The 72,089-nt window shown below is 40.5% G+C and overlaps 2 protein-coding genes across 2 annotated transcripts; one reads left to right on the top strand and one right to left on the bottom strand.

Moving 5' to 3' along the window:
- The first annotated feature begins 12,002 nt into the window (after nucleotides 1-12,002).
- Nucleotides 12,003-30,255, top strand: TTC14 (tetratricopeptide repeat domain 14). The gene is made up of 12 exons (XM_070945728.1): nucleotides 12,003-12,148; nucleotides 14,135-14,259; nucleotides 15,530-15,729; nucleotides 15,983-16,067; nucleotides 16,168-16,297; nucleotides 18,604-18,756; nucleotides 19,703-19,774; nucleotides 21,270-21,389; nucleotides 21,480-21,602; nucleotides 24,159-24,276; nucleotides 26,041-26,150; nucleotides 28,769-30,255. The coding sequence occupies exons 1-12, from the start codon at nucleotides 12,003-12,005 to the stop codon at nucleotides 29,718-29,720; spliced, it is 2,334 nt and encodes a 777-aa protein (XP_070801829.1). The 3' UTR covers nucleotides 29,721-30,255.
- Nucleotides 30,256-31,946: 1,691 nt separating this feature from the next.
- CCDC39 (coiled-coil domain 39 molecular ruler complex subunit) lies at nucleotides 31,947-63,688 on the bottom strand. The gene is made up of 20 exons (XM_070945583.1): nucleotides 63,542-63,688; nucleotides 61,224-61,343; nucleotides 59,847-59,993; nucleotides 58,522-58,680; nucleotides 56,226-56,318; nucleotides 55,998-56,126; nucleotides 55,563-55,754; nucleotides 55,049-55,152; nucleotides 53,505-53,637; nucleotides 49,744-49,938; nucleotides 47,688-47,852; nucleotides 46,252-46,389; nucleotides 45,729-45,937; nucleotides 41,858-41,981; nucleotides 41,051-41,210; nucleotides 38,326-38,432; nucleotides 36,682-36,822; nucleotides 36,333-36,512; nucleotides 33,824-33,897; nucleotides 31,947-32,157 (listed from the first exon to the last, which is right to left on the bottom strand). Exons 1-20 carry the CDS (start codon nucleotides 63,686-63,688, stop codon nucleotides 32,010-32,012), a joined length of 2,865 nt encoding a protein of 954 aa, XP_070801684.1. The 3' UTR covers nucleotides 31,947-32,009.
- Nucleotides 63,689-72,089: the final 8,401 nt, after the last annotated feature.

The following is a 72,089-nucleotide window of genomic DNA, read 5'->3' as shown; positions in this document are numbered from 1 at the left end:
AAGGGCGGTATAAAAATTTAATTAAATAAATAAATAAATAAATAAATCAGGCGATCCGGTCCAAACCGGGAGCATTTCACCCCTATTCTATATGCTATGTTCTTTTGTAAGTGAGGACCCACCTAGAATTCAAAGATCGCTCCTAACTACTATGTGCCTAGCCAATTATTCTCCTTTTAATGCTACCTAACCTAGTACCCATCACCATATTTTTGTTTTAAATAAAAACTAATGATTAGCAGATCAACGGTATTGCAGTGGTAAAGGAAGATCTTAAAGACAGAAGAAAATGACTCCAGGTTCTGATGGGACTTGATTTGTTTTCTAGCTTGGAGGGGGAGTTGTTGTAGGTTTGCCTGTTGCAACGTACATTTATTTTTATCTTGGAAGCTTGCCATATCATTGGCATTAATCACCATGATGTGTCATGCTGCTAAAGTATGTGCAACAGCATGGTGCATGAAGGGGGGAAAAATGCGAATTGTTTAGCTTGCATATTTTTTCTCGCTACAGAAAGACACAATGGATTCCAAATGAGCAGAAAGTGCCTGCGGATTTAAATGACTGCATGTGTGCTCCAATCTCAAAGAAGAATAGATAGAACATTAAGCGGGGGGGGGGAACTTTCTTGCTTTTTCCCCTTTGCATTCCCTAGCAATTTCCTTTTCTTAGTTTCATTGGGCCCATGCATTTTTTTAAAATTGCATTGCGGTACAGAGTTTGGGTGTGGGAGGGTAAGCCTGGTGCAAATTGCAAGGAAAAAAAGTGTGCTTTTTCAGACATCGCTTGGATCTCACTGTATTTAATTCTCTCTCCTTTTCACTTCCTGTTTTATGTAGGAGCAGAGGTTCGGAAGCAGCTGCTGAAGACCCCAAATGATGGTGGGGCCGACCAGCTGCAGACCTCTGTCACTGCTGGAATAACAGGGTTAAGAGCAGATGTCAAACTGCAAGAGAAATGTACGGATGTTTGCGACTTCTGCTTGCTGCAAAGTTTCCTTGCGTCATTCAAATTGTCCTTGCATAACAACAGCCTGCCTCCTTCAAAGCTCTTTGATTTTTTCATTGTGTCACAGAAGTTTGATCAGGGCCCCCTTTATTTATTTATTTATTTATTTAAAACAAGTTTTATTGGGTTTTTTCTTTTCTCCTCTCCCACCTTCACCCATATCTTTCTTTCTTTTTTTTTTTAGACAGAGTGTTGGTCGTTTCTTATCTTATACAATTAGTCAAATTCAAATATATTTTACTCAATTACAATTTTTGTCAATATCGTCTTTCCCCCTTTCCTTTTTTTTTTTGAATATACCTCAGTATTTCTATACTTGCATACATAAACACCTTCTTCATTTATCCCTAAATTCTAACTTTGCTAGTTGTACATATTTATCCTCTTTTATTCTTTAACAATTCATTCTTTTTCCTAATATATTTATATTTGTTTGTTCAGAGCTGCCTTTCTACTTCATCTTCTTTTTTTATTGTACAGCAATCTTTCTCCTCAAACATAGCCTCTCCTTCTTCTCCTTCCAACTTTCTTTGCCCACCTTCTTCTTCTCTTCTCTACTTCCCCTTCCCTTCTCCTTCTCCTCCTCTCTTCCCCCCCACCTCTTACCTTCTCTCCTACTCTGCTTTCCCTTCCCTTCCTTCCTCCTTACTCTTCCATCCCTCTCCTTCCTACTCCCCTCCAGTTCCTTCATCTCTCTCTATTGCTGTATTCATTTTCAATTTAATGTTTTACATTGTGGAGTTCAGGCAGCTGATCAGGGCCCTTTGAAGCAATGATGGAGAAAACCATATCCTAACTTCCTCTTCTTTGAGGAAAAGCTCCTGCAAGGGGATGGACGGACTGGTTTTTAGATGATATTGTGCTTGATTCAGGGGGGTAAATGAACAGGGTTGTACATGAAAGATGTCTGCGCACATCGTTTTTCCGTGGATTGTTTTGGTGACACCAAGTCCCTAATGTGATACTTAAACAGCAATTAGAGCTATTTGCATTAAGGGCACTGCTGGAGAGAATGACAGAAGATAATGTGAATTCTGCCTGATGATATGTTATACAGATATGTTTTTAAACCCGACCACTTTAGTTTCTTCTTGGATTTACTGCCTAAATGGTGCAATTCCCCACCACCACTAATACTGCTCATTTTCACAAAGGAGAGAAGTAGCTAAAAGGACCCCAAACCTCTTGTTTTGCTTATTTGTTTTTCAAGTTTTTTTATTTTTTCACAAACATATCAATGCGTGAACAGTGTGGTTCCTAGGTGTCTCACATTTTAGTACAAATAAAATAATATTCATTGTATTTACTACATTTGACAAGCTTATATAAGTCTGGTAATAGAACACATATTTATGTCAATTTATAATCTTTCATTATTTAGTTATTCAATATTTCAATATGTTATTTTTATGCCAATCACCATATTCTGAGTGTCATTCCTTTTACAAATAAAATATTATTAATCATATTTGTTACGTTTAGCAAGCTTATATGGTTCTAATAATAATAATACACATATTTATATTGAGTAATAATCTTCCATTATTTCGTTATTCAATATTTCAATATGTTATTTTTATGCCAATCACCATATTATTCAAGCATATTTGATAATAACATGGTTCAAATTCTGATTTCCCCTCTTGTTATTACTTCACCTTATTATATAAACATGTGTATTCCATTAATCCCCCACTCCCTAGTTTGCATCCCTATTCTAATTTTTAATTATGCCACTATTATATTTAAAAATATTATCTTTCTATCCATCGTCTCTTGCCCACTTTAAAGCTTTAATTGTTCTTTTCTTAGCTTGCCTCCCATATTCTTCTCTTGGATCTTTGTCTCTATCTTGACCAATCATTTTAAACATTTCTCCCTTCTCTGCCCTATTCCATTGTCTAATTTTCAAAATATCTACTCTTGTCCCTATCTCTCTTCCCAAAAAATATTCCTGCAACTCCAGTTCCTTTTTTAATTCCGTTAAAATACTCTCCCCTCATCTTATTTCATCAATCATTGTTGTTTTTGTGGTTATCTCCTTCTTGTCATCTCATTTTATTTGTTGCTTTTCTGTTCTGTTTTTTCATCTACTCTTTCAACTGGCTCCTTTTCTTCCTGGGCATCTTGGTCACTCTTTGTCCTTTGTATCATGGTTTCCAGATCTCCATCTATGCTCTGCATTTTATTCATAATCTCCTTATAGCTTCTTAGAATAACAGAGTTGAAGGGACCTTGGAGGTCTTCTAGTCCAACCCCCTGCTTAGGCAGGAAACCCTACACCACTTCAGACAAATGGTTATCCAACATCTTCTTAAAAACTTCCAGTGTTGGAACATTCACAACTTCTGGAGGCAAGTTGTTCCACTGATTAATTGTTCTAACTGTCAGGAAATTTCTCCTTAGTTCTAAGTTGCTTCTCTCCTTGATTAGTTTCCACCCATTGCTTCTTGTCCTGCCCTCTGGTGCTTTGGAGAATAGCTTGACTCCCTCTTCTTTGTGGCAGCCCCTGAGATATTGCAACACTGCTATCATGTCACTTCTAGTCCTTCTTTTCATCAAACTAGACATACCCAATTCCAGCAACCGTTCTTCATATGTTTTAGCCTCCAGTCCCCTAATCATCCTTGTTGCTCTTCTCTGCACTCTTTCTAGAGTCTCCACATCTTTTTTATATCATGGCGACCAAAACTGGATGCTTCTTGTCAAAGTATCCTTAATACTTTGAATTACCGATGTCGTTTCTCCCCAAATTCCACTCCTTTCTTGCTGGTGAAGCATCTCGTTTAGTTTTATAACCTTTCTGGCTGCAGTTGTTGAGTGAATCCCTGCAGTTGTTAACTTAGTAAGATGGTTGTTAAGTGAAAAGGATTTCCCGGTTGATTTTGCTCATTGGAAGGTTGCCAAGGGGGATCACATGACCCCAAGACATTGCAACCGTCGTAAATACATGCCAGTTGCCAAGCATCTGGATTTCGATTGCATGACCATGGGGATGCTGCAAGAGTTGTAAGTGTGAAAAACGGTCGTAAGTCGCTCTTTTCAGTGGCATGTAATTCTGAACAATCACTAAACAAATAGTTATAAGTCAAGGACTACCTGCATTGAGTCTCTAAAAATTACACATTTTCACAAAAGATAAGGAAAGCTTTACTCTCATCTAACCAGCATCAATAAGGACCACCAAACTGGAAAAAGTAGCTCTGTAGCACCGCCTTCTGGTCCTTATAAGCTTTGAGTGCTGTGTCTTCTTTTAAGGACAGGAGAGAGAATTAAAGCACAAATCTTCTGCTCTTGTGATTTAAGAATAAGTTTTATTAAGAATATGGAAAAGGAAAGATTGGGCAGTCAAATGCCCAGTTATAGTGGGATGGAACAAGGGATTTAATACTGTATTTACAAAATATAACCAACTTCTCAAACATCAGCCCCAGTGGTGAAATCCAATTTTTTTTACTACCGGTTCTGTGGGCGTGGCTTGGTGGACATGGTGTGGCTTGGTGGGCGTGGCCTGGTGGGCATGGCAGGGGAAGGATACTGCAAAATCTCCATTCCCACGCCACTCCAGGGGGAAGGATTCTGCAAAATCCCCATTCCCACGCCACTCCTGGGGTTTGTTGCAAAATCCCCATTCCCACCCCACTCTGGTGCCAGCCAAAGGTGGTATTTACCGGTTCTCCAAACTACTCAAAATTTCTGCTACTGGTTCTCCAGAACCTGTCAGAACCTGCTGGATTTCACCCCTGATCAGCCTCCCGTTGAATGCCATGGGAAAATGAGAATAAGAAAGGACTAGAATTCTGTATTCATTCCTCTTTCATTTTTATTTGTTATAATTGTAGTCAGTTTCAGATATTCCCCTTGTCTTAGGAAGTTACAGTAAAAAAAAAAAACAATAGTTAACAACAAACATAATCTTTCGTTTGCTTTCTTTTGTGGAAAATAAGTATAAAACTGGAACTGGTTTTATATTATTATTATTATTATTATTATTATTATTATTATTATTATTATTATTATTATTTAATCTTTAGTGAGATTCACAGCCTTTGAGGCTGGTTAATAGCTCAGCAACTCGAGTCCTAACCAAGGACCTAGGAACTGTTAAGGTATCGTCGGAGGATGTAAGCTGTTCCGAGTAAGGTGGTTTATCATTATTATTATTATTATTTATTAAATTTATTAAATTTATATACCGCCCTACTCCCGAAGGACTCAGGGCGGTGAACAGCCAAAAGATAAAATACCACATAGTACAAACGTTAAAAACCATTTAAAAATACATTAAATATTTTGGCCCAAAACAAATTTAAAACACCCCAATTTATAAAAACAAATTTAAAAGCAATATGAATACAATTCAGCCCTTGGTGGTCTCTGAGCTTGGTTTTTTTTCTTGTAGACATTTCATTACCCAAACTATCCAGTGAAGCAATTGGAAAAAAACAGCCAAGCTCCGAGAACACCAATGACCCCTCATTTCAACCCTGAGATTCAAAGGTTCTCTTTTATTGGTACAATTCAGCCCACTGGCTTCAATGACATTTAACAGATTAACAGAGTTGGAGGGGACCTTCCAGGTCATCTAGTCCAACCCCCTGCCCAAGCAGGAGACCCTGCACCATTTCTTGGTTGATTGTTCTCACGGTCAGAAAGTTTCTCCTTATTTCCAGGTTAAATCTCTCCTTGTTCAGTTTCCATCCATTATTCCTTGTCTGGAAAATAGCTTGACCCTTTCCTCTCTGTGGCAGCCCCTCAAATATTGGAACACTGCTATCATGTCTCCCCTGGTCTTTCTCTTCACTAGACTAGCCATACCCAGTTCCTGTAACAGTTCTTCATGTGTTTTAGTCTCCAGTCCAGACGTGATATCCAGCAGGTTCTGACCAGTTCTGGAGAACCGGTAGTGGAAATTTTGAATAGTTTGGAGAACTAGTAAATACCACCTCTGACTGGCCCCGCCCCCATCTATTCTCTGCCTCCCGAGTCCCAGCTGATCGGGAGCAAATGGGGATTTTGCAGTAACCTTCCCCTGGAGTAGGGTGGGAATGGAGATTTTACAGTATCCTTCCCCTGCCACACCCACCAAGCCACGCCCACAGAACCAGTAGTAAACATTTTGGAATCCCACCACTGCTCCAGTCCCCTAATCATCCTGGTTGCTCTTCTCTGCACTTTTTCTAGAGTCTCAACATCTTTTTTATAGTGTGGTGACCAAAATTGGATTTGGTATTCTAGGTGTGGTCTTACCAAGGCTTTATAGAGTGGTATTAGTACCTCACTTGATCTTGATTGTATCCCTCTGTTAATGCAATTTAGGATTGCATCGGCTTTTTTGGCTGTTGCTGCACACCGCTGGCTCATATTTAGCTGGTTGTCCACTAAGACGCCAAGATCCCTCTCGCAGTCACTGCTATTAAGCCTGTTTTCACCGAGTTTGTTTGTGTACTTTTGGTTTTTCTTGCCTAAGTGTAGGACTTTACTTTTGTCTACATGGAACTTCATTTCATTCAGACTGACTGTTTGCATCTATGTCTCTTAAAAGTTAAGGTGAGGGTTTTTTTTATGTGAACATGTGATTGTCACACTCCAGATTATATATATATATATTGGGTGAAAATTTTCTTCCATATATTTTTTCCCGTGTTTCTCTGTATACTGTATGCAATTGTCAATTGAAAGTAATTAGTTCTCCAGGTACTTCAATTTAAACTTCAATAGGATTTAAGGCAAACAAGAAAGGGGGATGCTAATGACTGTGGGGTGATGTGTGAACATCTGCTTCATTAAATGTTCAGAGGACACTTTGTTTTAATTGTTCTTTAGGGACTTGTGGCAATGCATGCTGCACAAATTGGGACATTGATTAAAACAACAGAGCCAGAGGGAAGTTAATTATTCAAGGGTGAGTGAATCTCCTCAGCAACGTATTACTCTATAATACCTAAATATCTCAGTATATCAAAGGTACAAAGGTGAGCAGTATATGGCCCTTCTGATAGTGTTGAATTTCAAATCACTTTAGATTTACAGAGTATGACCAACGGTGAGGTATGACGGTTTTATTTATTTATTTTATTTATTTATTTGATTTGTATACCGCCCTTCTCCAGCAGGACTCAGGGCGGTGAACAGCCGAGATAAAACAAAATTTATACAAAATTTAAAAAACAATTTAAAAGGTAATTAAATAATTTCGGCCCACAATTTAAAACAACCCAATTAAAACCAATTTCAAATTAAAACCGAAACGGATGGGATCAAGCCAGCCCGGCTAGGTGAAATAAATGAGTTTTCAGGGCCCGACGAAAAGTCTGGAGGTCTGGTATCGTGCGTATCTCTAGGGGGAGGTCGTTCCAGAGGGAGGGTGCCGCCACAGGGAAGGCTCTCCCCCTAGGGGTCACCAGCTGACATTGTCTGGCGGATGGCACCCTGAGGAGGCCCTTTCTGTGCGAGCGTACTGGCCGGTGGGAGGCTGTTTGCAGCAGAAGGCGGTCTCGTAGATCATCGACATTTGGAGAACCAGACTGTCCATTTCTGCCAACGAAATCTGCAGGGGATTGAAAAATAAGATGATCAGAGCAATTCCAAACATACTCAGATTTAAATATCACCGTATTCTATACAGCACAGAAGAGTCTTGCTTGATAAGAGCATTTGTCCATTTAACACAGTATATGTCTATGGAGATTCTCAGTCATCCAGGTCATGGTTATCCCAAAGGTGCCTTTTCAGGAGCCAACTGGACTTTCTGGTTTTTCTTTGAAGACATTTCTCAGCTTTAATACTCTTCCCCACTTCCTGCCAGCTCAGTTCTTCTTAATCACCGTTGCTGCTTTCAGACTAGATGAGAATTTTTGAATACTTGGGAGTGTTCTCTCTGTCATGCATTAATCAAATTATAACGTTCACTGATTTTGCAAAATGTCCAACTATACTTGATTAAATAACATCTCCTGTGGAACCATTTAATCTGAGGAAACACTAAACTAATGGGAAACGATGAGGTACAGAAGAAATGAAGGAGATGGGCAGAAAGAAACTGCCCCTTTCTTTACTACCTTCCATCAAACTGCCTTTTGCAGCAAACATATACTGTAGACTTTTTTATCGCTGCCTCCAAGGCTATAATTTTTAGGACAATTTTAAATCTACTAACTTTTTAGTATGTCTGCATTTTCTGCCTCAGAGGCATTTCGTTGGCCGCTGTCGGAAACAAAAGGCAAAGGCTTGATCGGGCAGGACTATTCTTGGCAATCCCAAATCACCTCCTTTAGCAATGCCCTGGCAACACCAACCTGCCCTTGGCTCCCAATTAAAAATGAACCTTCAGTCCCCAGATGCACAAAGGTGGAGCTCTCTGCAGTAATTACAAGCATATTTATCTGGGATTAAGTCACTGAATTCTGAGCAGCCGTATATAAAGTTGCACTGTGTGCGAGAGGAAAGGTGATGAGCTTTGTCCCAAATTCCATTTTATAGAGAATATAGAACAGCCATTTATTCTTTGAGATCCTGTCTTCTGAGGTAATAATGTGTTAACGCTTGCCCAATTAATACTGATTTTTTTCCCCCTTTTACGTTATTCCATGGAGTTAAGAAAGCATAAGCATTTCATAGGATTAGAAAAGAGCAACGGTGAAATCCAGCAGGTTCTCACAAGTTCTGGAGAACCGGTAGCGGACATTTTGAGTAGTTCAGAGAACCGGCAAACACCACCTCTGGCTGGTCCCAGAGTGAGGTAAGAATGGGGATTTTGCAGGATCCTTCCCCTGGACTGGGGTGGGAATGGAGATTTTGCAGTATCCTTCCCCTGGAGTGAGGTTGGAATGGAGATTTTGCAGTATTTGTCCCCTGCCACGCCCACCAAGCCACACCATGCCCACAGAACCAGTAGTAAAAAAAATTGAATTCCACCACTGGAAAAGAGGGATGTGTTTATTTAGTGTATGACAAAAACGTTAAAAAGCACATCACAATTACGTTCTCAATGAGCAAACACGAAAATGTTTATCTACAAATTCGAAGGTAGACTATTTATATCAGGAGTGTCAAACTCAAGGCCCATGGGCTAAGATCTGGCCTGGGAGGCCGTCATTGAAACAGCGAAGGACTGGCCCGTAGTGCCTCTGCCAGTGAAAATGAAGCTCGGAGGGCTGCGTGCAGCCCTTCCAAATTCTGTTTTTGGCTGCTACTGCCTCCTGCAGTCATGTGCCAGCAAAAACGGAGCTTGGGAGAGCAGCGGGTGCCCCCCCCAGCTCCCTTTTTGCTGGCAGAGTGCTCAGGCCGCCACAGGCACCCCCGACACAAGTGACATCGAGCTGGCCATGCCCACCCTGGCCACTAACCCCAGCCCCCTCTCCCCCCGAGGTCAAACACAACAACCCTGATGCGGCCCTCAATAAAATCAAGTTTGACACCCCAGATTTATATCACCAATATATGATGACGTTGATCAAAGCTGGCTGAGGAACTCTGGGAGTTGAAGTCCACAAGTCTTAAAGTTGCCAAGCTGCAACAGAGGACCGTTCTTGCATCCAGGCCTAAAACAGATTGAAATTGTTATCCAAGCAAGTTTCTGGCTATCCTAATAGATGAGATGTCTGGATGTCAATTAAGTTGAACAAATGATTCAATTGTCTTTTTAAAATCAGAATTCAAGAGGATATTATTCATTTTATTTCATTGCCCATGTCTGTTTCTGAATTGCCCACCCCCCAAAAAAAATCTGATGGGGGGATCTCTCACTTCTGCTGTCATACACTGTAGACAAGATCTACTTCTTCCAGCCAAGAGGAAAATTCTGTTTTGCCTGAAAGAACTTTTTTTTTTTGCTTGTTTTGTAACATTTATTTTAATGTAGTCAACTTGCCACGATAAACAGAATTGGATTTTTTGCCCTGAAAAACCACTCTTCATCATTTATCTTTGAGTCAGCCGATTTGAAATTGTGATTCCAAATATACCCCCTTGAATTTTGTACCAGCTTCAAGGTGCTGGTACTTACCTATAAAGCCCTTCATGGCATGGGACCGGGGTACTTGCAGGACCATCTCCTCCTGTGCGTTCACATAGGACTGCCCTCCTCCGGGTGCCATCGGCCAGACAATGTCGGCTGGCGGCCCCCAGGATGAGGGCGTTCTCTGTGGCCGCACTGACCCTCTGGAATGGGTTACCCACCGGGCTTCGGACGGCCCCTGACCTCTGCACTTTCCGCGCCGAGCTGAAGACATGGCTTTTTCAGCAAATTCCCTGATCTGCCACGAGGTTTTTTAATTATCTGGGGTTTTTAATTGACTGATTTTTAGCACTTGGATTGCTGTGTTGTTTTTATTTTGTGAGCCACCCTGAGTCCTACGGGAGAAGGGTGGCATATAAATTTGAAAAAAAAAAAAAAAGTGCAGTATCAAATTGCCCTCAAACAGACGGAGGACTTTTTTTTTGTTGTTTAATTAGCTAGTCAGATTTTAGTCAGAATGATCTTATTCTACCCTCTAGTGGAATATCACTACATTACAAAGATTTAGAAGCATCTGAATGTTATTGCCCTCAAACTACACCAGGGGTGTTAAACTCAAGGCCCGGTGGCCAGATCCGGCTCACGGGGTGTTTAGATCTGGCCTGTGGGGCTGCCTTGGAAACAGCAAAGGACTGGCCCACGGTGCACGCAGCCCTCCAGAGCTCCGTTTTTGCTGGCAGAGGGTTGCAGGAGGCCGTCTCAGCCGAAAATGGAGCTTGGGTGTTATGGAATGATGGGACCAAACAACATTCCTGGGTCAGCCAGAGACAGTTTATTGCGCAGTTTCAGAACCAGATTTGTATCTGCAATTCTGAACCAAGAAGAGCTCTGATACAACTGCTTTTATACATCTCCAAGACAAAGGATTTTGCGAGCACAGCAGTTTTCCATATATGGTTAACATACATTTGTTACATTATAATTGACACTTTCTAATTACTAAATTCCTTCACTATTTTCTAGTTCATAAGATTATCTTAGCTAAACAACCTTCCTCAGTTCTGTGTTTGCTGATGCGTAGATTCATGACTGTTTTGGATAATAAGTAACTTTTTGTTTCATATGGATGTCTTTGCATCCTTGACAGCTAGGCCCCTCAGAAGATATATATTACCAAGAATGGAATTTAGCTGATTTAGTGTAATCTCTAAACAAGCACATTTCTTTCTTATAATAATGTGAATAAAGAGGGTCCTTCAGTGTTCATATATCTGACCCTGTACTATTCCTACATCATTCACATTACGGGAACCCATTTTTGCTGGCAGAGTACTCAGGCGACCACAGTGAAGAGAAAGACTCAGGCCAACACGAGTGCCGTCAAGCTGGCTACATCCACCCTGGCCACACACACCCCGCCCCCCCTTCCAAGATTTTGCAGGCATTCTGCTGGAAACCGATTGTGTTTATTCCCAAATAATCCCCAGTCTTGCTCCGTTCCTAGTGACTTTCCAGGCATATCTGTTTTTTTGTTGTTGTTGACTCAACACCTTACTTAGCCTTCCCAGATCAGCCAAAGGCAGGGAAAGGTGTTGGGCATGATTTCAATCATTAAGTCCTTTGCCTAATACACATTCTTTGCTGGCTGGGGAATTCTGGGAGTTGAAGTCCACCAGGCTTAAAGTTGCCAAGGTTGGAGACCCCTGATTTACACCACCCTTGGCAGCTTGAAAAATGTCCGGACTTCAACTCCCAAAGTTCCCCGGGCTGCATGAATAAGCACAAGAAACGCCCAATCTCCCTGCTTTCCCCCGCCCCTCAGGCCTCTTCCGCCCATTCTTAGTCAGCTCCGCCTCCCTTGGATAGCCCGATAAGGCGCATGCGTCAACTCTTGCTCGAGGAACGGGGAAGGGACGGAAAAAGGGAAACGCTGCGAAAGGTTTAACTTCCGGGTCAAGGCGTTCCGTCTGCGTGAGGGGGAGGAGCAGCCGCCGCCGCCGCTGAGGGTGCAGCGGGTGGGCGGTCGTCTTGACAGATGGAGCGGGACTTGCTTCGCCAGGCACTGGGCTTCCACGGGCCGCCGCTGCTCTCCCTGCTCCACGCCGAACAGCAGGACAATCCCGACTTCGGCGGCCTGCTCCCCCCGGGCGGGGCCGGCCTGGAATCGTTGTCGTCAGCTAGGTGAGCCGAAGTCTGCGGCCCCGCCCTCTCCGTGGGAGGAGGGGGCGTGGCTTCGCCGGAGGGGGCGTGTCCTTGAGAACGTGGGGCGGAGCGTGCTTAAGAGACGAGTCAGGTCTGCTCTTGGCGGCTGCTTTGCTTCCCTTGAGTGGGGTGGGGGCGGGGGGGGGCAATTGCCATTCTCAGCCTTTTTTGGAGCCCTCGCGAAGTGAGGGTGCCTCTGATCATATGCAGAGCGCAACGTCTGTCCCCAGCTGTGCCTCGCCTTATATGGACCCGCAGGACTGGCAAGGGACTCTTCTTCACAGGTAACTCAGGTAGCATCTCCTTATTGTCCCAAAGGTGCTTTTTCTTCTTTTCTTTTTCTTTGCAGGAGGCAACTGTAACAGTAAACAAGAGCTGGAAGGGACCTTGGAGGTCATCTAGCCCAACCCCCTGCTCACGCAGGAGACCTGTACTAGGGATTCGAACCACCGAACTGCCAACCTTTCTGACCGACAAGATTTTCTTGTTTTTTCTTTGAAGACGTTTCCCTTCTCATCCAAGAAGCTTCTTCAGCTCTTGACAGGATAGTGGGGAAATGGAAGGATTTCTACTCCTTGCAGGCAGACAGCTGGTCATTTGCCTCCTTTTTTTTTGAGGGTCGTTGAAGCACTTGGAGGTTTATCTGTGTCCTCGGTGCTTCAACAACCCTCTAAGACAGGGGTGGGCAGCTATGGCCCTTTTATGACTTGTGGACTTCAACTCCCAGAATTCCTGAGCCAGCCATGTTAGCTCAGGAATTCTGGGAATTGAAGTCCACAAGTCATAAAAGGGCCATAGTTGCCCACCTCTGCTCTTAAGAAGTGCTTTCAAGGACCCTCTAAAAGGATGCAAAGGACCAGCTGCCTGCAAGGAATATAAATCCTTCCCCACTATCCTATCGGAGCGGAAGAAGCTTCTTGGATGAGAAGCAAAATGTCTTCAAAAGGAAAAACAGTCCGGTTGCCTCTTGAAAAGGCACCTTTGGGACAACCATGACTTGCATGACTGAGAGTCTCTACAGACTTTTAGCTATACAATTTGGGGTGAACACCTTCTGAATGGTGTGGGAGTAGGAATGGATTTCCAGAGGAAAAACTGCAGACTACAGGAACCTGAGTAGTACTCAGGCGACCCTGAGGACACAGATAAACCTCCAAGTGCTTCAACGACCCTCTAAATGGATGCAAACCAGCTGTCTGCAAGGAGTATAAATCCTTCTGTCCCCCACTATCCTGTCAGAACGGAAGAAGCTTCTTGGATGAGAAGCGAAACGTCTTCAAAAGAAAAAACAAGGAAGTCCAATTGCCTCCTGAAAAAAAAAAAGAATAAAATCACCTTTGGGACAACAGTGACCTGGATGACTGAGAATCTCTACAGACATCCCCTTATTAGGTGTTTTTAAGGTCATTTCACCGAACCTGCTTTCAAGCAGCCTGCTGGGAACTGACAGAGGTTTCCATTTTTCCCCATTGTTTCCTTTCTTAATTTAGATATGTGATAGTTAAAATCCAGGACCCTGAATATACGTACGTACAAAAAAAATAGTCCTTGACTTACGACTGGAATTGAGCCCAGAATTTCTGTCCTTAAGTGAATTTTGTCCCACTTTATGACCTTTCTTGCCACTATTATTAAGTGATTCACTGCAGGGGTTAAGTTGGTGAATCTGGCTTCCCCCTTTGCTTGTCATGGTGCCAAACAAAAGCATATGTTTTGTGCAATTCTGAATGCCTGACTAGGCATTCTTCTCCAGATAGCTGGATATGAGACAGTGTGTTTTGAGGGCAAAGCAAAATAAGTAGATTTATAATTATGAAGAAACAGCTATTTGGAATCTACCAGAAGCAGCATAACAATGGTTTTGAATAGGATATATTTCTTTTCATAGTTATGCTTTGGTTATCAAATAAATCGCCAGGTCCTTGGCAAAGCATGTTTTTATGGATATGTTTTCTTCTATTTCAGAAAAGAAAGAGGGATTGAAAATATTGAGATTCAACAATTCATTTCAAAAAAAGCTGATCTTCTTTTTTCTCAATCTTGGAAAACAAATGTGACAATAGTAAAAGATGGAAATGAAGAGAATGAAAGTAAGAGAATGACGTCAGATGATGGTTTGACACGTTTATGAATGTGCATCTTTTGAGCAGTGCTTGGAATTGGAGATGTAAAGATCTAAAAAGATAAACGTTGGAGCATTTCACAGGAATTGAATCAACTGAATTGATACATAAATCTTAGGAAGTATAGATAGTAGACCGATAGTAGAAATCTCTATAAAATTGTGATTTTGTAATATACAAGCCCTCTGTAATGGTTTTGGCTATTTTTTTTATACTTTTAATTCTATTTGATAGAATTAAGGTATTCTAGGTAAACAAGGAATACAGATATTCCTTGTTTAACGACTATAATTGGGACTGGCAATTTGGTTCCTAACAAAGCAGTCACTAAGTAAAATGACGACTGTGCTTAAGATTTTCACCTTTCTTTTATTTTACAGACCTGCTAAGTTTGTAAATGTGAGAATTGGTTGTAAAGTAATTTTTTCATTACTGTTGTAAATTCAGATGGTTGCTAAATGAGGACTATCTGTACGTCTGTCTACCTTCCCTACTACCTACATACCTGCCTGCCTGTCATTGTAAATCATTCAATTCCCTTTTGGAATTGAATGGCGTATAATTTGCATAAATAAATAAACTATGATTCTCTTCCCCCCCTCCCCCATTTCTTCAAATTAGAAATATAAAGTATAACTTTTGCCTGTTTATTTGGGTGTTTCCCCCTATCATTATTATGTATACTAACTTTTCTTGTAGCTTTTCCAGTGCCACTTGTAAGGAATACCATTTAGATTCTGCAATAGGAGTGGACTAATTTTTAGATTCAAAAGCATTTGTGCCATTGAAAATAGAATCAAGTTCATAATTTGAAATATTGTCAGTTGTACTATGTTCTTAATCCAGTAATTAGAAAAATAAAAAAAGGAAAGGTAAGAATTTAGCTAGATTAACTCAGAAGTTTTATCTGCTTCCACAGTGAGTTGGTAGATGTCTTTATAAAAGTCAGAAGCAGATCTATTTCAGCAGTACGTATTATTTGTTATATTTGTATTCGTCTTCCCCAGCAGATTTTCAAGATGATTGGATAATGCGCTCTAATGTTTTTATGTAATGGCACATTCCATAGTTTCAAAGCACGTCCGTTCAAAAGTGAACTCATTTAATTCAATAGGATTGAATCTCAGTGCGATTGCATGTGATTTGCGTCCATGACCGTTACCATTTAAATTATCTGGCAATCCCTGTAGTGTTTCGGTATTTAAAACTGTTTTTTTTTAATTCGCATCTACCAAAGATTGTTATGCTATTATGCCACCATTGGAGCAGTTTATGGAAATCCCTAGCGCAGAGAGGCGGGAGCTCTTTTTCCGGGATATCGAACGCGGTGACATCGTGATTGGAAGGATTAGTTCTATTCGCGAATTTGGCTTCTTCATGGTGCTGTTCTGCCTGCGAAGCGGCGTAGTGCGAGAGATAGCAGATTTAGAAATCACGGTAAGTCAGAGATTTTATGTTCTGACCCAGCTCCCCAAATATGACAAACCCTCTGAAGTTACCTCAAAGATTCCTTTATTAGGCGGACCAGCAGTTATCCACTCAAACTTCGGAGTTAAAAATCCAGCTTTTAAAACATTAGAAAGTAATACTCCCGCATAGATGTCCTGCAAATCTTCAGTATTTCTTTGTGAAATGAGACATGAGTATGTCTATCCCTAATTTTTTTGGAATTACATGTTTTCTATTTTAGGCGCTTTGTCCATTAAGAGATGTGCCTTCCCAAAGCAGCCATGGGGATCCCTTATCATATTATCAAAATGGTGACCTTATCCAAGGCAAGTGTATATCATCGCTCTTAGATTTGGCCCTAAAGTATATTTTACGTTGTTTTCTGCTCTTTAAGTCTGGTCTTTTTTTCCCTCCCGTTTTTAATAGCTGCAATCAAGGATATTGATCGCTACCATGAAAAGCTCAGTGTATCACTGCACAAGTCTGCTTTATCTCCCAGCTTAGCAAATACCAAATTAGGAGTCATCAGCTCTGAAGATTTGCCTGTGCATTACAGGTAGGAAATGGAAATGAGGTGTACTTTTTTGTGTGATTTAAAGAAACCTTTTTATTATATACAGGTGATCCTTGACTTACGACCACAATTGAGTCTCAAATTTCTGTTGCTAAGCAAAACATTTATTAAGCGAATTTTGCTGTATCTTGCCAAACTTAAGTGGATCACTTTACAGTAGTGGCCAAAATTGTGGAAATCTTTTGGGAAAAGTGTATTTTTGAGGGTTGATGGCTAATAACACCACTTTTTTCTGGAGTTTCAAGATAATCATATTTCACTGCTGGACTGTCCTGGGAATAGCCCAGACCTTAGCCCATTTGAAAATCTATGGAGCTGACTAAAGAAACTTGTTAGTCAGAAGCGACCCAGCAATAAAACCCAGTTAATAGAATCTCATTTCTATTGTCACATTCCTTTGGAGCTTTGGATGGCCCCTGACCTTCGCTCGTTCTGCCGCGATTTGAAGACCTGGTTGTTCCGCAGCCTGGACTAATGGGGGGTTTCTTAATGAATTTTAAATTGCTTTAAATTGGAATTTTAATTTTATATTGGCTTTTAATGAGGAACTGTGCATCTTTACCGTTGTGAGCTGCCCTGAATCCTTGGAGATGGGGCGGCGTATAAATTGCATTATAACTTATAAATTATAAATTTAACTGCCTTCTGAGAGAAGTACATTACAGGTAGTCCTTGACTTACGGTCTGTTGTTTAGTGACTATTCAAAGCTACAACAGCACGGAAAAAAAAGTGACTTGTGATTCTTTTTCATGCTTGCAACCACTGCAGCATCCCTCTGGTCACATAATCAAAATTTGGATGCTTGGCAACTGGCTCATATTTATGATGGTTGCAGTCTTCTGACAAGCAAAGTCAATGAAGAAGCCAGATTGACTTAACAACCCTATTAACCAACTTAACAACTGCAGTGATTCACTTAACAGCTGTATCGCTTAGCAACAGAAATATTGGATTCAGTTGTGTTCGTAAGTTGAGGACTACCTGTAGTTGATTTTTGAGACACTACAATATATCTAAAACAGGGTTTCTGTTCTGACCCAGTTCCCCAAACACGACATACCCTCTGTAGTTAAATCAATGATTCCTTTATTAGCACCAGCAGCCCCCGCAAAAAGTTTCTCTTTCACCGCAGGCTAAGAAGTCTGTCTGGCAGGGAGAGGAATAGTTGTCTGCCACATCTATTCATCTCTGCCCCCTGCCTTTTATCCCCAGAGCTAGGGTGGGGCTTCGCTAGCAGCAGTGGCTCTTCCGTCCCAAGGATCGACCCACAGATTTCCACTGTTCTTCTCTCCTCTGCCTTCTGCGCATCCGTTTATCAGGCATTGGACCCAGCTGTTCCTCTTCTTCCTCATCAGCCACCTCCAGACCTGGGGACCATTGACTCTCCATCTGAGGGCTGATGGACGGCCCAGGCTCTGCCTCTGTCTCTCTCTCTCTCTGCCAGCTTCATTCCCTCTTCCCCCTTGGAGCTCTCAGGTTGCCTTGATGCTGACCCTCACTCCCACGCTGCCTCCTCAGCTGATTCGACTGCTGGAGGGGGCAGCAACTGACAGGCCACCACAGTTTCCCAAAGTGGTCACTATCGACCTACATGGACCGATGGGATTATTCAAGAGTTCAACAGTTATTTTGTAGCACTATTAAGGAAGTATTTATTAATGTATTTTTGTCATGGTTCCGAGGAATGCTCCCAATTAGTTCAAGGCTGTTGCTTTTTCAAAGATCTTGTTTATTGGGTACAACATATCGGCACGTTCAAAAATCAAGCCAACTCAGAATAGTTCCCCCGCTTTGGTATAATTAAAAGATAGATTCTGGCCACCACCACCCCTTTGTGTCCCAGATCACGTTAGCCTGTCGGTACTCCCCTCCTGCCGTTGCTAGGATATGCTGGGTCAGCTTCAGCTCCCATGAGCCTTATCAGTGTTATGTCTGGCACTCTGAAAGGAAACGTTCTACATTCCAAAAATCTCCCTCCCACCCCCCCACCCCCCCGCAAGCACGGCAACTGAGAAACGAAACAAGAAACTTTTATGGCTTCAGTTAGAGTCGTTTCAACTCTAGAGTCGTTTTCATATCATAAATGTTTTGTACGTCTGGGGAACATTGCAAAATTTCCTGAAGGGGGTCAGTGAGTGGAAGAATTTGGTACCGCCGATCTAAAGAGGGGTGGACTTTATTACAAATCTTTTCGTTGGTATTTCTTCTTACGTTGGTAATGCAAGATGGAACAGAGAAAATACTGTTTTATCTCAGTTCATGATTGTCTTTTTGTTTGTTTTTTCAGGAGGAGTATTGACATAGCCAGTAGTTTGGAAACTTACGAGAAAGTTTTGCATAATTCTTTGGGCTTTGCCAATCCTGCTATAGTGGAGTTCCTAGGAAGCAAATTAGGACTAGAGGAATCCAGCCCCCCCTCCTTAATGAGAGGACTACAAAGGTATATAAATAACAACTTAACCGAAAAGTAATTCCTTCAACGAGGAGTTGGTTAAAAATGACATTTCCGTCATTTGCTGGGAAAAGAGTGCCAAAAAAATTTATCAGAGTTAATCACTATTTCAACTATACTACAAGACAAAGCGAGTTTGCATACCACTGAAAGTTGAGCATAATCTAATCGGATGGAAACACCAAATGTAAGCTAAATTTGGCTGTTTGGTTAACATTCCTGACTGTAAGGTAAAGGTAAAAGTAAAGGTTCCCCTTGCACATATGTGCTAGTTGTTCCCGACTCTAGGGGGCGGTGCTCATCTCTGTTTCAAAGCCGAAGAGCCAGCGCTGTCCGAAGACGTCTCTGTGGTCATGTGGCTGGCATGACTGAATGCCAACGGTGCACGGAACGCTGTTATCTTCCCACCAAAGGTGGTCCCTATTTTTCTACTTGCATTTTTTACGTGCTTTCGAACTGCTAGGTTGGCAGAAGCTGGGAGAAGTAATGGGAGCTCACCTCGTTATGCGGCACTAAGGATTCGAACCGTTGAACTTCTGACCTTTCAATCGACAAGCTTAGCATCTTAGCCACTGAGCTACCGCGTCCCTCTTCCTGACTGTAGAATTAGACAATTCCTGAGTATAGTGGCTCATGTGATGAGGACACTGGCTTGGAGGTTAACAAGCCTGTGTTTAAGACCTGAGTGCTGCCATGGGCCTGGGTGAATTCCCATCCTTCACTCTAGCTCTTGCCAGGGACATGAAAGGAGCCTCCAACTGGGCATCCGCCAGGCAACAGTGATGTCACTGGTTAATCCTTGTAACCCGGAAGTGCCTTAATGCTTCTGACACAAGTGTGATGCGAGACAACTCCAGTAGATTTGTTATTTATTTGGACAGGTTATAAAGAGACTAATTGATTAAACATTTTGTTTTTGTTTTTTTTCCCCCAGCAAAAATTTCAATGAAGAGGATTTTGCTGTTGCGTTAAGGAAAAGACAATCTGCTTCGTGGGCCTTAAAATGGTACACACACCTTTGTTTTCATTACAAGATAGTTCTAGAACAGAGGTCTTCAAACTTGGCAGCTTTAAGACTTGTGAACTTCAACTCCCAGAATTCTCCAGCCAGCTATGAGAATTCTGGGAGAATTCTGGGAGTTGAAGACCACAAGTCTTAAAGACCCCAAAGAACGCAGCACACACAAAGTCCGTACAATTAAGGACTACTACTGAGCTTTCTTAGTAGTTGTTCGAACACAAATACAGTTTAAATCAGTCTTTTCTGAACAAGGGCTGTTAATTCAGATAACCGTAATCTTACTGTGGTTGGCAGAATGCCCAGAAGCAATTTGCAGGAAAACTGATAAGAGAGAAACAAGAGCCGAATCAAACTTTTCTGGAATCAAGACGTGAAGGAATATGAACGAAGTTGTTTCCTGCAAATTGCATCAGTCGTCCTTCCTTAAATAGGCTAGGGGAGTGGCCAATTAGCCCCAAGCCTTACTCTCGAGGAGACCTCCTCCTGAGGAGCCACTCCTGCCTTTTAACCAGCTCTGCGTGCTCGTGCATCGAGAAGAGGCTCCTCCTCTTCTTCCTCTTCACTTATGGAAGCTTCTGGGGGTTCTGAAGGCCCTGGCTGAATCCCTGCCTCTGGCACCACATCTTCTCCAGCCTCCTCATTGTCTGACTCGAGCACCAGCTGCACAGCACCAGCCTCCTTGCTGTTGGAATCAGCTACTAACTGCACAGACTGCTGACGGGCCACAACTTCTTGTTCTAGAAGTTGGGAAAGAACCATTTTCTTCTAGAGCAATAAAAGCATTGCCTGAATTTTGGAAGCAGATAACGGTTTTATCATTCAGCCATATTAAAGGTTTATGTGGTGCTAAGGGTGGTATTACAGGTAATCCTTGACTTACAATCGTTTGTTTAGTGACAACGGCGCTGGAAAAAGTGACTTATGATTGTTTTTCTCACTTACAATCATTGCAAGCATCCCTGTGGTCACTTGATCAAAATTAGGATTCTTGGCAACTGGCTCATTTATGACGACCGGGGTCATCTGGGGTCGTCATAAATGCCCTGGGGTCATGGTGATCACATTTTACAACCTTCTGACAAGCAGCCTGATTCACTTAACAACTGTGGCAAGAAAAGTTGCAAAATGAGGCAAAACTCAACTGTCTTGCTTAGCGATGGAAATGTTGGGCTCAATTGTGGTCTTAAGTCAAGGACTACCTGTACTTTATTAGCAGTAATTTATTGTTCAGTCTTTCAACTGTAGGCTAATGATAAACACTAAATAATTCCTCAAAGACCCTCCTTGTTTCTTACTGTCTTTTCTGAATTTTGGTTTTTAAATAGTTTTGGGGAAAAAACCCTGCAAGTCTGATAGAGAAAAGCAGTTGTAAAATTAATGATTGGCATTTGTTTTTAATGTCGTGATTAATTAACTTGCGTTCTTCATAAAGGTATTTGTTGGTTTATTGAAATCTTAACTTAACTAATTTTATTTTTAGTGTAAAAATTGGTGTTGATTATTTTAAAGAGGGCCGCCATGTTGATGCCATGAATGAATACAACAAGGCATTGGAAATAGATGCCCAAAATGTTGAAGCCTTAGTAGCCCGTGGAGCACTGTAAGTATCTTTTTTATGTCTGCCACCCAATAATTTCACAAGCCAGTGAAAAGTAGATATACTTACAGGTATTTTTTTTTCTTCTTCTAGCTATGCAACAAAGGGAAGCTTGAATAAAGCAATTGAGGATTTTGAAATTGCTTTAGAGCAGTGCCCCACACACAGAAATGCTAGAAAATACCTTTGTCAAACGCTTGTTGAACGCGGAGGCCAGTAAGTGTTGCCTTGTGTTTTTTTTATCGTTTTTCCATTCCGTGCATTTTACGTTTTTCTTTCCCTCGTCTATATTTTTATGCCTGGTTAAAGATAAAGGACAACTTGGGTAGACCTGTGTGTGGAGCTAATTCAGGAGCACAGCTTGGTGTGAAATCATCTGTTCACCTCCCCACTTATATCTGCTTGCGCTGTTTACCGCCATCTGTTTTTGCGCTTCGAAATAAAAACAGCTTTCTGATCAGCAAGCCGGTTAAGCGTGGGCTGGTTTGCATAGCAATGAAGTGGATATAGAGGTGGCTCCAAAATTGTGCTCATCGGTGTTTCCCCTATCAAAGTAGTATTGAGTAGATGCCAAAAGAGCCTGGATCCTGTAGCCTTCAGGAGGGTTTATTCATGAAGGAGATAAGGAGGAATGTTAATCAGGTTTTGAGATGCAGCAAAGTTGGTTATGAACGTAACAACTTCACTGGGTCAGGCTGAACTCCACCGTAGTCTGGCTTTGTGTTTCTTTCAATTATCAACTATATGCCTGTAAAGTGCTTGGAGGTAGGAGATATAGCCTACTCCTGCTGTTGCTTTTTCCCAACTAAAGTATCCCAAACATTCATATCTTTTTTTTTTTTTTTTTTTTTGTAGTGAAAGCGTTTTGAGACATATGTTCATTGTTGCTGCCTTTTCTGCATTTTTCCAGCCCTGTTAACCATCCTATATCAAAGGCAATCATTACTAGGTTACACACTGCTCTAGATGTGACTATTCCATCTGTCAGGGCCAGCCTGACTGGAACAGTGATAAAGCTGACACAAAGCTGTCACGAAGCAAAAGTGTCTTTATTTTCTTTCCTAAATAGGCAAGTCACATTAAATGCATTAAGCCATGTGAAGTCAGCGCTGGGAGCATCCGCCTTCCAGCGCTGCCTTTAATCCTACGGACCCACCCCCTAATTAGCCATGGTTATCCCCCTATTATCCCATTTCCTCTTATGTTAATCCCCCGCCAGCATCCGGCATAGGTGGCCATGGTTTGTGCCGAGCCATGTTCCGTCCGTCCGATCCGATCCGACCTTCCTCCCCACCCCCCAGTGTACAGAACCCTGCCAGTCTTGTAACGGCCCGTCAGCTGTGCTGTGGTGGTCTGTCGCCTGAGACACAGCTGTGGAACAGAGTAGTGGAGCAAGGGTTTCCCGTCTCCACCCAGGTCTGTCACTGATCATCTGGGACCAGCTGAGAGGCGCAATAGCTCTCCAGCACCTCCCATACAGTGGTAGGTGTCATCCCGGCCGGTTGTTACTGTCCCTGCCGTTGCGACGGCTGGCTCCCTCACCTCATTGCCCTCCCCCACATCAGTGGCAAGCCCGGGAGCTGGGCTCGACACCATCATTTTGTAAAAGGACATTATGTTGTTGGCAGTTTTATTTTTAGTTCCTTTTCTTAGTTCCTTTCTTAATGATTTATCTGAATGGAATGTGGATGCTTCACAGCTGCCGAACACGTCTTTATTCCTCTATCAAACATCCTAACCCCAAATCTTTTCCCTGGTTAGGTAACTGATAGCTGAGATCCCTTGACACTCGTTTGGTAATATTGCATGTGAAAATGAATTTGGAATAGTAGTTGATGAATACAAATTTCAGGTAGCCCTTGACTTTCAACAATTCAGTGATCGTTCGAAGTTTCAACAGCATTGAAAAAAGTGACTTACGACCGTTTCTCATACTTACGACCGTTGTGGCATCCCCATAGTCATGTGATCAAAATTCACACATTTGGCAACTGGGTTGTATTTATGACGGTGTCCCGGAGTCATAGGATTTCCTTTTGCGACCTTCTGACCATCAAAGTCAATGGGGAAAATAGATTTGCTTAACAACCGTGCAACTAACTTTAATAACTGCGGCAATAAAGGTCATAAAATGGGACAAAACTCGTTTTAACAAATGTCTCGCTTGGCAGCAGAAAGTTTGGGCTCAATTGTGGTCGTAATTCAAGGACTACCTGCACCGCATTGCAATACAGGTAGTCCTTTCCTTACAACCATTCATTTAGTGACTGTTCAAAAGTTACAATGCCACTGAAAAAAAAGTTACTTACCACCAGTCCCTGCACGTATGACCATTGTAGCATCCCTACGGTCACATGATTTGGGTGCTTGGCAACTGACATATATTAAAACAGTTACAGCTTCCCTGGGTAATGTGAAATCACATTTGTGACTTTCGTAAAATTGGTTGCAATTCACTTAACAACTGCCTTGCTTAGCAATGGAAAGTCTGGTCCCAATTGTGGTCGTAAACTGAGGACTAACTGAACATCTGTGTTTTGTTTTGTTTTGTTTTTTAAAAAGAGAGTTTGCAAATTTAAAACAGAACAGCCACAAACCTTCCACATTACAGGAGTAGATCCATCCTATTCCACTTTGTCCCTATTGAGGTCTGAATTGCATTCTAGGTCCCCATCCGAAGAAAGGTTGAGTCAGGCTAAGAGAAGAGCATTCTTTAAAATGTATTAAGCGTAAAGCACTTCAGGTTCATGTGCGCTTACAATCATTTGTCAGGTTGGAAGAGGAAGATAAGTTGTTGAACGCCGAGAGTTACTACAAGAAGGCTTTAAACATAGATGAAAGCTTTCAAGAAGCTGAAGAGGCCTTGTTGAAGCTCCGTCAACAGATACAGGTGATTCTTTACTTTCTGTTAGTTGACTAAAGTAAATTGCCAATGTCATACTCAAGAAGCAAATTACGTGTTGGACTTTCCCCCCCACCCCCCTCTGGTCTGCAATCCCTTGTGCCTGAGGAAGCGTTTTGTACTAGTCAAAGCTAAATTGTTTTTTTTTTTTTATCTCACGTGGCCTTGGTCAGGGACACCTGACGGAGCAGGCAAGCGGAATACACAGCCCTGAAGCATTTTAATCGTGGGCATAATATGGTTTATAAAGATCTGTGATCTACAGAGTTAACTTTTGGCATACCTTCAAAAATTGAGCCATGGTGGCACAGTGGTTCGAGCGCAGCAGGCTACTTCCGCTGCCTGCCAGCTGCCTGCCAGTTTGGCAGTTCGAATCTCATCAGGCTCAAGGTTGACTCAGCCTTCCATCCTTCTGAGGTGGATCAAATGAGCACCCAAATTGTTGGGGGCAATATGCTGACTGTAAACCGCTTAGAGAGGGATGTAAAGTGGTATATAAGTCTAAGTCGGGTGGGCAACCTTAAAACACTCAAAGAGCCACAAAGGTCCTAATCAGAAGCCCCCCATCAATTCTGGAGCTGACCGGAAGTCCAGTTCCCCCCACCATAGAGTCTCCTCCTAGCGTGGCATCCTTTTTCCTCTACCTGTCCTAACCGAAAGCCCTATCAATTGTGGAGCCGACCAGCGACAGGGAGCCACAGCAGAGGGATGAAAGAGCCACATGTGGCTCCAGAGCCGCAGGTTGCCGACCTCTGGTCTAAGTGCTATTGCTACTGCTGTTTATTAACCAGGATTTTGTGGATCGGAGGTTTTATTGTTGTTAATTATTATAATGCGTATTGGAAAGAGGCCGTGGGTCAACTGTGTATGTGCCTGTCTGCAACGTTTTCTGTGAGGTGAAGAGAGGTACATGTGAGAAGTGTTAAGGGGTCATGTCTTTTTATCCACAAATTTTTTCCATTTAATGTGACAGCAAAAAAGTAATGGGTGAATGGAAGTGTTTGAATATAAAAAAAGGGGATAAAATGCCCACTTCTGCTCTGCTTTCCTTGGTGGGGGTCCAGTAGTTAGAACGTCCTTCTGAGCACGCACATACAAGGCCTGGCAGGGTGTTCTCCTGTAATACTGATGATACGTTTCTCTCCAATGCATTTTCCTCCGAACTGGAACTGTTGCTGCTGTGTCTGACCTCTCTGGTGCTGCTCATCACCAACAACCCCTGTGGAATACGATTCCGTGTGTAAACTGTGCATCAAACTGGGCTGTGATACCGTTGCCACATGGTTTGTATTCATACATGGCCCTTTTCAATTCTGTTTTGATGGGAATTGCATTTTACGTCTAAATTCAAATAATGGCACATTCCTTATTAATTTCTGTTCGGTTGATTATTCTTTGTGACCAACTATTTTCCTGGTTGCCATATTAACCTTCCATTCATACTTCCCGGATTGCTAATGTTGGGTTACGGGATACCAAATAACCTGTACTTTTTTTTTCTTCTTCTCTTTTGCCTTTTAAAATTTGGGCTACAAACTACAACATGAACTGTAAATACCATGCTCATTCATTCCTATCGCTTAACCATCCTTTGTAATTATTTTTTTTTCCTTTAATATTTCTATTTTATTTTATTTTATTTGCACATGGTTCCTTTGGGATCTCTGTAAATTTTGTATGTTGCGGGTTGGGATGGGACTCATTTGTTATAACTTGTTAATACCATATTTTTGATGTTGGGATTTAAAAAAGAAATCTCTGGAAATTAGAGAGAAACAAGCTGCAAAAGAAGAGAGGCAGAAAGAAAAGAAAGTAGAAACAAGTGCAGAAAAACTGCGTAAACTCTTAAAAGAAGAAAAAAGGTAACCTGTTTTAATTTATCTAGTGTCTCATACCTACCTGTGTGTGTCCATACAGCTTTTCTTACATAAACCATAGAGCAATCTGATGCTGTAAGTATAATAACAATTCACTGTTGATGCTGCTTTTTTGTTTTCTCATGTGATATTTTTTCCTCAAATGTTTTTTTTATTTATAAAGAAGGTACTGCAAGCAATTTACTTTACAATGAAAGAGTAGTTCTAGGCAGTGGTGAAATGTAAAATTTGTTACTACCGGTTCTGTGGGCGTGGCTTGGTGGGAAGGGGTAATGTGACTGAGTGGACGTGGCCAACTTTTTTTTTTTTTTTTTTACTTTTAAAAGCATTTTTTCTACCTCTTCGACCAAAGAGGTTGTTAAAAAAATGCTTTTTAAAAACCTCTGACGATCAGGCAACTCAGCTGGGATCGTCAGAGACTTTTAAAAGCATTTTTTCTACAACCTCTTCGGCCAAAGAGGTTGTAGAAAAAATGCTTTTAAAAATAAAATAAAAAAGCCTGATGATCGCGCGACTCAGCTCGGCACGTGGGGGGGAGGGATTTTTGCTACTGTTTCTCCGAACCACTCGCTGCCATCACTACAGGATTGGGAGATCTGGTCCGAACTGGGAACATTTCACCCCTGGTTCTAGGGCAGTGTTTTTCAAACTTGGCAACTTTTAAGATGTGTGGATTTCAACTCAGAAATAATAGCAGAATTAATTTCTTCTCTTGCTGCTTTGTACATATGAGAGTATAATCACTTGTACTGAAGAGTGGAATGGGACAATTTACCACAGCCAACTTGCTGCGGCCAACTTGCCACAGGACAATTCGCCATGGCCAACTTGCCATTGGACAACTCACTGCACTACAATCTAACCATTCTATTTACTTATTTCAAATAAATGAAAAATTATTTTAATTTTTACCATTCGCATATCATTCTGTCCCTCCTTTTGCATCCATTCTTTAATGATTCTATTTCACCATTTCTTTGATATTGGCGTAACTCTTGTCCCGCAGCGAGTTGTCCTGCATCAGGTTGGCCATGGAAAGTTGGCCATAAAAAGTTGGCTATGGCGAATTGTCATAGACCCCTGAAGAGCCATGGTGGTACAGTGGTTAGAATGCAGTACTGCAGGCTACTTCTGCTGACTGCTGGCTGCCAGCAGTTTGGTAGCTCAATCCCGACCAGCTCAAGATTGACTCTGCCTTCCATCCTTCCGAGGTCAGTAAAATGAGGACTCATATTGTTGGGGGCGATATGCTGACTCTGCTTTACAGCTCTCTAAGCGGTTTACAATGTGAAGCGGTATATAGCAATAGCACTTAGATTTATATACCGCTTCACAGTGCTTTATAGCCCTCTCTGAGCGGTTTACAGAGTCATCATTTCGGCCCCAACAATCTGGGTCCTCATTTTACCGACCTCGGAAAGATGGAAGGCTGAGTTAACCTTGACCTTGTGAGAACTGAACTGCCGAACGGCTGGCAGCCGGCAATCAGAAGTAGCCTGCAGTACTGCATTCTAACCACTGTGCCACCATGGCTCTTATAAGTCTTTATTGCTATTGCTATTGCTATTGTACTGAATATCAGTACAATACAGGTATCAGTACAATACAGGTATCATGGAAATTGTTGGGTTGCACACTGGCTAATGTACAGATAGTCCTCAGGATGCATCCATACTAGGCATGTCTAGTATGTACATATGTATGTATGTATATGCAACATTACAATGTAGTTCTGGTCTCTGATAGGAAATGTTGATCTTATGATAGATTCTGTGTAGTAGAAAAATATGAAGTCTGTGGTATCCTTGATGCTCTCTGAGCTTGGTTGTTTAATTGCAGATGTTTCATTACCTGACTAGATAACATCTTTAGTACTGGTGAGTGTGTGGTTTGCTCCTTGTTTATATATAGTAGCTTGTCTTGCCAGTGTTGGAGGTGTGACTTCCTCTTTGGTGTTCCTTAATTAGGATATGGTGTTCTGCTTGTTTGTTGTTAATCCCCGCTTATCTGGGTATTGGCTGCTGGAGGGGATCTGTTCTGGCTTTTTGTTTTGTTTTACTCTGAGTTTTTTAATTGTCTGTTTTGAATGATGTGTAAACATGGTTTATTTCTATATGTATGTTGATAACTGATATGTCTGAATGCTAAACTTCCAGGAATTCTATAGCACTTTTGAATTAAGCTTGTTCTAGGATGCTTAGGGTAGCAGGGCAAGCTATTGTCTATAAACAGGGAGCAAACCCAACACTCAATAACACTGATGATGTTACCTAGTGGGGTAATGGAATGTCTGTAAGCAAGCAAGCAAGCCCAGAGTGCACCAAGGACTCCACAGTTCAACCCTGAGCTATGTGTACCCTCTTCTACATGAAGTCTAGTGGTAGTAGTTGGGTTTTCAGGTATGCCTGCCTGAAAACTTTTAAAACTAACTTGTATACTCATTTAGTTGAAAGAAACCCAGAGTTTTGCCCTTCTAGTCAAACAATGTCCTCGTATTTTTTCCTATTGATACCCAAACTTTTGTTAGCTCAGCAGCTGAAACTTTCGCACATCCCCATTGTGAAATTTAATCGCAGTGCCTCATGATGAATTAAAACTTTTAGGTTGAAGAAGAAAAGAAAAAAGTCAACTTCCTCTTCGTCCTGTGATCCTTCATCAGACGAGTCTTCTTCCTCCTCCTCCTCCTCCTCTTCCTCCTCCTCTTCCTCTTCCTCCTCCTCTTCCGATAACGAAAAGCGTAAGAAAAGGAGTCGGAACCGGTCTGAATCCTCCTGCAGCTCTAAAAAACACACCTCTAGGATGTTTCCCCATCCGAGCGGGAAAGAGGACAGCTATTCCCCTCCCGCCAATACCTCTGCTTCTTTCCTTAACCAAAAGCACGAAGTGGAAAAATTGTTAGCGAGGCAAGACAGGCTAGCCAATCAGAAACCCGAGGTAAGGAACAGAGAAGGGGATTGCGCGTTTTTAAAGATGTATGCCGAAGATGACCTCTGTGGAGGTAAGTTTGAAGATTCTAGAGATTCCCGCCATCACTCCAAGACTTGGGCAAATAGTAGTAGCAAGATTGAAAGACAGAGTAGATCAGACCGAGCTTTGTCTAATAGGAGGGATAGCACGGGCTCCTACCACAGACAAGCTGATGACAGAAATAAGGCAAGTGATTCAGGAAGGCTGGAAAAAGAACCGGGCAGGAGGGAAGGTTATCACAAGTTCAGCCCAAGCCAAGCCAAGTACTCCACGTCCCCCACGGGGTCGGATTACTCTTCCAAATCCGCCGAACGTTACAAACAGTATACCAGTCGATGGATGAATGAACCTAGTAGATACAATGTGGATGGTAGAGCCGAGGCGGCCAAGGGTAAATGTGAGAAAGAATCCAAGAACAGGGAAAGAGACGCTCCAAGGGCCAAAGGAGGAGATGAGGAAGCTTTGCTGAACGGGAAAGAACCATTAGGCAGTGGTGCTAAAAAACAGCTGCCTCAGAACTTACTCAATATATTTAATCAGATTGCTGAATTTGAAAGGGAAAAAGGAAGCAAGCAGAAAAATCAGTGAGTTGAAATATTAAGTCCAGTGCAGGAAAGCATCTGCTCTTAATCACTTGGCAAGTTTATATTCTTTTAAATTTTTCATTTAAATTTGCTTGTTAGATATTGATTTAAACGGGGGGTTGTTCATCCTTGGCAAATTTTAAGATTTGTGGTCTTCCAACTCCCAGAATTCCTCAGCCAGCGTAAGAATTGCCTGGGGAATTCTGGGAGTTTAAGTCCACAAGTTTTTATGGTTGTCAAATTGATAAATATGCAAGAGTTGTATTTTTTTTTCCAATTGAGTTTCTTATGCTGTTAGGGTATTAAGGTACGGTGGCATGCCTGGCTGAACAACGTTTAAGGCTGCCACCTGTGCTATCTGGCATCAAAATTGCACTTTAAAACATTTCCCCACCCCCCTCCACAAGGTACAGATGACTGTTACTTTGTACTGTTAATAATATAACCATGTATTGATAAAATAAATTAATTGAAAATATTTTAATGTATATCATCAATGTATATAGTCTGTCTTACTATTAAATTTTTTTACAAAAATATTACTGCTCCCCAAATTTTAATTCAGAACTTGCAAAAATAAAAGTATGTGATAACGGCAGTTATGCCTGGCGTAAGCCTCTGTTAACGCTAAAGGCCAAAGGTTTTGTGTTCAAGTGTTTTTATGTGTTGCTTCATTCCTGTACATCTCATGTTTTCCCAACTGGTATTCACTGACAGAACAGAAGAGACAAGGAGTCAGGTTGGCTTGAATAAGGAAAGCCTCTAAAATGCCATGTGGAGTTACTACTGGCAACCAGGGGTGGGCTTCAAAAATTTTAGCAAGGGGTTCTCTGCCCGGTTGTTGGGTGGGCTTGGCCATGGTGGGCGTGGTCTAGTCAGCCTCCTGCATCATGGCGGGGGGGGAGCGGGTGTTTTGCCCCCCACCGGGCTCCAGAGCCTTTCCTTGAACCTCCGGGAGGGCAAAAACGGCCTCCCCAGGCTCCAGAGGCCCGTTTCTGGCCTTCCCAAACTTCCGGTAAGCCTGTTTTTCGCCCTCCCCAAGCCTTCACGCGCACCCTGCATTTACCTGCATCCAAAACGGGCCACATGGGGACTCCTGGGAGGGGCGGGGTGGGTGGGGCCAGCCAGGAGTGGGATTTGGGAGGTTCTCCGAATTGCAAAGAATCTTAGCTAGAGGTTCTCATGAATCCCCAGCAGTCCACCCCTGCTGGCAACCCCTAAGGAGGATAGTTGGGAGGTTTGGAGTGATAAGCAATACAGGAGGATTGACTGAGAGAGGGAATGCAGTTGGGCCGGGGTGTCAAACTTACAACCCGCAGGCCGGATGCATCACACGCTAGCCACGCCCACCGTTTTAGCAAAAGGGGAAAAGGTCTTGATACGTCATGTGTGTCAGCCTCCTCTGGAACCACCTGTGCTTCGCCGGAGTGTCAGAAACTCCTCGACAATGTGACGACATGGCAATGCCAGTTTGACACCTGCGGTAGGGTGACCCAGATATATTCAATACATAAATGCTACAGGGAACTGGTGCTCTGCTTGGATACGAAGCTCAAATAGGGCTTTAAATGACTGTGCTCTGGAATAGGCCCAGCAACCTTTAGTAAGTGTGAACAGTAGTTTTATTTTGCTTTTAGAAGATGTGGTATTTTGGAGCAAAGCCAGATGATGTTTTAAGAAATTCATGGCATAGAAATCCATGGTAGATCTTACTTCACCCACCAGGTCACTGGGTAGTTGACCAATAAGCAGGACACTTTTTAAGGTATTCCTGCAGGAAAAGTGGGAGTTCACAGGAATGACTTTGAGTTTAAAAAGAGTGTGCGTTCTTAGCAATTAGTAGCTCCCAAGCAGAGGAAAAAGAAGGTACTATATTGGAATTCATTCAATGACACCCCTGCTTTAGATGGTCCTGGAGAAGTTCTAGCAGCTGTTATCTTAGACATGTTTGCTGGGAATTATGGGAGTTCTCATTCAGCAACACCTGAAATTTAGGGGTGCTCTAGTTCAAATTCAAGTGGGAGGACTGAAAAAGTGTTAAATATACATTTCTAAATGAATTATGGAGGAGTGGTGAGGGTGTGGCTTTTTACAAACATTCTTACCAGTTTTTATTGTTAAGGCTTAGGTTTTACTATAAAAATAAAACTGAGTTCCTCCTAAAACATTTATTCCAAGTGAAAATAATTCATTCACTATTACATAAATTAATTTTAGTTGTGTAGTCAAACATGCTGTAGCTTAGCAGATAACTCTGAATTCTTAAAAACTTTGAATGCAACAGAAAAAAAAACTAATATGGGCTTTTACTACGAGAGGATGATGTGGGGCTACTCTGGGTAGAAGGATGAGAAGGTGGACCTGGAGGTTCAGGACTGGAGTCCATAGTCAGAGATACAACTTTGGCATGTGGGTGACTGGAAGATGAGCTCTTAAAGGACCTAGAAAACAAGGACGCAATTACATTACTCAAAAATCATGCAAGTGAAATACAAAATAAAACCCTATGTTCTTATCACCATAAAGAATGCATTGTCAAATTATCATATGAATGGTAAGCTATTTTAAATTTCTTCAGTTGCCAATGAAACCCACTTTTGCCCCAAAATGTATGGGAATGTTTCTGAACTCGACATCAGAGTCTGCGAGGATAATCGGATAAAACCTGTTAACAAGTCTGGTAGTTATTACACTGTTTTCAACATATTTAGAGTTCAATTTCTATGGTAGTTCCTGGATTGTTCCCCCCCCCCCCCACCTCCTCCCTATTTTTAAAGATGGGATTGTTTGTGTTCCTTTGCTTAACTAAGATACACTTTATCTATTCCTGGAGATTTACAATAGGTAGGTAGAAATATGATTGGGAAGTAGCTATTCCAAGTTTCAATCTTTCTCCCTCATACTCTTCACAATCATCTGGCCTATTTTGATTAGGCGCCTGTTTGGCCCAGTGTGGTTTCAGAAGGTTTTCTATATGTCCTGACATGTATTTTGGCCAAGACCCTCATTGCTGCTAGGAATGAGCAGGAGATACGAGTGCTGAACTGAATTGTGCCTGCATGGACTCTCTATACGTGGATCTTGTAGAGTGTCATGGTTTATTGAATAGCTCAGACATGAATCAACACAAGAGAAGTCCAGAGCACCACTGGAGGAAGGCAAAGATTGAAGCCAATAGCGCACAATATAGCGAACCTATATTGGGACTAACTGGCGATAAGGGTGGGAAAGCATACTCTGCTCTTTTTACATCTGCAGATAGCCACTTAGCCCTGTTTCGGGTGACCAAGTCCCTCCTTGGTAAGGAGAAGCTGGGGCAGCTCTTGGGGTGGGGGAGGGGGCTACTGTGAGGAATCTCAGCAAGTGTCAGTCACTCAACTTTATTCAGATCCTTTGAAAATGACAGGCAACCCTGTTATCTGAGAAGAGTTTGAGCGGGTTGATCCTGAGGAAGTGGACAGGTGAGCTTGGCCACCTGTGTGTTAGACCAATGCCTCTCCTAGTTGATTAAGGCTTTCTGGAAGGTGACATGTGCCTGGATCCAAGTGGTGGTTAAAGGGAGAGAGGGTGATACCATCTGCTTTGAAGAGGGGGTAGTGCACCTCCTTTTCAAGAGGTCATCTTAGACCCAGCCATGCTAGACCACTTTTGTCCAGTCTTCTACCTTCCCTGTTTAGGAAAGATTGTTGAGAGGTTTCAGAAGGTCCTGACTTAAGCAAATCAGGACCTTTTCCAGTCTGCATTCAGGCCAAGATATAGCACTGAGACCTTTGGAGAGCTCGGGACAGGTGTGCAATTGCCCTGTTATCTTGGATCTCTCAAGCAGTTTTCAGCATCACCAACCCATGTTATGGGCTAACTTTGGGAGTTGAGAATGGGAAGTCCTGTTTTATGATGGTTCTCCACCTTTTTCTGTGGCTGATTTTAATGGGTGTTGGGGGGGGAGGTTGAAATTGAGATCCCTTCAGTGTCTCGGGGCTTGTGTCTTTTCCCTCTCCTCCTTTAACAGCATAGGATGCAGTAGTATCAAGTCATGGGCAACCTCTTTATAATCCCGTCTCTAAGCATATTTGTGGCTACGTTATTTGACTCAGAGGTGTCACTCACGCGCTGGAAGTTGAGCCATGAAGAGTTCGAACACTGAGGTGAGAAGCGGAAACTGAAGGAAGATGTAATGAAGCCTGCCAACGAATAAATGGAGGATTGATGAAGTCTGCTATAAATCCATAGGAATAAAAACACTGCCTTTATTTTACAGTGCTAATTAAAATGGCTGCATTGCTTAGCAAAGTACTGAGTTATTCCAGCTTCTCTACTACTCTACCTTCATTTCTAATAATTCTACTAACTTTTTGCTTCATCTTTACTATGCTAAATTAAAATGAATATGGTTTCAAGTTGATTTATCACCAAGCAGAATTAGGGCATATCTGATATTGATGATACGGCAAGCTGCAATTATTGTAAAACAGAATCTCTTTCATTTCATAAATCAGCATTCCTCAATCTGATGGCCTATAAATACTGTGTGTTGAGGTTAAAGGTCCAGATTTTCCAGCCAGCACGAGGAGCCATAATGGCATAGTGGTTAGAATGCAGTACAGGTAGTCCTTCAGTTACAAATGTAATGGAGCCTGCCCATTCCATTCGTAACCTAAGGATTCGTGGGAGTGAATCTCGTACCTTGAACGGGATCACTCCCTCCTTTCCCCCACACACTTGCTAATCGAATGCGAAGCTCGTTAAGTGCATGAGGTATTTCAGGGTGGGGAAGGCCAGGGGGGGCCTAGTGATGGAATAGGCCATCTACCCAAGACCACCCAAGGCCTCCACGACCCACTGAAATACCTCATGCTCCCCACAATTGTTTTCCTCCCCCCAACCTGCCGCACCGGGTCACTTACCTTGTGAAGATGTAGCAAGCAGTCTGCTCTCCAGCCTCTCAGCTGCTTGCACCCCTCCAACTCGTCAGGCCTCCTCAGGCCTCACCCAGCATGTTGCCAGCCGAAATGGAGCTTCTGAGGGGCAGATGCACCTCTCAGAAGCTCCATTTTGGTAGGCAACATCCAGGACGAATGTTGCAGAGCCTCTGCGGTTGTTCATAAGGACGAATGTTGCAGAGCCTCTGCGGTTGTTCGTAAGGGCGAACAACTGCTATGGTGCTGCAAGATTCATAGTTTCGGAACTTGTTCATAAATGCTAGGGGGGCTTATCGCGTAAATTCAAACATTCACTAAGAGAATGCTCATAACCCAGGGATTTTATTTATTTATTTATTTATTTTTCATATTTGTATACCGCCCTACTCCCGAAGGACTCAGGGCGGTGAACAGCCATAATAAATACAAATACATATAGAAGTTAAAAACTATTAAGAAACAGATTAATTTAGGCTCAAAGATTAAAAAACATCCAAATTTATCTAAAGAGGTTTAAAACCCAATTTAAAAGACAGTTTAAAAGCCAATTAAAAAGGGAGAGTTAGGCCAGACCAGCTTGTTGGAATAGAAATGTTTTCAGGGCTCGGCGGAAAATGCGTAAGTCTTGGATGTTTCGTAACTCCGGGGGAAGCCCATTCCAGATGGTAGGTGCCCCCACAGAAAAGGCTCTCCCCCTGGGGGCCGTCAGTCGACATTGTTTGGCCGACGGCACCCTGAGGAGTCCCTCTCTATGGGAGCGAACTGGTCGGTGAGAGGCTATTGGTGGCAGGAGGCGGTCTCGTAAGTACCCTGGTCCTGAGCCATGGAGCGCTCTAAAGATAGTAACCAAAACCTTGAAGCGCACCCGGAAGACTACTGGGAGCCAGTGCAGCTCGCGCAGGAGGGGGGTTACATGAGAGCACCACATTGCTCCCATTACCACCCGCGCGGCCGCATTCTGGACCAGTTGGAGCCTTCGGGTGCTTCTCAAGGGGAGCCCCATGTAGAGAGCATTACAATAATCCAGGCGTGAGGTGACAAGGCTGTGAGTGACCGTGCGTAACGAGTCCCGATCCAGAAAGGGATGCAACTGGCGAATCAGGCGAACCTGATAAAAAGTCCTCCTGGCTACGGCCGTCATATGCTCTTCAAAAGACAGCCGTGAGTCCAGGAGGATGCCCAAGTTGTGAACCCCATCTGTGGGGGCCAACGACTCGCCCCCAATAGTCAGAGATGGCGCCAACTGACTATATCGGGACGACGGAAACCACAGCCACTCGGTCTTGGATGGGTTGAGTCTGAGTTTGTTCCTCCCCATCCAGATCCGTACGGCCTCCAGGCACCGGGACATCACCTCGAGGGCATCATTGGGGTGGTCTGGTTACCTGTACTGCAAGCTTATTCACTGCCAAGAGTTTGATTCTGACCAACTCAAGGTTGACTCAACCTTCCATCTTTCCAAGGTGGGTAAAATGAGGAGCCAGATTGTTGTGGGCAATATGCTGATTCTGTAAACTGCTTAGAGAGGGCTATAAAGCAATGTGAATTGGTATATAAGTCTAAGTGCTATTGCTATGATGAACACATTAGAGATACTTTTTAAAACTGATCCAGAGTGATATTTTCACACTTACTAAGGGACCAGCATATGCATTTTTGCATTAAATTAAGATTGATTAAAAGAACTAAAGTGATACCTGTCCAAAGTATTTTTGGAAGACTTTATGTAATTCTGGATATGCTTCTGAAACATCAATCAGCATTTTATCTACGTATTTGCTGAAGTCCTTCAGTGCACGAAGTTCGATGTCTTTTTCTTCTGGGGTTTGTAACTGAGTGTCCTTTAGTGTTCGGATTTCTCGGGTTAATCGGGAAACCTTTTTAGACATGCAGAAAAAGATTTAAAGGAGAATATTAGATGTTAAAATACCAGTTAACTTTTATATTAAAATGTTTTATTTTAGCTACAACCAATCATGTTTACCCTAACTATGATTTTACTGGGTTCTAAATTAAACTGAATATATTATAGTAGTTTAAACTAACCTGTTTTGAGACTCTTTCTATTCTGGGCTTCTGATCATCTATTTCTCTGATTAATTTCAAAAAAATTGCATGTTTATCTTTTATTTTTTCCTGGAGAAGGACCTCTTTTTTCACAAGAGTATCAAGATTATTTTGCATCGTCTAGAAAAACAAATGCATGTGTAAGTCTGTTTAGAAACTTCTTTGAAACTATCCAATCAACGATCACTATAACATAAAATAAATATGAATAAACACAATAGCTTGAATATGCATTACGAACTCTCTCTAGAAGATATAACCCAGAAACAATTAATAAAAACAACCTGCTATTTTTATTATTTTTTAGGTGAAGCTAAAAAAATTACTTTGTTCATATATCAACTTTGAAAACTTGCTTTTGATGGACTATGGCTCACAGATGGCGAACCTTTTCGGCACTCACGTGGAAACCTAACCCACTTGTTGGGGCCGCACTCCGTAAAAGCAGAATTTCTGGGTTCTAGTGCACATGTGCGCCCAATGATAAGTTGGCTGGCGCGCATGCACAGGCCAGTTTTCAGCCCTGCCGCACACGCGAAGAACAGCTTATCATCACACGCATGTGCGCCAGAAACCCAGAAGACAAACAGGTAAGGTACCACGTGCTGGGCAACATGGCTTCGTGTGCCACTTTGGACACATGTGCCCTAGATTCGCCATCACGGGACTATGTCAATACAAGTAGTCCTTGACTTACCACGGTTCATTTAGCGAACATTCAAAGTTACAGAAGAACTGAAAAAAGTGACTTATGATAATTTTTCACAGTTACGACCATTGCAGTATCCCCATGGTCACATGATCAAAATTCAGGCACTTGGCAACTCATATTTATGACAGTTGCAGTGTCCCAGGGTCACGTGATCCCCTTTTGTGACCTTCTGACAAGCAAAGTCAATGGGGAAGCAAGGTTCACTTAACAACTGTGTTACTAACTTAACAACTGCAGTGATTCACTTAAACACTGTGGCAAGAAAGGTCATAAAATGGGGGCAAAACTTACTTAACAAATGTCTCACTTAGCAACAGGAATTTTGGACTCCATTGTGGTCATAAAATCAAGGACTACTTATATCTATTTAAGAATAAAAATGTATAAAATATAAAATGCACATAAGTAACTGTATTTAGGCAGTTCTGGTGTGAGAGAAATGTATCATCTTTACACATTTGAGACTGCAGTTTACTGTCATATTTCCCACAGCATGAGCCACGGTGGCGCAGTGGTTAAGAGTGCAGTACTACAGGCTACTTCTGCTGACTGCCGGCTGACTGCAATTTGGCAATTCAAATCTCACCAGGCTCCAGGTTGCTAACTCTGAAAACGGCTTAGGGCTGTAAAGCACTGTAAAGTGGTATATAAGTGCTACTGCTGCAATTACTACTACTAAATGCCCACCTAAAATATGCAACCTGCACACTGATTTTGAGCTTAATTGCACCAGTCATGATGCAGATCTAAAGCCACCTGTAGGAATGTCGAAAAACAGCCCTTCTGTGACACAAGTCCAGCACTTTCATGTTTGTGTGATATCATAATATACAAAGAACGTAGACAGAATAGTGTTCTAAGAGAAAATAAATTTGGATCTGAAGAAAAGGATCTTCCAGTCACCTCTTTACCTGAATATCCTCTTGAAGCTCCTTGATCTGCCTTCGCTTATATCGATGTTTCTCATCAGTAGCTCTCTTTTCTTCTTCCAGTTTTGTTTTCTCTTTATACTCTTCACCTATGAAGTATTACTGGATATTGAAGACACTATGTGGAGGCTACTTAGGTCTACTTTCTAACATAATGAAATGGATACAGCTAGCCTGCAATAACACTTCCAATATGGAATACGTTATACAAACTTGCATTTGTATGCAAATGAATGGATGCAAATGAATGGATAATGCAATGAATTCAATGTCAATGGGCTTTTGAAGACATTTGAGCCATTACTTAATTATCATTTAGTTAGTTCCAGATTGTTTAGATAAACTTTCACTTTTTTAAAAAAAAATCATTTCCTTTTCATGCTTAACATTCTTTCAAGAAATCTTATATACTAATTATAATGATGTATGATCATAAATAATAGAGCCAGCAGAGGGAGCAAAAGCTAAAAGAAAATAGCTTTCCAGAACTACATTACTCTGAAGTTGTACTGTAGTATTAGGGCACTATGAATAGGGAAGATTTTGTATTTTAAATAATCTTTCAATTAAATACTTTCTGTCTCATTCTAAGTGCAGAATTCGCTGTCCTTCACTGTAAATATTTTTTATTCTTTTGGTAATACTTCATAATATGAAAAATTGCTTCTCAAATCAAAAGAAAAAGCTATTTGGCTAAAAGCCATTTGTATTTCAGTTCCCAGTACCATGTGTTTTTACAAGATTCTTTCTTAATAGGGATTTGGCGGGCCATATTAAGTTAAATATTTTTGAAACCTTTACGATCAACTCCTTCTTTCCCTGCAGTTGTGATTTACCCAACATGTTCATTTCTGGCTGTTTTCAAGTGATTGCACTGTGTAGACTTTAAAGAAGAATATTTGTAGCTCAGGATTGAAATGAGGGGTCCTTGGCACTCTCTGAGTTTGCTTGTTTTCTTTCTTATTACCCAATTAAGTAACATCATCAATGCTAGTTAATTCTATATACGTTATACATAACTAGCATTTTAGCTAGTCTAAGACATGAGAGCTAGTATAGATGGCCAAATACTAGTGAGATTATTCTCTTGGCAACTGTATATTGTAGACGTCAAAAGTATGGATCATCTATGCCTAGCACTGCCAAGTCACCAAAACAGCTTATGCTATATTGTATATATGCTATGTTATATTACTGCTTTATAATGCCTTGATAAGACCACATTTGGAATATTGCATCCAATTTTGGTCACAATATAAAAAATATGACTTTGGAAAAATGCAGAGAAGAGCAATAAAGATGATTGGGGGGGGTTTTGAAGGCTAAAACATATGAAGAACATTTGCAGGAATTGGGTATGTCTAGTTTAATGAAAAGAAGGAACAGGGCTGACATGATAGCAGTGTTCCAATATTGGAGGGGCTGCCACAAAGAAGAGGGGGTCAACCTATTTTTCAAAGCAATGGATGGAAGCTAGTCAAGGAGAGAAGCATCCTACAATGAAGGAGAAATTCCCTGGCAGTAAGAACAATCAACCAGTAGAACAACTTGCCTTCAGAAATTGTGAGTGCTCCAACACTGGAGGCTTTTAAGGAGGGACTGGACAACCATTTGTCTAAAATGGTATAGGGTCTCCTGCTTGAGCAGGGGGTTGGACTTGAGACTGCCCAGGTCCCTTCCAACTCTGTTATTCTGTTATATGTGATGAAGATTCCATCCTAATACATGTTGCAGTTAGGAGGAAAGGGGAAAAAAAGGTGGGGGGGGAGGGATGGTTGCCCAATCAAGCAGTTAAATTTATTTTATTTATTTATTTAATATAATTTGTATGCCGCCCTATCTCCGTAGGACTCAGGGCGACTCACAACAAAGAAAAACAAACCCAATAAAAACATAAAATACATAAATATGCATACATAAAATACATAAATGTATAAATATATAATTTAAACATATATTAAAACCCATTAAAATAATCAACCCCCCCACCCCCAGTCCAGGCTGGGCGATGTGAACAGCCATGTTTTTAATTCACGATGGAAGGTGCGAAGGTCCGGAGCCAATCAAAGCCCCAGGGGGAGTTGATTCCAAAGAGTGGGTGCACCCACAGAGAAAGCTCTACCCCTGGGAGCCGCCAGCCAACATTGTCTAGCCGACAGCACCCGCAGAAGGCCCTCCCTGTGAGAACACACCGCGCGATGGGAAGCCGTTGCTGGCTGCAGATGGTCCGACAAGTATCCTGGGCCTAAGCCATGTAAGGCTTTATAGGTCATCACCAGCACCTTGAATCTCACCCTAAATACTAACTAGTATTACTCAGTCCTGAAAATTATGAATGCAATTGAACTGGAAACATTCATTTGTAGTCTTTTACACCTGCACACATATGTATGTACAGTATGTATCTTTATCCAATTTATATCCTGCCCTTATTTCATCTACTCCAGACATATCCATACAACAGCTCTAGGAGATAAGCTATACTTTTAATAACGACTTGCCAAACGCTATCCAGAATGCCCATGGCTATCTTCTCCCCCAAAACTAGCATTGTATCACAACAGTACTGTCCTATTTGGATCTTTTCTAATCCCCAAGGGTTTATTACAAAGGCTACTCTGTTTACATATGCAGGTACCATACTCAATACAGCTCCTTCTCATCCTTCTTTGCTCTTATGCTTCGCACATAAAGCCATAATACTTACTTTTCTCTACAACTTGCTTGAATGAGTTCCTGTAGTGGCTGTTACAGTTATTAAGTACATGCAGAGTATTTTCTAGGGCTATACATTCTTTCTCAGCTTTTTGGATCTTTGCATCCAAGGTATCTCCTTCACGCTGAAGGTCTTCCTTTTCCTGGGCAGCCTTGAAATAATGTAAACATTTATGTTAAAAAGAAAAGCTGAAGTTACTTTGTGAGTAAATGTTTACGTTCTAAGTTTGTGCTTACTAACAACTTCTAATCTTATCTTCTGTTGGCCTCTTTTTCAAGTGTCTTCATTTTTCCAAGTGTCAGGGACTTTAACAATGACTCTTGCCTTCATGTTATGTATCCAATTTACGTATGTATCCATATTTAAGTTTTAGTTTTATTGTTAATCTTTCCACTGTAGGTAGTGTCTTACTTTCATTTAACACTAAATTATCTGTTCTTCGTGCAGTTCAAGGAATTCTCAAATATTTGCTCTAGCACCAGAATTCAAGGATTTAATTTCTCTTTAATAGCATTATTTCTCTTTGCTCAGCCTTCTTGATGGTCAATCATATTTTACAATCATATTTTTATAACTGAAATAAACCATGGAGTTCCTCCTACTTACTTTTGTTCTCAGAAAGATAATTCTTCACTTTAATTTTATCCCAACTTGTCAGTCTTTTTCTTAAGTAGCATCTCTTTATTTCATGGTTATAGTCAGCATCCCAATAATTTCCAAAAAAATTCTAAAATGTTTATAATTTCTAAAAAAACAGGGTTTTCAAGCTATCATATCAAATCCAAGTAAGAAGTTTACCTTTATAACATAATAAGCCTGAGTTTTCTCTTCTTCTCCTTCTGGAGGCATCATGACAATGGTAACAATTTCATATCTGCTTTTCAGTTTCGCAATTTTACTCAGCCGCTCATGAAATTCTGAACTAATTGAAGGAGAAATTGAAAAATAAGCCAACTGGAATGTTTGACAGGAAAACAGTGTTTTACCTTTTTTAAATGAATTTACAAACTGCATCAGCTGAGACTACACAGTTCTCAATGAGATGATTTTCCATAAAAAACTAGGTCTGTTTGTCCCCATTTCATTTTTGTAAAAAAGAGACAGAACATGGTTAGCAGTTAAGCTTGTAACTAAATTCTTTTCAATCAAATCTTTTAAAATCTTTGTAGTGAGCCTTCCTTTCATTTGATCCCGTGTCCTTAAATTCTGGCTAAAACATGGAAGCCTGTAAAACAAATTAGAGAAGGGCAACTGGGAACACATAATAATCCTTAACGGTGGTGGGATTCAAAATTTTTTACTACTGGTTCTGTGGGCGTGGCTTGGTGGGCATGGCATGGCTTGATGGGCGTGGCAGGGAATCTCCATTCCCATCCCACTCCAGGGGAAAGTTACTGCAAAATCCCCATTTCCTCCTGATCAGATGGGACTCAGGAGGCAGAGAATAGATGGGGGCGGGGCCAATCAGAGGTGGTATTTATCGGTTCTCCGAGCTACTCAAAATTTCTGCTACCAGTTCTCCAGAACTGGTCAGAACCTGCTGAATACCACCTCTGGTCCTTAATCATGAATGATATTAGAGGAAATCATCAAAATATTATTTGATAGTTCAACAGGATCAACATGTATCACGGAGGGACAAGACACAACATATATACTGCTTTATGGAGTATTTAAAGCATTATTGCTTTATTTAAAGCAACTCTGAGGAAGATAGTTTCTGCTTCCAGTAAGGCAGTTGATGAACCCTAAAGCAGAGTGAGTGATACAGCAGTAACTAAGGTGCACTCCCAATTCTCCCCACTTTTTCAATGAAGGAAAAAACAGTATTACATGGCAGATCTCTGCATCATGGGGATTCACTAACTATCTAGTGAATCTTACCCAGATATTTAAAGGTTGGCATTTCAGTCCTACAGCTGCAAAAGCTGCCCCCTGCTGATTATATCTTAATATTGCCACGGCTAGAAGAGAATGAGCAACAGCAGGAAACAACCTCAAATCAAATTATATGCAAGTGCCAATTAGTAATGTAATTATCAACGGAAAAACACAGAGTCTGCCTCTTTGGCGAAAGAGTAGGCTCCAGTCATACTAAATCACTCTAATTTCCTATTGCGTGGGTTGTGGATGGAGAAGGAGGGTGGGGAAAAGGCTGCCAGATCAGCTGGCTGAGTTGTTCATTTCCCAGTTGGGTTTAACCACCCGCTGCACACAGAGTCTTATTTCTTGTTATTTAAAGTTGGAGGAAACGGGGCTTTCTAGACCCTAACTTATGACTGGTAATTTCCTGTCAAGTGTTTTAGATTCTTTTCTGTTTTACATTTAAGAGAATTCCACAGGAGCGAATTTTGAGAGTAAGCATCTGCTTCTGCCATACAGGTAGTCCTTGACTTGCAATAGTTCATTTAGTTCAAACACCATTTGAAGTTACAACAGGCACTAAAAAAAGTGACTTATGGCCTTTTTCCACACTTTTGACCATTGCAGCATCCCCATGGTCACTAGGATTTACATTCAGACGCTTGACTACTGGTTCATATTTATGTTGCACCGGTTGGCGGGGTTGGGGGTGGGGGGCACCGTTCTGCAGTGGTTCTCCTCCTACCTCTCTGACCGGTCGCAATCTGTGTTGACGGGGGGGCAGCGGTCGACCCCGAGGCACCTTGCTTGTGGGGTGCCACAAGGGTCGGTCCTCTCGCCCCTTCTGTTCAACATTTATGTAAAGCCGCTGGGTGAGATCATCCGTGGCTTCGGGGTGGAGTTCCATCAGTACGCTGATGACACCCAGCTGTACATCTCCACCCCAGGCCACCCCAACGATGCCCTTGAAGTGATGTCCCAGTGCCTGGAGGCCGTGCGGGCCTGGATGGGGAGAAACAGGCTCCGACTCAACCCCTCCAAGACCGAGTGGCTGTGGCTTCCAGCGTCCCGATATAGCCAGCTGACGCCATCGCTGGCTATTGGGGGCGAATCACTCGCCCCCACGGAGAGGGCTCGCAACTTGGGCGTCCTCCTGGACGCACGGCTGTCTCTAGAAGACCATTTGACGGCCGTGGCCAGGGGGGCTTTTTATCAGGTTCGCCTGATACGCCAGTTGCGCCCCTTTCTAGATCGGGACTCTCTACGCACAGTCACTCAGGCACTAGTCACTTCCCGCCTGGACTACTGCAACGCTCTCTACATGGGGCTCCCCCTGGGGTGCACCCGGAGGCTCCAGCTGGTCCAGAATGCGGCCGCGCGGGGGATTATGGGGGCGACGAGGCGCTCCCATGTGACACCTCTCCTGCGCGAGCTGCACTGGCTCCCGGTGGTCTTCCGGGTGCGCTTCAAGGTGTTGGTGACCACCTTTAAAGCGCTCCATGGCTTAGGGCCGGGGTACTTACGGGACCGCCTACTGCCACCAATAGCCTCCCACCGGCCAGTACGCTCGCACAGAGTGGGCCTCCTCAGGGTGCCGTCCGCCAGACAATGTCGGCTGGCGACCCCCAGGGGGAGAGCCTTCTCTGTGACGGCGCCCACCCTCTGGAATAACCTTCCCCCGGAGTTACGTATAATAACAGACCTCCGGATTTTTCGTCGGGCCCTGAAAACTTATTTATTTCAACTAGCTGGGCTGGCTTGAGCTAAATTTTAAATTGGTTTTAAATTGGGTTGTTTTAATTTACGGCCAGAATATCTAATTATTTTAATACTGTTTTTTAAATTTTGTATGCTTTGTTTTTACTTAGGCTGTGCACCGCCCTGAGTCCTATTTGGAGAAGGGCAGTATAGAAATTTAAACAAATAAATAAATAAATAAATAAATGAAGGTGGTCGTACCCCCGGGGTCATGTGACCATCTTTTGCAACCTACTAACAAGCAAAGTCAATGGAGAAGCCAGGTTCACTTAACAACCATGTTACTAACTTAATAACTGCAGTGATTCACTTAACAACTGTGGCAAGAAAGATGGTAAAACGGGGCAAAACTCACCTAACAAATTTCTCACTTGACAACATAAATTTGGGGCTCAATTGTGGTCGTAAGTCGAGGAGTACCCATACTTCTGCATTTTAATGTGAGATAAAGGAAATCTGATGGACCGCAAGAATGTTTTATAAAAAGATGAATAAATGCCATTTCAAAAAAGTTTGCAGATGAAGAGCAAGCAAATCCTAGGTTAAGCCTACCCTCAACAGAGACTTCACTGGCAGACCTTTGACCAAATAGTAGCCGAGTTCAACATGTCATACTAAGCTAGAAAGTGTTTCATTTACCTCTGTCTTTCACCCAATTTTTATGCTTTGGACTTAGCGTGTTATGCTAATCAGACTTCTATGGCCTGTTCACTGAATCAAAGCAAGAAACTACGGCTTAGGTGATACGACACCCCTGAGAAGTTAAATGAGAGGTTTTGCAGCATTTTCAAGGAGAATGTGGAATAATGCAGTAAGAAAATAAAGCGTACTGTCAACTACTGATGGGGTGGAAAACAGGCTGAGCATTCTCTAACCACTAAGAAATGGACAAGTTGTTCTTCCATGCAGTTTAAGAGGCTGTTGAAATATTAGTTATTAGGAGAGGCTCAAAGGCGGAATACATGACCTAGGCAATTGTTACAGAGTCTCTGAATACTAGATACTCCCTTGAAAGCAGACACTGCTTCTCAGCTTCGTGGTGATTTACCTCAGAGTCTGACGCTCTTGCTCAATGAGTCGTGTCTGAGTCTCAATCATTTCCTTATGAACTTTGATATCAGCTATTCTCTCCTCCATTGCTGTTTTTAACTGCTGCTTCCGTTTCTCGAGGGAGAGCACTTTCTCTGCCTTATTGTACAGCAAATCTCTTACCCGTTTCAGTTCCAGCTTTAAGAGGTTGTCTTCAATCATCAGATCCTTCCAGTGATAGAACAGAAAGAATATGTGCATCACTGAGGTCAGATGCAAGTCCCAGCCTTTGGGTGATGACATCATAGCACACATGTTGTCATTTGCTCTACCCGACTCCCCTCAGATGCCTAGGCTTATAAAAATATAACTTTTGTTTTGAAACCATTGAAGAGGATAAATGCCCGCAAGTATGATGTGGAAATATACAAATTAGTCTGTCAGCACAAACCAAAACAGTCATTTCAGACAGCAAAGTTGTTACGTATTAAGCACTTTTTTCAAAACACTTATACTTAGCACTTCAAAAATAATAATCACACCTGCTTTTCTGCTCTGGCTTTTTTTAATAACTTGTCCGATTTATCTGTGAAAAGGTTTATCTCATCCAGTCTAGTATTCAAACCAACCATTTCTTCTCCAGTTTTATCAATGGCCAATTTGCTAAAATGGATTTCACTCTGGAAAGAAACAAATACAAAATCTCCTTTTAGTTTAAACCAGGAATGCATTAAACAAAAGTCATCCATGTTAGAAGACATGGTTTCCAATATCTCATCTTATTGTTTTTTGTGTTAGATTATACTAGACAACCCGTGACCCACTGCGTCATAATTTTAGAGATAATTCTTTAACTAATATTGGAATATTGGAATCTTCCTTTCTTCCTTCCCTCCCCTTTCTTCTTCCTTTTTTCCTTCTTTCATTCCTTCCTTCTCTCCTTTTCTTTCTTCCCTTCATTCCTCCAGCCCTATTCCTTCCTACCTTCCCTCTCTCCTTCTTCTGTTCCTTCCTTGTTCCCTTCTCTCCCTCCTCCTCCTTTTCCTTCAGTCCTTTCTTCCCTCTCCCTTCTTGGTCCTTCCTCTCTGCTGTTTCCCTTTCCTTTCCTTTCCTTTCCTTTCCTTTCCTTTCCTTTCCCTCCCTTTCCTTCCCCTCCCCTCCCCTCCCCCTCCCAGCATGTAGGAAGTGGCTGCTGCTTGAGGTGGGAGGGTGAGCAAGGGAGTGCATGTCATGGTGTGACCTCAGAGGGATCTGTGGAAGATGCTCCATTTCTCCACTGACTTTCTCCCTATAAGCCTTCCACAAGCAAAGGAAGGTGGCAAGGAACATCAACAATCATATCAATTCCTTCTGGGTTTCCCATCAAGTTTCTGAGAAGTTGTCAGGGAATGATGAAAATCAGGATCACGTGACCAGAGTTGACTGCAGCAGCACAGTAGCACCGAAATAGCAATATCAATAGCACTTAGACTTATATACCGCTTCACAGTGCTTTACAGCCCTCTCTAAGCAGTTTACAGAGTCAGAATATTACCCCCAACAATCTGGGTCCTCATTTTACTGGCCTCGGAAGGATGGAAGGCCGAGTCAACCTTGAACCGGTGAGAATCGAACTGCCGGCAGTCAGCAGAAGTAGCCTGCAGTACTGTATTCTAACTGTGCGCCACTGCAGCTCTGGCAATGGCAAAAAACATCTCCAAATTTAATTCCCTTGAGAACAATGGGGTCCCAGCATTCTGTAAGTTAGACCATTTGTTGACAAAGTTTTTCTCAATGTTGCAGTTTTTCACCCAATTGAAAGTTACAAACTATCAAACAAGAGTTTTATTAGTATATGGATTTGTTTTCATTCCAAATAGTTTAGTGGCATTTGTGGCATTTTCAGGGAAAACAGGATTAATGTGGATGATGAACAATTCTTTTAAGTATTACTGCAATGCCACAAAGCGTCTTCTCATGGGAAAAAAAATCACGTTACCTGAAGTTTCTTCTCCTGTGATTGTAAAGTATTGAACGCCTGTTTCTTTTCGTCCATTATCCTTATTAGTTCAGCAAGTTTGCCTTCTAAAATTTGCCTCTCGTCTGTGTTAAGTTCCCCCTTCAAACGTGACAGCCGTCTCTCCACTTGCTGTATGTAAAAATCCTATTCAAAGATTTCAAGCAAGAAAGAAATTAGCAGAAAGGCTAGAAAAATCTCTGATGATTAAACCTTCTAAAAAATATAATGAAGCACTCCTCAATAGGGAGGCTTCTAGCTGAGTAGGTAGTCCTCAGGTTAGGGCGGCCATTGAGACCAGAATTGCTGCTGCTAGGCAATGACATCACATTACCATGTTGCTAAGCATGGCAATTCTGTCAGGTTCGGTTGCCATCATTAAGCGAAGATTACGAAGGTCATTAAATGAGGACCGCATGTGCCTGCAACTTCCAACTTCCTGCAGGCCGGTCAGAAGTTGCAGTCACACGAAGTTTCACTTTATGAGCTGCACAATCCTCACTTAACGATGGCAACTCAGACTGCTGGAATTGCCATTCTAAGCAACCTGGTCACGTGACAGGCAGGGAACTAGGACTGTCATAAGTCTCGCTCATTTAGTGCTGTGACACGTTTGAACAGTTGATAAATGAGTGGTCGTAATCCAAGGACCACCAGTGATTTCAAAGTGGTGCACATGATTTATACATAAAATAATAGCAAGATTTGGATACATTCCTTCAAAAATAATTTGAAGCAGTCAAGGTAAATTTTTGAAAGAACAGAAAAGATGAATATATCCAATTCTTATTATTTGTTATGAGAATTATATGTGTAACTTCTCTGCAAGAGAAGTGATTACAAAAAGCTGGTTTATGGATTGCACAACCAAACGTAAAACAGATTGATTTCAAATTAAATAGAATTCCATTTCAAGCAAATTGTTTCCTTTCCTAGTTATAAATGGTACCACTGACACCAATTAAACATTATTTCAGGTAAATAGAATAATAAGTTTATTATTTCACAATTCAACATACAACCTTGCTCTAGGTTTATTTTACAGGCATTAATATAAAAGCTGCACAATTTTAGGATAATGGATAATTTTAGGATAATTTTATTTCTATACCGCCCCTGTCCCGAAGGACTCGGGGCGATGTACAGCCAGGTAAAAACACAATACAAATATCACAATTTAAATTTAAAAACTTATTAAAAGTATTACATTTAAGGCCAATTAACTAAAAAACCCAAAAATTTAAGAATTCCAAATTTAAAACTCAATTATGAAGCTAGCCCTGCCTGTCGGAAGAGCAGGGTCTTAAGAGCACAGCGGAAAACTCGGAGGTCAGAGATCTTGCGTATGTCCAGGGGCAGTTCATTCCAAAGGGCAGGGGCTCCCACAGAGAAGGCTTTCCTCCTGGGTGTCGTCAGCTGATATAATTTGGCCGACAGCACCCTGAGGAGTCCCTCTCTGTGGGAGCGAACTGGTCGGTGGGAGGCTATCGGTAGCAGAAGGCGGTCTCGTAGGTACCCAGGTCCTGAGCCATGGAGCGCTTTAAAGGTGGTAACCAACACCTTGAATCGCACCCGGAAGACCACTGGGAGCCAGTGCAGCTCACGCAGGAAAGGTGTTACATGGGTGCATGTAACACCTTTCCTAATAAATTCTGTGGAATTTATTCCACAGAGAATACATATAAATAAGGGACTGATTAAATAATCTCTCCTCCAGAATATCCTGCTGGTGCCATTTGCCACAGACAAAAGGTTTATAATTAGAGAATGAAAGGTCACTATCATGACCTTATCTAAACTTTTTTTTTATCCTGCTTCCTAATCTTTCCTGTATCCCTTTTGGCATGATCTCCTTGGATTCTATCAGTTATAAACCAGTTGGATTAATTAGGAAAACAAAAACCGAAATGCTTAATGGATTTTAAAGCTCTGTTAGGTTTTTTTTCCTTCACTAATGCATATTGTTTGTGATTTACTGCCATCTTGCTATAAGATTAAATGAAATTCATATATCTGCAGATATACATATAAACCTTACCTGGTTATACATGAGTTCTTGCTGGTTAAGGGCTTGTATATCCAGCCGCCGTAATCGGTTCTGAAGGTTTTTTTTCAGGCCACGACGTCCTTCAATTAAAGATGTGATGCCCTTTTCATTGTCCTTAAGTGTTTGCAACTCCTTTGTTTTCTTGAAATGTGCCTCTCTCAGCTGTAACGCCTGTGCCTCTTTCTCCTGATATTAGAATTACAATACATCAATGTGTATAAATATTTTATACATTTTTTTTTCTAAATTTGGGGTTGTAAAGATTAAGTTAGACATGAATCAAACAAAAGTTTTGCTTAGGCTATTTCAGTATCTTCACCAAATTCTACGTTCTTTTAGAGTATGGAGCTGTTCTGCTCTATTATCCCTGATTCACTTTCGTTGTTATTTTCCTTTCCCTTCTATCTATCTCAAATGAGCCATATCCCTTTAGCCTAACTCTTCCTACTTTCTGGTTCCTTCATTTTCTTGAAGGGCAACAATGCAGGCCAAACATCAAATCTACTTAATTTGCAAACCACATATGTCTTAAGAAAAGAAACACAGGCATATCTTTATAATTTTCAAACTGCATTTTTTTTCATATTAATAGGTGTGGCAAATAACATCTGTAATTAATTCTGATGAAAAGCTATGTTCCAGCTAAAACACTGTAGAAACAAGAATGCTTCACCTTTGTGAAACTGGAATTATTATGTTGCATTTTCTTGGGTTATCAATCGCCCATACCCAGAGGTTTGACTACATTATTTGCATATATATACTGCTCAAAAAAATAAAGGGAACACAAGCAGAAGACATCCGAGATCTGAATGAATGAAATAGCCTTATTAAATACTTTGTTCTTTACATACAGTAGTTTATACACTGCTCAAACAACTAAAGGGAACACAAAACTACTGTATGTACTATGTAACGAACAAAGTATTTAATAAGGCTATTTCATTCATTCAGATCTCGGATGTCTTCTGCTTGTGTTCCCTTTATTTTTTGAACAGTGTATATGAGTATATATACTATATATATATGCAAATACACACACACACACACATTATATGTTGAATTGACTTGCATCCATATAAATGGTTTTAGGAATTTCATTTTTAAAAGTTAAGAATCTGTACAGGTAGTCCTTGACTTACGATCACAATTGATCTCAGTGAGACATTTGTTAAGTGAATTTTGCCCCATTTTATGATCTTTCTTGCCACATTTGTTAAGTGAATCATTTTGGTTATTAATTTAGTAACAGGGTTCTTAAGTGAATCTGGCTTCCCCATTGATGTTGCTTGTCAGAAGGTCACAAAAGGGGATCACATGACCTCAAGAGACACTGCAACCATTGTAAATATGAACCAGTAGCCCAGCATCTTAATTTTGATCATGTGATCAAGGGGATGCTGCAATGGTCATAAGTGTGAAAAACAGTCATATTATTATTATTTTTTATTATTTGTCAGATTTATATGCCGCCCTTCTCCCGCAGGACTCGGGGCGGCTCACAACAATAAAACAACCCAACAATAAATAAGAGTTAAATAATATTAAAACCAATTTAAAATCCCCAATCCCCAAGTTAAAATCTACAACAGATCAGGGAAATTGGTGAAAAAGCCATGTCTTTAGGTCGGTGCGGAAGGTGCGGAGGTCGGGGGCCATCCGGAGCTCGGTGGGCAACCCATTCCAGAGGGTCAGTGCGACCACAGAGAATGCCCTCATCCTGGGGACCGCCAGCATACACTGTCTAGCCGAGGGGACCTGGAGGAGGGCAGCCCTATGTGAGCGCACTGGGCGGTGGGAGGCCGGTAGGAGATGATCCTGCAGATACCCCAGGCCCATGCCATGAAGGGCTTTATAGGTAAGTACCAGCACTTGAAGCGGATCCGGAGGACCACCGGCAACCAGTGCAGCTCGCGCAATAGTGGTGTTATGTGGGAGTAGCGGGACGCACCCGTAACTACTCGCACGGCCGCATTCTGGACCAGTTGGAGCCTCCGGGTACACCCCAAGGGCAGCCCCATGTTGAGGGCATTTATTTATTTATTTATTTATTTATTTATTTATTTATTTATTTATTTATTTATTTATTTATTTTTAAATTTCTATACCGCCCTTGTCCCTGAGGACTCAGGGCGGTGTACAGCCAAAATTAAAAAACATGCAGTACAAATATTAAAAAAACAATTAAAAGATATATAAATTTGGCCCAATTAAAACTCACTACCAATTAAAACATTTAAAAATTTCTTCTTAAGCCAGCCCGGCTTGCTTGAAAAAATGGGTTTTAAGGGCACGACGGAAGGCACTGAGGTCTTGGATTCTCCTTATCTCTGGGGGCAACTGATTCCAGAGGGTAGGTGCCCCCACAGAGAAGGCCCTCCCCCTGAGGGTCACCAGCCTGCACTGTTTGGCTGATGGCACCCCGAGGAGGCCCTCTCTGTGGGAGCGCACGGGTCGATGGGAGGTTGTCGGTAGCAGCAGGCGGTCTCGAAGATAGCTAGGCCCTATGCCATGGAGCGCTTTAAAGGTGATAACCAACACCTTGAAGCGCACCCGGAAGACCACCGGGAGCCAGTGCAGCTCGCGCAGGAGCGGTGTTACATGGGAGCGCCATGCTGCTCCCGTCACTACCCGCGCTGCTGCGTTCTGGACCAGCTGGAGCCTCCGGGTGCTCCTCAAGGGGAGCCCCATGTAGAGAGCGTTGCAGTAGTCAAGGCAAGTGGTGACGAGGGCATGAGTGACTGTGCACAGGGAATCCCGATCAAGAAAGGGCCGCAACTGGCGAATCAGGCGAACCTGACAAAAGGTCCCCCTGGTTACAGCCGTCAGATGTTCCTCCAAGGACAGCTGCATATCCAGGAGACTCCCAGATTGCGAGCCCTCTCTGTGGAGGCCAACGACTTGCCCCCAATAGTCAGTGATGGAGTCAACTGACTATATTGGGATGCCGGGAGCCACAGCCACTCAGTCTTGGAAGGGTTGAGCTTGAGCCTGTTCCTCCCCATCCAGATCCGCACAGCCTCCAGGCACTGGGACATCACTTCAAGGGCATCGTTGCAGTAATCCAACCAAGAGATGATGAGAGCATGAGTGACCATACGGAGGGCATCCCTGTCTAGAAAGGGTCGTAACTGGTGCACCAGGCGAACCTGTGCAAATGCCCCACTTGTCACGGCCGTTAGATGATCCACTAAAGAAAGCCATGAATCAAGGACGCCGCCAAGATTACGAACCCTTTCCGAGCCAGACACTCCCCTCCCATCAACAGTGATGGGGGAGCTAGATCATGGGACGCCGGTATCCACAGCCACTCTATCTTGAAGGGGTTGAGCCTGAGCCTGTTCCTACCCATCCAGACCTGTACCTGTATGTGACTTTTTAAAGTGCATTGTAATTTCAAACAGTCACTAAACGAACTGTTGTAAGTCAAGGATTACCTGTAGATAGCTAATAAACATTAAATAAATTTTACATGTCTGCAGGTCAAGGATTAAAGCACATTCTACATTCTAAAGTACTGCTTAGAGTAATTTCCATAAAAATATTGTTAGAAGATCCTACATGTCACGTGATAGTAATAATAAATAGTAAAACCTATTAGCTTCATCTGTCTACACAGCCTGCAATATCTGGAGCTTCTGGTGTCTCCACCTTGGCCAAATCAACTGAAAACAATTATTTAAATAGTATTTTGCAGACTTTAAAAAAATTAACAAAACAGACTGCAGGAATTTTTGAAAGTGTGTTTTTACCCTCAAATGTTTTTCTTTCTCTTTTAATAGTTCCTCCATTTTGCACGCTTTTTCTTCTTCACTTAATGCTTGGTATGTCACAAATTTCAATTTATTTGCAAGAGTTTCATTCTGGTCCTTAATCATGTTTAGCCTAAGTGAAAAAGTGTATTACATATAAATGTCTAAGTTCTGTACAGAAATTAAAATTATTCATATAATTGTTAAAAATCACATATGACTGAAAACTGTCTTGTTTATTAGGTGCAAGACAAAGTCAACATTTTAAAAATAATTTTTAATGACAAAGCAATTTTAAAACGTACTATTCCATTTTATAATTAACTAAAAAAGCTTTTATTAAAAGAAAACTGTTGGAAATCTGCTTGTGTCTGCAAGTCATATTAATACTGACTCTGGAAAGGGGAATTAGATAATATTATTAATTTCAGTTTATTATCATTCCCAGGATATTCAAGATAGCTAATAAAAAAAAACCCAGTAAACTGAAAAGAGATAGCATCTAGTTAAAATCAGCAGTCAGTTACATCAATCCAACTCAAAAGGCCTCTCTGCTCTATGAGAGTGAGATTTTATGTTATGTGGTTGACCCATACTACACTGAATCTTGAAGCAGACATTTTGCCCTGCACAAAGGGCTACTAATATTATATTTTTTATAAATAAATGTAATAAATCTGGCTCTTCTTCGTAATGGAAAAAAGAAGAGATGGAATATGGAAGGAAAACATAGAAATTTGTCAGAAGATGTTGTCTAATGCTAGTAAAATTCTGTGAATGAGATAAGGTAAATGCCCAATCAAAACTCATCTAAAGCCTTCCTAACTAGCTATATATCTATCACTTAGATTTCCATTTAGTTCAAATACTGGCTAGATTTGTACACTACTTTTTACTAAAAAAAAAAAGGAGTTCTTGCAGATTTTACTCCGCTAATCATTGCCAACTATAAGGGGTGTTTCAAGGCTATTGAGCCAGCGATGTCCAAAGACATTTCCACGGCATGAAGTCACGGAGTGCTATTATCTTCCCACCAAAGTGGTACTTATTTATCTATTCACATTTGCATGCTTTTGAATTAGGTTGGCAGGATCTGGGGCGAGGACAGGAGCTCACCCCATTGTGTGGCACTCAGGATTCAAACCTGGCCTGCCGGCTTTCATCTTAACCGATGAGCTACAGGCCGCCCAACATTTAACTAAGCCAGTTAAAATGAAATGGTGCATGAATATAGCATAGCAGGCTAAATCTAGTCAGATTTAGCTTATTGTGCTATGCAAATTCATCTTAAATATTTTATAGTTAAAAATACTGTGTTAATGCCAAAATGTACTAACTTAATAGTCAAATTAAATGTGTTATGTGATTGTAGCTATTAAGCTATCTCATAAATATAAGAAGTTTAAAGAACATAGCCAGATAGTTAGCTTTGCAAATTAGGAAGGAAAATAAATTTCTCATTTAGTAGATGGCAACCAGCCTTCCTAATGCAGCATGTTCAAGATCTATCTCATGATTTTTTAAAGTATTTAATTAATGCATACCTTAACGTTTTGTCCTGGATTTCTTTCTTAAGGTTGGCTACGGTGGTTCTCATTGATTCTAGTTCAGAAGCTGTCCCATCCACAGTAGCTTTCAGTGTATCCAACTAAACAATTAAAGAAGTTAAGTTATAAAGAACATTTGTGTTGTTCATAAAGAACAATGCTGTTTGTCCTTTTGGGAAATACAGATATTTTATTTTTAAAAATATTTTAACAATTTTGCAGTTTAATAATTAGATGCTGAAAAAATATTTTGGGAACATAAACATTTTCTTTAATTTTACTATGCATCCATGTCTTTAACAGCATTGTCATCCGAAGCTTTTGTGTGAATGCGAAATAGGTGAGCAATCCTTACATTAATTTTATTCAAATTCTATTCTTATTCCTATTTCAAGTGATTCCCTTTCTCACATTGTAATCAGAATTAGTACTAACAAAATGTTTACACATAGATTCTGACTTAAGAGATAATGAAGACCGTTATTCATATATCAATTTATGCTTAAATTACCTCATTTTGAAGTGCATCTCTATTATTTTCCTCTGTCTGGTATTCTAATCTCAGTTTGGCAGCTTGTCGATCAGCAATGGAAATTCTCTTCTCATACTCTACGTTGTTCCCGCTCTCATTCGCCAAAAATTGGACTTTGTCTTTAAGCACACTTTCCTTTGCACGGATTGCCCTTCTTGCCTGTGCTAAAAGCTATCAACAGAACATGAATGAATAAATAGGCAATAAAATAACCTCAAACATTCTAACTAAAGTTAGGAAAGCAGCCTTGTCTTTTTTCTGGTGATCTCACCAAATGTGCACTATAGGATAAATTGTGTCACAAAAGAAAGCAGTTATCAAAAATTATATACATATGCATATACATGTAGGAAGGCTCATTAGGTCAGATGATATTCCATAATTCAGAAACAAAATCCAAGGGAAAAAAATTACCAAGGCACAGCTATCTATTTCTTGATCCCGTTTCTGCATTTGTTCTATAGTGTTTTCCCACTGTCGGATAAGGTCTTGTCTTTCTTGGTGAACTCTGCGGAAGTCTTCTGCTGTTTTGTCCAATTCGATCTGAAAGAGAATGGTATCAACTAGCAAAATAGTTTACTTATAAGCAACCCTTAAAATGTTACATTAATATTAATTTTCTAAATGTGTTTGTGAACAAACCTGAGCAGCTAAGGTTTCTGTAAGTTCATTGTCAAGAATCCTGCGTTTATTATTAGAATTAACTGTCAGTATTTCGATTTGTAGACTCAGTTTCTGAAAATAAAGAATAATCAAGCTTATTCTTTTAAATAGTAACTCCAAAAATAAAATACAGCTAGGAACCCCTAAGCATTACCAACTGTAATATTGCCCAAAAAAAGACCATTATAAAATCCTATGGCTTCAAGAAATCTCAAAAAAACAGTGACATTGACTCTTTACAGGATAGTAAAACCACCACAAAAAACCACCACAAAATGGCACAGATAACTAGCCCAGAAGGGACCAAATGAAAAGAAGAAAAGAGGGCTTCCGTTATGCTTCAGGGCCCTTCCAAATACCAGTAGGGTGAGGAGGTTCAAATCTAAGGGGTAACCCCTAGAGTAGTTCCCAACCAGGGGTGCAAGTCGATATTCCAGGGGGTGCAAAAACTTGGGTTTAGAAGTTTCAAAATTATAGTGTATATGCATAATTATATGCATATAATTATTTACTTTTGTAAGGGGTACGAGAATATATCAAGCATTCTAGGGGAGCGGGGTATAGAAAAGGTTGGGAACCCCTGCTCTAGAGGGAGGTACTGCTACAGAGAAGGGGTGCTTATAGGGTCTTGTGTAGATGGCAATGTTTAACTGAAGGAATCTGGAACATGCCAACCATGCCAGACTGAATCAGGCAGCAGATACTATGGGAAGCAGGTGGTTCCTCAAGTAACCAGGCCCTATGCCATTTTAGTTCCTTATTTGAACCTTATTATATATTGTTTTAAATTGAGAGCTACTGGGGCAATGAACTATTCCAATCAATCTACTCAATACTTAATAACAGCGCTTTATATTATGTATGGTAAAAATATTTCCAAGTTATTGTGCTTCATTTATATTGTCTGGATTATCTGTTGTAATTTCTAATTTATACATATCATGTCTGCAAAAACTATGGCTTCTGAACCTATCAATATATTAGTCTGTATTTGCCACCAATCTGCCAAGTAGATGACAATTAAGAAACTGCAAATTCCCTGCTGATCTAGTCCCATACCGCCAGCTGTATATTTGGAAGGTAAAACCTAAATTGTTGCTTGTTTCTGATAATTGCAGTAGGAAACCATGGATTTGGGGATAGGTTATTGATAAGGAGGGGGAAGATCTTGTTATTTTGATATTGTTTTCTGCTGAAAATAGTGATCCTGACTAAATCAGTAGCCTTCTTCCACTTTAATACTGGGAGGGGAATTCTTCTTAAATTCCTTGGTTCCTGTAACAGAAATAATCTATAACCATGGGAGAACCCTTACAGCTTCCCTTTATCTCCCAGTTCATTTAATATTCATTGGAAGGAAGGGGAATACAAAAAGATGGGTATGACAGGATGGTGATATATGTGTATCTATATATATGTGTAGGCAGGTAAAATGTAAGAGAGACTTCTATTAATTCTAGGCGACTCCCTAGGTAGCTCAGTGGCTAAGACGCTGAGCTTGTCGAACAGAAAGGTTGGCAGTTCGAATCCCTAGTATAGGTCTCCTGCATGAGCAGGAGGTTGGACTAGATGACCTCCAAGGTCCCTTCCAACTCTGTTACTGTTACTTCGAGGGCTGCTTAATTCACAAAGAAAGTCCTTTTAAATGAATTATTCCATGCTGGCTCATTACAAACAAGGAATCTTAGGATGGATATTATGGATCTAGCTAGGCAATTACATATTTTTCCTTTACTTTAATTAAATAGTGATGGGCAGTTTTAATTTGACCCAGACACCACAATATGGGAAAAAATACACAAACTGTATTCCTAGGTGAGCTTATTTCCCTGTAACAAAAGCCCTGTGACTCAGATTATGACCAGAGACTGAGGTAAATTAGGATCTGAGTTTACCCACTTTTTCAACCAGCAACTTAACAGTTAGACCACACTGGCTATTCCAGCAATCCTTCCAATTATTTTTCTTGAAATGCAAAAAGAAGAAAAAAGAATCTGCTATTTACTTCCCAGTTAGAAAAAAACAGGTTTTCAAAATGGTTCAATGGTAAAAGTTTTAATAATCTAACTCTCAGGTGTTCTGTTCAAATTCAGAATTCTTAATATTATTATTAAAATAAAAAAAAACAATATGTTTCTAGATAGCCACACTTCTCCCATGTCCTAGCTAATTTGATATCATGCCTCAACCTGATGCTATTGTACAATAGAGATTTTCCATCAAAATAAAATTAGAATAGCATATTTTATAACTATGTGAAATATAACATACATACTCTTAATTTTCCATCATCTTGCTGTGCATATTTCTGGATTGTAAGTGCATCATTGTCTTTATGAGCAGACTCCTCCAACCAAGCCTCTAAAGCTTGTTGGTCCCAATTCATTTGGCACTTTAATGCTTCCAATTTCTGACTCAGCTTGAAAACATTATTCTAATATTGATGGTGAAAAGAAAAAAAAATGTATAAGGTGAAGGGAATACTCATATTGTTATTAAATCAATAAACCTGTTATTATTACACAGTTACAGATTTATGTGTGGTATCTGGTAAAAAAACTTCAGTTTACACAATGGAAGAATTAAATGTGCATCTTACAGTTCTCTATTTGTCACCAAGTAATTCAAAAACTTAATTAACTTAGTCTGAACACAGCCACATTTACATGTCACATAAATAATTAATTTTAGTTTATTAAATATGAATGCATAGTATGTGAATAATTTATTTTTCAGTATTTAACTCTGAGGTTAAACAAAATGGAAGGTATATATAACAACATAAGTCAAGTACTTTAAATGCAACGCATTCTATCTGGAAACACTGTGGAACTCCAGAATGTTTTGTTCTTCTGGGTTCCCTGAACTTGCCATTCCAATAGTGATCCAGACATTATTCCTAAATCACACACTACAATTGACATGATCTGAAATATTCCAAAGTTTTCTAGAATTTCTAGAATTCCCAACCTTATTTTATCTCTCTAAAATGAAATATTAAATACTGATGCAAAGAAGGATTTCTATAGATTAAGGTAATTAGATATAATTGAGGTCACTTTCCTGAGGAAAAACTTAAAATTGGGAAAGCAATAAGAAAAAAATACTTGAATCCAGCTTCCCTAGACTGGAACCTTCTAAAAATCTTAAAACTACAAACCCCATGTTCTCCACACTAGGTGGGGATATGTAGTTCATTCAAGAGGCATCCCGTTGGGTAAGAATTTAAATCCTGCCTTTGCCTAAAGATTCTCTGATTCAATTATTTTTCTTTCCTATAAGCTACAACTCCACAATATGAAATATATTTTGCGCCAGCTTCCAAATTCAATTCCTGGCATCTCCAATTTAAAAAGAACAGATAACATGTGGACAATTAAAATAAGACCAATCGACTGCTAGACCAAGAGAAAATTATGAGTCAGTTTTCCATCTTCTATTGAACCAGACGTGCACACTGGAATGACTGCTCCAAAAACCACTAATAAATGCACTGTTGTATTGTTTTCTTTGCAGCAATGCAGGTGAAGAATAAGAGTTGAAAAAAATAGTCTTTGACAAGGTATTTTTCAGATGCTTAATGAATTATTTGAAACGTACTTCCTGACTATTTTTCTTCTCTCTTAGTGAAACCAAATCATTTTCCAGCTTTTGAATCTCAGTCTTCAGGCGACCCACTTCTCTCTCTGCAACAGCTTTAAAATGTTGTTCAGTTTCTATTTCATTCTGCCTGGCTCTGAAAAGACCCTTAAAAAACAAGGTTATTCATTACTTTGCCAGTTTAGTGAGCAATTATAATCTGTAAACCACTTTTAAAGTTTCATTCTCTTGTTTAGGTATTAGAAATTTTAAAAAGGATGTAAAATTTAAAACAAAATATCCAAGAAATGTTGTTGTATAATTGTAATAAGCCTCTTAATTGGTATTTATATAAACATATGCATCTTCTATAAGAAGAGATCAGCACTGACTCTCTCAGATCAGTTTTCAATTCTTGGAACACAAAAAATTGAGATGCAATTTTCAATCCATTGTTGTAGCTTTCTGTAGCTCAGAACGGAAAAAAAATAGGATTAATTATATTCATATAAGTTTACAGCCAAGAAGATTCAAGTGAACATTTTAATGATTTTAATGGATTTAAGAATTAGCAGATATTTATGTGTTCTTTCCATCTGCATATAGAAATGAAATATTCTAATTTGCATAGTTTTAATATTTTAGATGCTTTACTATTTATCTTATTACAATCTGTAAACTGCCCAGAGTCACCTTATAGGAAGTTTGGCAGCATATAAATTTAATAAATAAACAAACATATTGCCAAATATCCACATTCATTTCCCATACAAATTCACCCAGGTGTTATCTATCTAGAACTAACATAACAAATCTATTTTGTTTTATCTTATAAATATTTAAAATTTAATTATACATATACAAAAATATATACTCTGTTCATAAACTTTCCTGTTAAATAATATGAAGCAGAAATGAATCTATAGATTTTATAAATACAAATAAGGGAATATTTCCAGTATTTAAATATAAATGCAAAATAAAGACATAACAAGTGCCTTTATAAAGAGGAAAAAATATAACTCCTATTGATTTGAGTTTAAAATCATTTTAAAAGAGTTAAAACCATTTTAAAAGAGTTAAGACACTATCACTATGTGACTAATTTCAAATAGTTATGCATAAGATTACAACTTCATACACCAACTTAGCATATTTGCTTTGAATCATATTGCATGTACTAAAATTATCATATAGTAATTATGCTTAGAACTGCTCATTAAGTTGTACATGCAATAAACTTACTAAAATTAAACAGATCTATGTCTGGTCATTACTTGGGTGAGAAAGTTGGATTAATGAATAATGCTTATGGCAAAAATCTTAGGCTTACAATAGAATAAATGCATATAAAATTATGCTTTAAAGTATAGGTGATCAAAGTCTATAACCACTTACTTGTGTCAAATCAAACTCCTGTCTGACATTTTTCAAGTGTGAGGACATTGCTGTAATACGATCTTCATAGTCGGACAACTGACTTTGCAAGTTTGCCTTTTCTTTTTGCAACTTTTGCAACTGTAAAACAAAGATCAATATATTTAATGTTACAAAATATCAGAAAATAGAAACACAAAAAACAGGACTATGGTGGATCTGTAGGAATTATTTGGAAGAAAATTAATATTTTTCCCATACTTTGTGCTTTTTTTAAAAAAAAATAATTCCCAACCAAATTCAAACAATTCAAATGGAAGGTTAACAATATTAATAAAAACATATATTCCTACATTGTGTAAAAATGTAAGATAAAATGTTAAAATGTAAAGTAAAATTAATAGTAAAAATTTAAAAATATCACACCAGAACAGATAATTAAAAGGTCTGAGGAAAATATGTATAAAGTGCCTATAAGTGGGACAATAAAGACAGCATCAAGTGTATCTCCATTAGAATGACGTTCTTAAGTCAAAGGGTTGCCACTGAAAAAGCTTACTCCTGGGAAATCTAAATCTGTACCCTAAGCAATCATTTTATTTAGACACACTCTCCATGGTATTAACCATCCCATTTTATTGAGCTATCTACAACCTGTAGATATTCACCCAGTAGTTCAAGAATGTACCCTCAGGAAAGGCACCTGGAATGATCTCACTGCAATCACACTAGAAACAGTTAGATTGTTAGCTATATCAAATTATAACATCTCTTTCATTGCAATTCTATGGCTCCATATTATGGTGATTTTATTATGGTTTTATCTTCATTTAATATATTATCTCTTATATTGTATTATCATTATACCGTGTTTCCCCAAAAATAAAACCCTGTCTTATATTTTTTTGAACCTTGAAATAAGCGCTTGGCCTTATTGCCATGCGCTCAAAAGCCCGATTGGGCTTATTATCAGGGGATGTCTTATTTTGGGGGGAAACAGGATATTATATTATATTATATTATATTATATTATATTATATTATATTATATTATATTATATTATATTATATTATTATATTTATATTATATTATATTATATTATATTATTATATTTATATTATATTATATTATATTATATTATATTATTATATTGTTATGTTATGTTATGTTATATTAATTATATTATTATATTATCTTATTATATTAATTATATTATATTAATTATATTGTATTGTATTATATTGTATTAAATTAATATTATAGTACATATATATAATTACATATATAATTATATTATATACACACACACACATTTATTTAAACCAAATTTGTGTATCAGTGATCTTTGTAGATACGCTAAATAAATAAATTTTGCCATATGCTAAATAAATAAAAATACACTCAGACAGGTATAAATCATGGGAACATACACGGACATATATGCATAGAATTAAACAAAATGGACCATGTTCTGAATCAGTACACCAAGTCCCAATTGTTTTGATGTCAAACCAGGAGAAAGTCGGGTTTGCCACCTGAGTCTGGATTAGTGAAGTGGAAAGTGAGGGAGCCTTCCACCAGCAGTCCTACCAAGATGGGGTAGAATCAGAGCTGGGCAGCGCATACATTTAATACAGTATTATTATTATTATTATTATTATTATTATTATTATTATTATTATTATTATTATATAACCAACAATGTGAAATCACAGCTCGATCGGCTCTTTAAGCTGACCTTAGCCTTCCTATGCATATTCTTCCCCAAGAACCTTGAGTTTCATCCTGTACTTGGGTAGGACATGTGTGCACATCCGAACAGCAGCGTCACCTTTTGTAATTCGCTGATGAAAATTTTCTCAATGTGCAGATGATGATTATTTATTACAAATGTGTGTGGCCACCCAACTCCGGTTCTCCTGCCCCGTAATGATGAAGATGATGCTTAGAGCTGGTTGGAAGGAGAGTACTCCAGAGGACCCAACAAGAAGGGGAAAGCAAAGCAAGGGGCAATAATAAAGGATATCTCAATGGATAACCCAAGTTACAGGGAAGAAATGCTACCGTAGTATTAGGTCAGGGGCAAATTCGTTGGGGCAAATTAACAGCCACACACAACTTCCCTGGAGATACACAAGAGACAGATAAACACCCTCGTTTCTCGGTCAGAAATATAAATGAGGAAGGCGGACACTGCCTCGTCGCTTTAGTCATCTTGAGAGGAGCCAAGATTGTTGTTGTTGTTGTTGTTTTCCTTCTTTGGTCTGCAGCCTCCATTGCCGGACCCTGCAACGAAATAAAGCATGACTTGAGTGCCCCCCCCCCCAACCGTCCCTTGCCTCTTCCTCCAGCGACTTGTTTTCTTCGTTAGCCACGGGAATGGCGAACCCATCGTTCCAGTCGAGTTCGGCCAGCACCAAAGCGGCCGAACCGATGACGGGACCGCCGCCGCCGCCGCCATCCCCTCCGCGGCTTTCATTGCTCATGGCGCCCCTGCCTCAATTTGGCCGCCGTTGGTTGCCTTAGCAACAGCCGGAATGCGTTGCCTCGGCAACCACCGCGCGCGGAGTTTCGAGTTCCGGTGTCCACCCCCCACCACCACACCAACCCGGCTGGCTCGCGCGCTTTCCTCCCTCCCTCCCTCCTCCCTTCCCGGCTTCTTCGCTGGTTGCAGCCGCTGCCACTCACCGCTGAGGTTGTCGAGGTTGATGGGAATTGTAGTGCTCGGGCTCAACAGGTGGCAGCCCCGGTCGGTTTTGTCTGAGCTGGAGATGATAGGTTAAGGCTAATCCAGATACGAGACCACCAGGAAATGCCAGGGAATAACCAATATATATATATAGAAGCAGACAATGAGCAACCAGTTCTATGGGGCTTCAAAAGTAATTTGGAAAAGAATCTTGTTGTTATTAATATTTGAACAAGTTGGCACTGGATTTTGGAAACAACCTCTGAATCTTAGCTCTTCGCAAGGCAGCCGCTCAATGTTGCTGCGGCATGAATTCAGATTTTACAAAAACTTTTCCAAAGGGCTTTATCAGTTAATATCTTTGAGAAAAGACCTTTTGAGTAAACCATACAACCACATGCGTTTAACTTAGTTAAAACAATCTATGTTTTAACTAAGTTTTCTTTTCCTCTTTTTAAATAAAATTTGGTAAGATTGCAATTCAATAACAAAAGAAGAGAACAAACCAATATACAAACGTAAAACACCTTCCTCAAAATGCAGAAGAAGAGCTGGGTTAATCTGTGATTGCAAAATAAAATTAAAAAATAAATAAATAAATCAAGAGCACCCTAATAACCTAGAGCATTTTTACTTTATGCTGATGTTGTGATGAAAAATCTCCCAGAATGGCTTACATGTGAGGAACAAAAACAAACCCTTCCACCACAAATTTACATCTAAATAATAATCTGAAAAGGATAGAAGGAAGGAAGGAAGGAAGAGAAAAAAGGAAATGCAAGCATTAAAAGCTATTCTGGCTGGGATGGTGGGAATTATAGTCCAAGAAATCTGGAGGTCATTGTATATTCTTCCTCCTCCTCCTCCTCCTCTACTCCCAATTTTGATTTTTGATTCCCCCCACTAGCCAAGTTTTCAGGGCCTTCCAGAATGCCATCAGGTTGGGATCCGTTTGGATCTGAGAGGGGTCCTCATTCCAGAGGCAGGTACCACTACAGTAAAAGCATAGTTCATGCTAACCAATAGATGAATAACACTTTTTCATCAATGGGATACGGAGTGTACCCACTCTGTCAGATCAACAGGGCAGATACCATGTCTTTTGATACTTTGTGGTATTTTATATTATATTTTTATGGTCAGATTTTACTTTATTTCCAAGTTGGGCTCTTAAATGTTTAGCAGCTGCATGAGATGCAGCAATTCAATGCATAAAAGGAAAGCTTCCAGTTTGTTGCTTGGTTTATTTATTTATATCCCACCTTTACTATTTACAGATAAGGTGGTGAACATATCCGACACAGCTTCCTCCTCCTATTTTCCCCAGAAGAATAAGCATTTAGGTGAGTTGGCCTGAGAGAGAATGACTGGTCCAAAGTTACCCAACTGACTTTCATGGCTAAGATAGAATTTAAACTCATGGTCTCCTGCTTTCTAACAGAATAAGAGAGTTGGAAAGGACCTTGGAGCTCTTCAAGTCCAATCTCCTGCTCAGGCACGAAACCCTATATCATTTCAGACAAATGATTGTCTGATCTCTTCTTAAAAACCTCCAGTGTTGGATGACACACAGCTTCTTGAGACAAGTTATTCCTCAGATTAATTGTTCTAACTGTCAGGAAATGTCTCCTTAGTTCTAGGTTGCTTCTCTCCCTGACTAGTTTACATCCATTGCTTCTTGTCCTGCCTTCTGGTGCTTTGGAAAATAGGCTAAACCCCTCTTCTTTTTTGCAGTCCCTTAGATATTGGAAGACCGCTATCATGTCACCCCTAGTCCTTCTTTTCATTAAACTAGACATACCCAATTCCTGTGACCATTTTTCATATTTTTTAGCCACCAGTCCCCTAATCACCTTTGTTGCTCTTCTCTGCACACTTTCCAGAGTCTCTGGTATGGTGCCTTAACCACTAGATCAGATTGGTTCATTGGGTGACAAGCACAGCACTCCGAGAATGCAATGGTAAAGAGCAGAAATTAACAAATGAAATGAAAGGCAGAAAAAAATGTATGAGTTTGTGTGAAGTTATTTTTTAAAAAATGCTGGTAGAAAAGTAATCCAGAGTCTGCAGTCTTTTGCAGGAAATGGCTGTTGGATAAAAGAAGAGGAAATGGCACTACAAATAAGAATGTGCTTCTACTCACTGTGTTACAATTTAAGGAGAGTTGGATATGTCAGGAGAAACATAAAAATAAGTTAAATAGAATGGGAAATGTGTGTTTAAGAAACATGTGGTAAAACAAAAAGAGATATGTCAAGAATAAATACAGGTAGTCCTTGACTTACAACCACAACTGAGCCCAAAATTTCTGTTGCTAAGTGAGACAGATATAGAGTGAGTTTTGCCCTCTTTTACAACCTTTCTTGCCACAGTTGTTAATGAATCACTGCAGTTGTTAAATTAGTTGTTAAATGGATCTGGCTTCCCCATTGACTTTTCTTGTCTGAAGATTGCAAAAAGTGATCACATGACCCCAGGACATCACAACTGTCATAAATATGAATCAGTTGCCAAGCGTCACAAGACCAAAAGGATGCCACAATGGTCATAAGTATGGATAAGTCACATTTTTCAGTGCCATTATAACTTTGAATGGTCACTAAATGAATTGTTGTAAGTCATAGACTACCTGTAGGTGAGGAAGAAACATAGATTGCATACCAATGTGAGTGACCTGTATAAAAGATGGAGGTTGGGATAGTTGGTCACAAGTTCCACCTTGGCATGTGAAGAACTAATATTCCTGGGAATGTTAATGTTCACTTAATATAAAATGCCACTATTCCAGTAGATGGTGCTGCATGTCTGCATATTTTTAATTCCAATTCTTTCACATTGAGTGATATGATATGAAAAACATAACATTCGAATGTGTTAGTGGTATAAATATGAAAACAAAAGATACTTTTTGCACAATGGTACTGTGAGCCATATTGAATTAGTGTCCCACTGCAGATATCACTAGAAAGCTCAGTGCAGATATACTGGACTTCAGCTTCCAAAATTGGGAGTGTTGGCTAAACATTTGGGACCTGAACATCCAAAGAATGCCAGGATGAAGAATGCTTTTGGGAGTCTGAGAGCTGTAGAGTGAATAGGGCTCCATCATATGAGAGGAATTTTTTTAATTTGTAGGGTTTTTGCTGGTTGTTCACGATACTCATCTAAGTGTTTCTATTGCAGCTTTCATCTGTTTCCCAACTCAAAATGTCAGCTTCAAGAAATGGTAAAAACTAGCACTTTCCTACTTATTTTTAAATTCTTGATCACATTTCCAATACAGTTTAGAACCTCTCCTCTTAGCAAATACATACAATGGATACTTAAAATATTGTTTGACTTCTTCATAGTCAAGAGTCCATAATCCTTGAATTTTTTTTTAAACTTTCACATCCCCAGTTCTCTGCTATCACTACAACCTTAAAATCGTGATCCAAAGAATGATGAATTTCACACAATGTTGAGAACTAATTACCCTGGAGGGTTATTGATATATTGTACAGACATTGCAGTACTGTGATCTTGAGTTCTGTCATTGAGGCAAGCTGCTATAGAATCAAAATTCATATTTAATAGGCATTGGCTTGTAAACATACTTGAAAACTCAAAATGCCGTTGCGTAGATATAGCAATACCTATCCAACATTTTTTTTTTATTACTAAACAAATCTTTTAGGGACTGATTTTTTTATTTTTTTATTTTTGACTCTAGGGAAACCGTAATTCTAAGAAATGGAAAGGAGATACACAATGTGGTCTACATTTTACAGTACAATCATGATATTTTATTGGAGCATTGTGTTTTAAACAGCCTACTTCTACCAGGAAGTTAAGTTGGAAAGTATTCTGAGAAAAAGCTATTAAGATAATAAAGAGTTCAGAAAGTAATAATGGTGAGAAACATTGAGACTTTTGTTAAAGATTAAATGGAAAAATGTGTTGACAGCTGAAATTCAACAACATCAAAAAGAAAGGAAACAACTTTGAATGATAACAAAACAAGAAGCAGTATTGTAGATGAGAGGAGGATTCTGGCTAAACGGGAAAATATTTCTATCTACAAAAGTAGAGATGCTTACATAAGGAAATTGTAAGAATTCTTTTTTTAAAAAAAATCCCTCACTCAACTAAATGTCCTTAATATGCATTTTTCCAACAGTCCAGATTTCTCAGAGTTATTGTTTTATTTCTTTTTTCCAAAATACTTTAGGAGGAAAAAACAATCTTAGCAAATAAAATATAAATGTAAATAGTCACCAGATTGTTGTTCAGCTTCCAATAGAATGTAAGAATAAGAAAGCAATTTAAACTATCAGAATGCATGAATGGAATGAAACACCATCTTAATGGTTATGAAAATTATAAAGAATGTTTTAATATAGATGATTGGAAAGCAAACATTGAGAGAAAGAGAAAATATAAACAATTGCTTTGTAATTATACCACTTTTAAGAGTCAGTTAAATAATTTGCCTCTAATAGCTCTGATTCCATAAGGTGTATGAAGTTATGAACTGGTGCAGTTCAGGACACAGAACATATTTAAACAGGAAGAATTTGTTTTTATCAAATGCTAGAGTTCTGGACAACTCTGTTTAGTTTTTAATTCTATAAACAGAGACAGACAGTCAAAATCACATGAAGCATTAATAAAGGTAAAGGTAAAGGTTTCCCTCACCCATATGTGCTAGTTGTTCCTGACTCTAGGGGGCGGTGCTCATCTCCATTTCAAAGCCGAAGAGCCAGCGGTGTCTGAAGACGTCTCTGTGGTCATGTGGCCGGCATGACTAAACACCAAAGGCGCACGGAATGCTGTTCCCTTCCCACCAAAGGTGGTCCCTATTTTTCTACTTGCATTTTTTCTGTGCTTTCGAACTACTAGGTTGGCAGAAGCTGGGACAAGTAATGGGAGCTCACCCGTTACATGGCACTAGGGATTCGAACTGCTGACCTTTCGATTGACAAGCTCAGCATCTTAGCCACTGAGCCACCTCATCCTGCTCGAAGCATTAGTACCACTTTCTAAATCCTTAGTAAGACCACATCTGGAATATGGCATCCAGTTTTGGTCACCAGATTACAAAAAAGATGTTGAGGCTTTGGAAAAAGTGCAAAGAAGGTCTGGGTATGGCTAAGTCTAGAGAAAAGAAGGACTAGGGGTGACATGATAGCGGTATTCCAGGATTTGAGGGGCTGCCACAAAGAAGAAGGGGTCAGTTCATTTTCCAAAGCACCAGCAGGCAAGACAAAGAACAATGGATGGAAACTAATCAAGGAGAGAAGCAACTTGGAACTAAGGAGAAACTTCCTAACAGTGAGAACAATCAACTAGTGGAACAGCTTGCCTTCAGAAGTTGTGGGTGCTTCATCACCAGTGGTGGGTTCCTCCCGGTTCGGTCCGGTTCGGTCGAGCTGGTAGCGGTGACGATATGACGTCACCGAACCGGTTCTCCCACCCCCCCGCCCTCCCACCCCTCAACCCCCCCATGTTATTCTTACCTTTTATTTGGTCCCACCCCCAATCTATTGCTGCCTCCTGAGTCCCAGCTAATGACTAGAGGGAAAAAAAACTGTTTAAACTCTTGCCGCAGGGCTTCAAAGGGCCGTCCTACAGCTGATCAGTGTTAAAAGCAAACAAATGAGTCAGGTCGTAAGTGCGACGACCTTCCAGAAATGACTCTGACCAGCTAGCCATGCCCACCTAGTCACATGACCTCCAGGCCACACCCACAAAATAAGCCACGCCCACAGAACTGGTAGTAAAAAAATTTAGAACCCACCCTTGTTCATCACTGAAGGTTTTTAAGAAGAAATTGGACAGCCACCTGTCTGAAATGGCATAGGATCTTCTGCTTGAGCAGGGGTTGGACTAGAAGACTTCCAAAGTCACTTTCAGCTCTATTCTGATTGATTGATTGATTGATAGTATTGCCTATGCCAACTGAAATGGAGTTTTCAGAGAAAGCCATTTCTAGATCTAAGCTGAACCAGGAGCATTTTGCTTACAAAACATGTACTTTATTAGTGCTCGGTTTATGGATGACAACTAGCACCTTGAATTGTACCTAGTAACCAGCACCGATTGTAGAACAGGAATTTTACATGGGCAAAATGAGGTACACCCATAAATTCATGCTGAGATGCATTCTGGACCAGTTTTTAATTTCTGATTAGTCTTCAAAGACGATCTCACAGAAATCAGTAGTCCAAATTTGGCGGGTGTGTGTGCTGTGTAATTGTGAGAAGAGCCACTCAATCCAGGAAAGGACACAATTAGTGCATAAAACAAATACCGGTAGGTGCAAAAGGATTGTAGGATAGAGGCTGTGTGCGATATGGAAACACAATATTGACAATTTAGGAAGGAGATGTAATATAAATATATTGATTTTGGCAAGCTGCTTTCATTTTTTAAAGAACAATCTCTCAATTTCCAGCTGAAAAAGAGAACTTGAAGCAGCTTGCAGTTCAATAAAACAAATTTCAAATCGCCAAATTTGTTTGTGCAAAATTCATTTCAGATTCGGGGAAGGGGGAAAAAAAACCACCTCCATGTATGAAGACAACTAATTTGGTTTAGCTTTATGTTTGTAACAATCTACATTTCTAGCGGGAAATCTATTCAGGTGATGGAATAAACCTTGCTCATTCTGTTGTCGGTCAGAGATAATGATACAAGCAATGATTTGCACTATAGTTTTAGATGTAAGCCTGGAACTTGATAGCGAAAGCAATCCGGTCCATAGGTGGCCTTGTCATTAGGATAGCTTATAAAAAAAATAAAAATAAACTGGGATCTTTTGCTTTGTTTTTATTTAAGAACCCATTCTGTACAAATGCCTTTTGGTTTTGAGTTAACCACATTCGAACGGGTATAATCTGCCTTCAGTTCTTGTCCTACTTCTGTGTTCTTATAATGTGTTTTACCGATCTCGCAGCAGCACCCGGCGTGAAGCCGTGGAGCTGTATTCATCTGTGACTCACAGCCTTGCTTAGGGTCCAATTTTCCTAGCAGTTCTGTGGGAGAAAGCATGAAAAGCTCCCGTCTCATGCAGCGTGCAAGACAAAAATCTGTATTCATTACTCCTCTAAAAGATTACTTGCCCTTTGGAGATGCTCATCCATTAAGAGCACGCATCTGTGTTCAACTTAGTCACCTTTAGCTTTCTGTGCTTTCCTATTTTTTTTTTTTAACATATTATTATCAAGGATACTGGTCAGTTGAAAAACGACTGAAGAGCTGGTTAAGTACACAACAGCCAGTAGCAGATACCTCAAACCTACCCACCCCAACTAAACACCTTGTTAAAATTCTTCTTTTTGGTTGAAATGGAATCAGAAAGTTGTAAAAGGTTTTAGAACTGGCAGAGGACAAAGTGGATGCTTAAGAAACCAAATTCCTACTACTGAGGAATGCCTCTTCCAAAAATGAAGGTGGAGTGAGACAAGCTTAATTTGGAAGGGAGGGAGGGAGGGAAGGAAGGATAGGAAGGGAAGGGGAGGAGAGGGAGGGAAGGAAGGTTAGGGAGGGAGGGAGGGAAGGGAGGGAGGGAGGGAGAGAGGAAGGGAGGGAGAAAGAGAGGAGGGAGGGAGGGTAGGAAAGGAGGGAGGGAAGGGAGGAGAGATGGAGGGAAGAAAGAAAGGAAGGAAGGATAGGAAGGAAAGAAGGAAGAGAGGAAGGGAGGGAGGGAGGGAGGGAAGGAAGGAAGGAAGGAAGGAAGGAAGGAAGGAAGGAAGGAAGGAAGGAAGGAGGGAAAGAGGCAACTCTTGTAAATTTCAAAGATTGGAGCCTGACTCATGATTACATATGGTTGATAACATTATGACTAGATTTTAGGGATCATATTTAGAATTCTGATTATAGACTTCCCGATCACATGAATGTGCTACTGTGTACCAAGTAATAACTAATATATGATTAATTTCAAGAGGTCAAATGTTGGTTGGACAGTGGCAAAATCCTGATTCTTTTTAACTTCTAGAGGACGTTTGTTAACAGGATGCTCCTAGACATTGTAGACTAAGGGCTCTAAGTGCAGTTCTGGGAACACATTTAAAAAATGATTCAAACAATCTCTGCCATTTTAAAAGATGGGTGAGAAAGATAATCTGGGAACAAAAATGGAATCCCATGGTGTGATGGAACTATGAATATTTGGTCTTGGAAAAAGACCAAATATTATAAACTGAATACAGTGT

Source organism: Pituophis catenifer, unplaced genomic scaffold (assembly GCF_029215685.1).
Source record: "Pituophis catenifer annectens isolate HBS135680 unplaced genomic scaffold, rPitCat1.0.hap2 SCAF_6, whole genome shotgun sequence".
NCBI lineage: Eukaryota > Metazoa > Chordata > Lepidosauria > Squamata > Colubridae > Pituophis > Pituophis catenifer.
The sequence above is the reverse complement of the archived record's forward strand: the minus strand, read 5'-3'. Positions and strand labels throughout refer to the sequence as shown.

Coding starts and splice junctions, on each gene's coding strand:
- TTC14 (XM_070945728.1), top strand. CDS start 12,003: ATGGAGCGGGACTTGCTTCGCCAGGCACTGGGCTTCCACGGGCCGCCG. Junction 12,149..14,134: donor GAATCGTTGTCGTCAGCTAG/GTGAGCCGAAGT, acceptor CTTCTATTTCAG/AAAAGAAAGAGGGATTGAAA. Junction 24,277..26,040: donor AGCTCCGTCAACAGATACAG/GTGATTCTTTAC, acceptor GATTTAAAAAAG/AAATCTCTGGAAATTAGAGA.
- CCDC39 (XM_070945583.1), bottom strand. CDS start 63,688: ATGAGCAATGAAAGCCGCGGAGGGGATGGCGGCGGCGGCGGCGGTCCC. Junction 53,638..55,048: donor ATCCAGGACAAAACGTTAAG/GTATGCATTAAT, acceptor TTTTTCACTTAG/GCTAAACATGATTAAGGACC. Junction 41,211..41,857: donor AGGCTTATTATGTTATAAAG/GTAAACTTCTTA, acceptor CATTATTTCAAG/GCTGCCCAGGAAAAGGAAGA.